Below are 60,948 nucleotides of genomic sequence, written 5' to 3'. Positions count from 1 at the left end.
TTGGTGGTGGGATCACTTTGGAGGTAGCAGAAATGCCGGAGGATTATCCGTTGAATGTGGAGGCTGGTGGGGTGAAAGGTGAGGACAAGGGGAACCCTATCGTGGTTCCGGGAGGGAGGGGCAGGGGTGAGGGCAGAAGTGCGGGAGATAGAACTGACACGGTCGAGGGCAGTGTCAACCATGGTAGAGGGGAATCCTCGGTTGCGGAAAAAGGAAGACATGTCTGAAGCACTGGTGTGGAAGGTGGCATCGTCGGAGCAGATACGGCGGAGACAGAGAAACTGGGAGAATGGAATAGAGTCCTTACAGGAGGCGGGGTGGGAGGAAGTGTAGTCCAGGTAGCTGTGGGAGTCAGTGGGTTTGTAGTGAATATTGGTCGATAACCTATCCCCAGAGATGGAGACAGAAAAGTCGAGGAAGGGAAGAGTCAGAGATGGACCATGTGAAGGTGAGGGCTAGTCTACTCAATCTCTCCTCTATGCTTTATTATAAGCTTCAATGACCCACATACACCTGTCTCTCTGGGAGCCAAGGCCTGTGCTACCTGGTTGCCATGGTGATCGGGCGGGCCGGCCGGAACCGGAAATGCTGGAGGGGAAGCGGATTATGGTGGGAAGGTGGGGGCGGGTTATTCCGTTCCGGGTCTGAAGGTTCCGGCGGGCGGCGGGAGGAGGGAAAGATGCCGACGGAGGATAAACGCTGGGAGACGCTGGAGGCGCTGCGCAACTCGCGGAAAGGGCAGCTGGCTTACGACAGGAGCTGGCTGGAGGAGGGAGACGTGAGTGCGGCCCGGCAGGAGCCCGACCCGAGCCCCTAAACTCCCCCCCTCTCCCAGGCCCCGAAACCCGATTCCCCCCCCCCCAGGCCCTGAACCCCGATCTCCGCCCCCCCCCAGGCCCTGAACCCCGATCTCCGCCCCCCCCCCAGGCCCTGAACCCCGATCTCCCCCCCCCCAAGGCCCTGAACCCCGATCTCCCCCCCCCCCCCAGGCCCTGAACCCCGATCTCCCCCCCCCCCAAGGCCCTGAACCCCGATCTCCCCCCCCCCAAGGCCCTGAACCCCGATCTCCCCCCCCCAAGGCCCTGAACCCCGATCTCCGCCCCCCCCAGGCCCTGAACCCCGATCTCCCCCCCCCCCCAAGGCCCTGAACCCCGATCTCCCCCCCCCCCCAAGGCCCTGAACCCCGATCTCCCCCCCCAAGGCCCTGAACCCCGATCTCCCCCCCCCCCAAGGCCCTGAACCCCGATCTCCCCCCCCCAGGCCCTGAACCCCGATCTCCACCCCCCCCCGCAAGGCCCTGAACCCCGATTCCCCCCCCCCAGGCCCTGAACCCCGATCTCCCCCCCCCAGGCCCTGAACCCCGATCTCCCCCCCCCCCCCCAGGCCCTGAACCCCGATCTCCCCATCCCCCCCCCCAAGGCCCTGAACCCTGATCCCCCCCGAAGGCCCTGAACCCCGATCTCCCCCCCCCCCCCCGCAAGGCCCTGAACCCTGATCCCCCCCCCCCCCCCAAGGCCCTGAACCCCGATCTCCCCCCCCAGGCCCTGAAACCCGATCGATTCTGCCCCCCCCCCCCACCGGCCCTGAAACCCGATCTCCCCCCCCCCCCCCCCCTTCCAGGCCCTGAAACCCTCTCCCAAGGCCTCCCCCTTTACCCCCCACCCCCTCTCCCTCTCCCCTTCTCCCCCTCCCCGACTCTGCTTCTCCCTGCTATAAACCAGGGGGAGAGGGGAAGGAGGGCAGAATAGGTTTTGGGGGCCAGGAATCTGGGTCATACAGGAGAGTTTGGCAACCTGACCTTGCAAATGCCTCCTCTCCAGCCCAATTTTCTTACATTTACCCCCTCATTCCCCTCCCCTCCCCTCGGGTTTCCTTGTTGTCCTTTGTTTTCCTTTGAAACATCTCGTGATAGAAGTGCATCGTCGCTCAGCGGAACTAATGGAAATACCACCACCTAGCTCCCACCCCAACAGCTCAGTGGGCAGCACTCTCGCCTCTGAGTCAGAAGGTTGTGGGTTCAAGTCCCCACTCCAGGGACTTAGGAACTGTCAGAGGTGCTGTCTTTCGGATGAGACGTTAAACCGAAGCCCCGTCTGCTCTCCCAGGTGGATGTAAAAGATCCCATGGCACTATTTCGAAGAAGAGCAGGGGAGTTCTCCCTGCTGTCCTGGGGCCAATATTTATCACAACATCACAAGCAAAACAGATTATCTGGTCATTTGCACATTGCTGTTTGTGGGAGCTTACTCTGCATAAATTGGCTGCCGTGTTTCTTACTTTACAACAGTGACTACTGGAGATGGAACACGCGGTGTCCGCCGGTACGCTCGAGACCTTCCGCGACCTGTGAGCACCGGAGGGACTGGAGTGCATAATCACCCCCAGCAACAAAATTTTAATTTAATTTATTAAGTTTCCTTTAATGTTTTTTGTTAAGTTACAGTTTATTTGTTTATTGGTTGCACTAAAAGAGCTACAACAGTGACTACTCTTGAAAAAGTACTACTTTGGCTGTAAAGCGCTTTGGGATGTCCGGTGGTTGTGAAAGGCTCTATAGAAATGCAAGTCTTTCTTTCTTCAGCCCATCGGCCACTGAAACCCTTATCCATTCCTTTGCCGACTCCAGCCTCAACTATTCCAGTGCTCTCCTGAACTCCACCCTCAGCTCATCCAAAGCTATCTGTATCCGGTTCCACACCCAAGTCCCGCTCACCCATCACCACTGTCAGACGACACATTGCAGACGACACAAAACTGGGTGGGCGTGTGTGCTGTGAGGAGGATGCAGAGAAACTCCAGTATGATTTGGACAGGTTGGGTGATTGGGTAGATGCATGGCAGATGCAGTATAATGTGGATAAATGCGAGGTTATCCACTTTGGTGGCAAAAACAGGAAGGCAGATTATTATCTGAATGGCAATAGATTGGGAAAAGGAGAAGTGCAATGAGACCTGGGTGTCCTTGTGCACCAGTCGCTGAAGGTAAGCATGCAGGTGCAGCAGGCGGTTAAGAAGGCAAATGGTATGTTGGCCTTCATAGCGAGAGGATTCGAGTACAGGAGCAAGGATGTCTTGCTGCAGTTGTACAGGGCCTTGGTGAGACCACACCTTGAGTATTGTGTGCAGTTTTGGTCGCCTTATCTGAGGAAGGATGTTCTTGCCATGGTGGGAGTGCAGCGAACCAGACTGATACCTGGGATGGCAGGAATGACGTATGAAGAGAGATTGGGTCGATTAAGCTTATATTTGCTAGAGTTTAGAAGAATGAGAGGGGATCTCATTGAAACTTATAAAATTCTAACAGGACGAGACAGACTAGATGCAGGAAGGATGTTCCCGATGGCGGGGGGAGTCCAGAACCAGGGGCCACAGTCTAAGGATAAGAGATGAGGAGGAATTTCTTCACCCAGAGAGTGGTGAACCTGTGGAATTCTCTACCACAGAAGGCAGTTGAGGCCAACTTATTAAATATATTCAAGAAAGAGTTAGATATATTTCTTAAGGCTAAAGGGATCAAGGGATATGGGGAGAAAGCAGGGACAGGGTACTGAATTTGGATGATCAGCCATGATCGCATTAAATGGTGGAAGAGGCTCAAGGGGCTGAATGGCCTACTCCTGCTCCTATCTTCTATGTTTCTATGTCCTCGCAGACATCGTTGGATGTCAGTCTTCCAGCACCTCGAATTCAGCATTCTCATCCTTGGTGTTTGAACATGTCCATGGCAGCATTCCTCCGTATCTCTGTAACTCCTCCAGTGGTATGACCCTTCATTCCCCCGCCCCCCCCGCTGAAACTTTCCATTCCACTGACTCCGGCATCCTGTCCCTCCCCTCCTTCCTTTACTCTTCTGTTGGTGGCCGTGCCTTCAGCTGCCAAGGCCCCACTCTCTGGAATTCCCTCCCTAAACCTCTCTACCTCCCTGACCCCCCTGAAAACCCACCACTTTGATCAAGCTTTTGGTGGCCCCTCCTGATAACTCCTTCTGGGTCATCGTCCATTGGGACGTTTGTTTACAGCAACAACAACTTGCATTTATATAGCGCCTTTAACGTAGTAAAATGTCCCCAGGCGCTTCACAGGAACGTTATAAAACAAAATTTGACACCAAGCCACATAAGGAGATATTAGGGCAGGTCAAAGAGTTAGGTTTTAAAGAGCTTTTTAAAGGAGTAGAGAGACAGAGAGGTTTAGAGAGGGAATTCCTGAGCTGAGGACCCAGGCAGCTGAAGGCACGGCCGCCGATGGTGGAGCGATTAAAATCGAGGACGCGCAAGAGGCCAGAATTGGCGGCGCGCAGCGATCTTGGGGTTGTGGGGCTGGAGAAGGTTACAGACTGGAGGAGGGGCGAGGCCATGGAGGGATTTGAACACAAGGATGAGAATTTTAAATTTTACGTTCAAGGCATTGTACAAATGCAAGTTGTTGTATTATTTATATCCATGTAAGTCAGGATAGGAATGGGATACCCAACAACAAACTCCGTGTTTTTCAGTATTGTACTGGCATATCCCATCGTACTATTTTTGTACACACGGCTTGAGCTAACTTGTTATTCGGTTCCCACAGTATAACTCAGTGTAGTTCAAATAAGCCAGGGCACTGTTTGTCCCCTTTCCAACACCTTTTTCTCACAATTGTACAGGAAACTCTTTTTTTTATCCGGCACCGACGGGACCGGCGTGGTGCCGGTTGATCAAAAAGTCCGGATTACAGAGGGGTATACTTATCAAGGTACGAGAGCCCCGTACACGGCCACAGATCCAGGCGTCCCTGTTGCATGGCAACAGGTGCAGGAACCCCGGTTACACGGCCACAGATCCAGGAACCCCGGTTACACGGCCACTAATATGAAGTAAAACTTAACCGGCAAAATTCAGGAGTAGGTTCAGGTAAGAGATTTAAGAGGTTATTTAGCTGCCGGTAAAAAGAGAGTTTCCTGTATAAAGCAAAAATGTCTTCGTTGTTGCTGTGATTCCTGATAGAATTCACACCTTGTTCCAGCTCCAGCCGCCTAAGCGGGTCCCGTGAGAGGCCATGGGTGATGTGGGGAGCATAATTCCCAGGAAGGGAGCAAATGGGACGACGATTAAGACAAGCAAGGGGAAGGTGGGAGGGTCGGGGTTATGTGAAGCAAGTAGGGAAAAGGGGGCAATAAGTAAAGACTTGCGTTTCTGTAGTGCCTTTCACAACCTCGGGACGTCCCAAAGCGCTTGACAGCCAATGAAGTGCTTTTTGAAGTGTAGTCACTGTTGTAATGTAGGAAACGCGGCTGCCAATTTGCGCACAGCAACGTCCCACAAACAGCAATGTGATAATGACCAGATACAGGAAACTTTGGTTTATCCGGAGGTTAACTGTCCGGAATGCTCGAGCCACCGGCAAAATTCAGGAGTCGGTTCAGTAAGTTTTTTTTCTTTTCGTTGCTTTTTTTTCACCAGTCTGGCTCTGCAAGGTCTAGCTAAAGCTGTTGCTTAGCTACAGAGACGCTTGCAAGCTACGGCCGACTGTTTAGAAGCTGTTAGGGTTTGTTGCTAGATACGGAGCTCAAAAGCTTCCGTATGTTTTAACATTAGCGCTGGTTTGTCCGGCAGTTTTGATGGGACGGCAACAGCTCGGTCCCGTCGGTGCCGGTTAGCACAAAGTTTCCTGTAATCTGATTTTTAGTGCTGTTGGTTGAGGGATAAATATTGTTCAGGAGAGGTGGGGGGAGACAGAATTTTTTTTTTTAAAGATTATTATTTTTAAAGGTGATTGTTTTTTAACCCTCTTCCCCCCCCCCCCCCCCCCAATGAGTGCTCTTTGAAGGCGAACTTACGTTTGAATAACTGCCTCCCTGCCCCAGGTTATTTCAAGAATCTGAAGTTTTACTTCATTCTATTCTCTCTTTTTTTTCCAGCATGTTTTGGAACAATGCAGATCCTCTCCCAAGCTCTCTGTGACCTCGGCATGGGTACTGGACCACTTCTCCCAACCAGAGACTCAATCCAACACCTCAGAGAATTTAACACCTCTGATCTATGGCCTCGCTGGAGATGACCAGCTCCAGGAGACGCCTGTTCCTTCTCCAGTCCACGGAACAGAAGAGGAAACTAATAATAATGTACAGGTTTGTTCACGTCCTTGAACCCCTTTCATTAGAGCCTCCTAATACACTCCGAAGGTGTTCATTGCTCTCTGTAATTGCAGTGTACAGGAAACACTTTTTATCCGGGACCGGCGTGGTGCCGGTTTATCAAAAAGTCCGGATTACAGGGAGGTATAGTAAAATGTACGAGACCCCCGTACATGGCCACAGATCCAGGCGTTCCTGTTGCATAGCAACAGGTGCAGGAACCCCGGTTACACGGCCACAGATCCAGGAACGGCCACTAATATGAAGTAAAACTTACCTGAACCTACTCATGAATTTTGCCGGTTAACAGATTTCCGGTTATTTAGGTGCCGGTAAATCAAGAGTTTCCTGTACTAAGTACTGTAGTGTAATTAGTCATTGTGGCTCAGTTGGTAGCACACTCGCCTCTGAGTCAGAAGGTTGTGGGTTCAAGTCCCCACTCCAGAGATCTGAGCGCAAAAATCTAGGCTGACACTCCAGTGCAGTGCTGAGGGAGTGCTGCATTGTCGGAGGTGCTGTCTTTCGGATGAGATGTTAAACCGAGGCCCCGTCTGCTCTCTCAGGTGAACGTAAAAAATCCCATGGCATTTGGCATATTTTGAAGAAGAGCAGGGGAGTTCTCCCCGGGTGTCCTGGGGCCACTGTTTATCCCTCAACCAACATCACTAAAACAGATTATCTGGTCATTATCACATTGCCGTTTGTGGGAGCTTGCTGTGTGCAAATTGGCTGCCGCGTTTCCCACATTACAACAGTGACTCCACTTCAAAAGTACTTCACTGGCTGTCAAGCGCTTTGGGACGTCCTGAGGTCGTGAAAGGCGCTATAGAAATGCAAGTCTGTCTTTTTCTTTATTGAAATTTCTAAAGATTGACCCACATACTGTTTCCACAATGCTGGTGTTTAAAAATTCAATAACGTTTGCACTCAGAAAGCTGTTTGGCATATTTTTAAGGAGCTGTTTTCTCCCCTTGCACCCCACTCCCAGCTCTAGTTGGATTTATTCCTGGGGGTCTCGTCACATGGCCTCCTGGCTCCAACCGCCCCATTCCCGCCAGAACGAGCCTCGCCTGCCCAAGCTCCCGCCATTGGTCGCCCGGCACATCCAATCCCACGGCGCCTCTCCTTCTCATGGCCAAATTAGAAAACGAACAGACTCTTCGTTACCCCATTGGATGATTCTAAACTGTCAAATCAATCAAACAGCCCTTTTTCTCCCCGCTTCAATATTTTTTATAACTAATAAATTAAATTATTCCAAGAAAATGGGGGGGGGGAAAAAAACACTTTTTTTTAATGCCCCTATGATTTTTCCCCTGGGTGTTGCCCGCAGCAGTGTCCTGGCGATTAATCTTCAATTCCTGGAGACTCGAGGGCAATCCTGGACTCCCACAATCTTTAGGTGTCACGCACAGTGTCCCCCGTGCCCCGTCTCCCCCCCCTAATTTTCAATTTGGGTGCGTGGTCCCTTTAACAGGCTGCGTGGCCCTTTCAAAGTTTTGGGCCTGTGCAAAATCTCACGTTGCAAAAGCTGCGGGACCGTGTGCTTGGAGGGAATGTTGGTCACCCGCCATCCCCAGCCGAGACTGGTAGGCGAGCTGCTGCCAGTCCTGTTCGATAACCACTTACTGGAGGTGAGTGAGCTGCCACAGATTATGTTCCTGTGGGGAAGCGTCTGGTCACAGTTCTGTGGGCCTCGTCCTCCCCCCCCCAATTAGCACTATGTTTGAGAGTAAGTTGTAGGTGTTACTGCAACTGAAATTCCAGCGAAATAGCCCTCGTATTCTTTTTCTCCTCTGTCAAACACAACTTCTCAATAGCTGCCGACCCTAGTGCATATTTAAAAACAAAGTAAGCACCTGCTCGACAACGTTCCCGCTAATTTTTGTTTTGGGTGCGTGGCCCATTCAAATTACCGCGCGTGTGCGTTTTTTGCCATTTAAAAGCCGCGCAGCAGCCTGCGCGGGACCTCCAGACTGCTGCGTGGCCGCACAACTTAACGGGAGCATTGCTGCCAGGTACCCTTTTAAGAGCAGCGCTGGCTGATTCGCCTTTCCCTCTTTCTTTATCTTCCTGCCCCCTCGCGTGTTTAGCGTCTCTGGGCTATAATGCCCGAGACCCGGTACTCTTATCACTCGCTCTGTGGTGCATTAATACACCAATAAGATGCCGCTGGGACTGCCTTCAAAATCTGTGTCGACGTTGACTTTATAAATACAGCTCCTTCAAACCAAAACATTATTTTGTCCTTTATGAAGCTTGCAGCTTTAGAGGAGATTGCGCTGCATAAAGTTTCATATTAAAATGCCACATTTTTTTGTATAATATTTGGACTGGTGCTTCCAAAGATGAACTGCGGTTTCTTCGTTTTATGACGTTCTGTTCAGCTCCGTGCAGCATGCTTAAGCCCCATTTAATTCCATTACTTCTAAATGTAGGCTTCCCCAATCTTAATATTTTAATATCTTCTGCTGAAACCCTCATCCATGCCTTTGTTACCTCCGAACTCGACTATTCCAACGCACTCCTGGCCAGCCTCCCACATTTCACCCTACGTAAACTTGAGCTCATCCAAAACTCTGCTGCCTGTGTCCTAACTCACACCCAGTCCCGTTCACCCGTCACCTCTGTGCTCACTGACCTACACTGGTCCAACTGAAGGGATAATTACTAGTCCTGGTCCCTTTAGGGCTACCCCGGATCAGGCGTATTTCTCAAGACGTTCACTTGTAACTAAAGTTTGAGGTAGCCGAACCCTAAAGATGCTTAATTGGGTCTAAAGGTCCGGGCTATCTCTCCCTAAAGGAAAGGAACAACCCGAGAATGTTACCGTCCTCCAGATAGCGCTTTTATAAGTTTAGCTAGACTGTAACGTTCCGGATATTATGAGGGTCCGGAAAACTCTTCACCAAAGAGTATACAGAAATCGAGTTCGCGAGTTTTTGATGCAGAAGTCTTATGTGAGACAATTCTAAAAATATATAGATTTATTAAAGAACCGACATGCAATTTACAGTTGGTGAGTCAATCGCAACATTAACAGTTCTAAAAAGAGAAAACATACGATCTTTTTAACAGAGAATCTTACTTTCAAATCTTAACTTTGCTACAGTATTACAGTTCTTAAAGTGTTCTACTGTGCGGGTTAGGTTGATTGGCCATGATAAAAAAATTTAAAAAAATTGACCCTTAGTGTTAGGGGGGATTAAATATGTGAGGTTACGGGGATGGGGCTTGGGTGGGATGGCTGTCGGTGTAGGGACCGGGTGCTAGGGTTTGGATGATCAGCCATGATCTCGTTGAATGGCGGAGCAGGCTCGAAGGGCCGAATGGCCTACTCCTGCTCCTATCTTCTATGTTTCTATATCCACCAAAATCAAATCTTTGATCCCCGAGGTACAAAGAGTGGTCGACTATAGAGCCGCCGCTGAAGCCGAGAATCGCTTTGCCCGATTTAAAGCAAGTCTGTTATCCCATTTGTGAGTTCAATATTTATACCCTTTTCCAGTGGTATTTACTTTAAGGTTTTCTGCTGATGCAAGCTAATTATCTCTAGTCATTTTTCTGCCGACCTCTGCAACTCTTACTGCCACCTCAGCCAGACTTGTGTCTCATCTCTAGGTGTTCTAAGTTTACCATATAAAAACGGTGTGACGGCAGGTGTTCCTTACTTTGTCATCTTTACGAGGGCAGATGTTCCTTATCTTATCTGCTTCTTTACGAAGTGTAAATTAGAACACCTTATCGAGGGTGAACCATTGTTTCGTTCCCAAAAGTTCAGTTTGTCGGAGCCCTTCACCTGTTTCAATAAGGTTATTTATTCAGGATCAACAACTGTCTTATCTCAATAGCCAGAATGCTTTCATAGCTATTTCATAGTTAGGTTTCTAAATTTCCAAACCCAGTTTGTCATGTTTTAATAAGACCAGAATTCTTTTATAAGATGGTGTATTTTTCTGAATAGGTTATATGTCTTATTCCTTCACACAGCAATGTCTTGATTTTAAACTTCTCATCCTTATTGTCAAATCCCTCCAAGGCCTCGTCGCTCCCTATCTCTGTAACCCCTGCCAGCCCTACAGGCCTTTGATAGCTCTCCGCTCCTCCAATTCTGGCCTCTTGCGCATTTCCAATTTTAATCGCTCCACCATTGACTGCCGTGCCTTCAGCTGCCTGGACCCCAGGCTCTGGAATTCTCTCCCTAAACCTCTCCGTCTTTAAGATGCTTTTTAAAACCTGCCTCTTAGACCAAGCTTTTGGTCACCTGCCCTAATATCTCATGTGGCTCGGTGTCGAGTTTTGTTTTGATAATCGCTCCTGTGAAGCGCCTTAGAAATGCAAGTTGTTGTTGAAGAGCCGTGCTTTATAATCTTTTTATTACTCTTTCTGTTACCAGGAGTCAGTGCAAGAGTTGACACCAGAACACACACTCTTGCTGCTCTCACCTGAAGCCACCCAGATTGAAGGCTATGTTAAAATGTATGAGGAAGTCCACAGAATCAAGGGTCAGGTGAGAAATGGAAAATAAAGTATTGCTTGCACTTTAAGATGATGGAAGTTTGCGCGAATGGTGCACTTGATGGTCCGCCAGCACTGGGAATGCTGCTAGTAGACTTAACTATTCGGTTCCTGGAGACTTTTGTGCCATCTACAAGCATCAGACAAATAAAAACGTAAGAAATAGGAGCAGGAGTCGGCCATTCGGCCCCTTGAGCCTGCTCCGCCATTCAATGAGATCATGGCTGATCATCCAAACTCAGTACCCTGTCCCTGCCTTCTCCCCATATCCCTTGATCCCTTTAGCCTTAAGAAATATATCTAACTCCTTCTTGAATTTATTTAATGAGTTGGCCTCTACTGCCTTCTGTGGTAGAGAATTCCACAGGTTCACCACTCGCTAGGTGAAGAAATTCCTCCTCATCTCAGTCCTAAATGGCTTACCTTATCTTCAGACTGTGACCCCTGGTTCTGGACTCCCCCGCCATCGGGAACATCCTTCCTGCATCTAGTCTGCCTAGTCCTGTTAGAATTTTATAAGTTTCAATGAGATCCCCTCTCATTCTTCTAAACTCCAGCGAGTATAAGCCCAATCGACCCAATCTCTCCTCATACGTCATTCCTGCCATCTTGAATATACTCAACGACTGAGCATCCACAGCCCTCTGGGGTAGAGAATTCCAAAGATTCACCACCCAAATGGGCCTCGTCAGTCCCTAAATTTTTAGTTCCTTTGGGGGGCGGGGGGGTCCATCAGTCCACAGCAGAAAACGAGCTCAAAAACAGGAAATGCCTGATAGGTCCAGGTCTGTAACAAGACAAGTTAATTAATGTCTTGGGTGCGACTGTTCGTTTGTCAGTACTGAGTCCAACGTTCCCTGTGAGCTGTGCTCTGTTCTGCGCGGCCTGTTTCTTTCAGTGCACGGTCCCTTTGAATTTCTGCGCTTGCACGGTGTTTACAGTGTAAAAGCCAGTGAGCGGCCTGCGCGGGACCTTTCAGATTACTGCGTGGCCGCGCACAGCTTAGAGGGGACATTGACTGAGACCAAAAGATAAACGAGCATTTTAGTAAGGTTGGGGGAAGAAAAAGAAATGGAGAGGAACGACAGGATATTCCCAATCATAGCGACGGAGTTAATGGTTCTACTGACTTGCAAACTGCTTAATGGAAAACTGTTGGATAGAAAAAGAACCCTCTTACTGAGGCAATGGAAAGGCATTAAAAGAACTTGCAGGCACTAAGATGGTAAACAGACATAGACATTCAAAAAATGGAAAGAACGTGGGGAAGGAACTGGAGAAAGGTAAAAATCTGGATGCAGGGGGTCTGAATGAAAACAGAAATTTTCCTGGGATGAGAGGGTTGTCCTGTGAGGAGAGATTGAGTAGATTGGGCCGATACTCTCTGGAGTTTAGAAGAATGAGAGGCGATCTCATTGAAACATACAAGATTCTGAGGGGGATTGACAGGGTAGATGCTGCGAGGTTGTTTCCCATGGCTGGAGAGTCTAGAACTAGGGGGCATAGTCTCTTGATAAGGGGTCGGCCATTTAGGACTGAGATGAGGAGGAATTTCTTCACTCAGAGGGTTGTGAATCTTTGGAATTCTCTACCCCAGAGGGCTGTGGAGGCTCAGTCGTTGAGTATATTCAAGGCTGAGAGAGAGAGATTTTTGGACTCTAGGGGAACCAAGAGATATGGGGATCGGGCAGGAAAGTGGAGTTGAGGGTGGGGGGTGGTGGCAGCATTTTCTGTAATTATTTAGCATAATAGGGCTATTTAAACAATGCTTATTTTAAGACCTGCCTCTTCCCTATCTTATTTTTCAATTAGAAATGGTTTAGTTTGAAGAGATCATCGACCAGTGGTTTTCAAATCATTGCGATTGGAGAGTCTACAACTAGGGGGCACAGTCTCCGGATAAGGGGGTTAACCATTTCGGACAGATGAGGAGAAATTTCTTCACTCAGAGGGTTGTGAATCTTTGGAATTCTCTACCCCAGAGGGCTGGCTCAAGAGGTCGTATGGCCTACTCCTGCCCCTATTTCTTATGTGATGGGGACTCCCTCCAAATATTGTCTCCCTCCAAATATTGTCTCACACCTGGGGACTCCCTCCAAATATTGTCTCCCTCCAAATATTGTCTCCCTCCTGGGGACTCCCTCCAAATATTGACACACTCCTGGGGACTCCCTCCAAATATTGACACACTCCTGGGGACTCCCTCCAAATATTGACACACTCCTGGGGACTCCCTCCAAATATAGACGCACTCCTGTGGACTCCCTCCAAATATTGACACACTCCTGGGGACTCCCTCCAAATATTGACACACTCCTGGGGACTCCCTCCAAATATTGACACACTCCTGGGGACTCCTTCCAAATATTGACACACTCCTGGGGACTCCCTCCAAATATTGACACACTCCTGGGGACTCCCTCCAAATATTGACACACTCCTGGGGACTCCCTCCAAATATAGACGCACTCCTGTGGACTCCCTCCAAATATTGACACACTCCTGGGGACTCCCTCCAAATATTGACACACTCCTGGGGACTCCCTCCAAATATTGACACACTCCTGGGGACTCCTTCCAAATATTGACACACTCCTGGGGACTCCCTCCAAATATTGACACACTCCTGGGGACTCCCTCCAAATATTGTCTCCCTCCTGGGGACTCCCTCCAAATATTGACACACTCCTGGGGACTCCCTCCAAATATTGACACACTCCTGGGGACTCCCTCCAAATATTGACACACTCCTGGGGACTCCCTCCAAATATTGTCTCACACCTGGGGACTCCCTCCAAATATTGTCTCCCTCCTGGGGACTCCCTCCAAATATTGACACACTCCTGGGGACTCCCTCCAAATATTGACACACTCCTGGGGACTCCCTCCAAATATAGACGCACTCCTGTGGACTCCCTCCAAATATTGACACTCTCCTGGGGACTCCCTCCAAATATTGACACACTCCTGGGGACTCCTTCCAAATATTGACACACTCCTGGGGACTCCCTCCAAATATTGACACACTCCTGGGGACTCCCTCCAAATATTGACACACTCCTGGGGACTCCTTCCAAATATTGACACACTCCTGGGGACTCCCTCCAAATATAGACACACTCCTTGGGACTCCCTCCAAATATTGACACACTCCTGGGGACTCCCTCCAAATATAGACACACTCCTGGGGACTCCCTCCAAATATTGACACACTCCTGGGGACTCCCTCCAAATATTGACACACTCCTGGGGACTCCCTCCAAATATTGACACACTCCTGGGGACTCCCTCCAAATATTGACACACTCCTGGGGACTCCCTCCAAATATTGACACACTCCTGGGGACTCCTTCCAAATATTGACACACTCCTGGGGACTCCCTCCAAATATTGACACACTCCTGGGGACTCCCTCCAAATATAGACACACTCCTTGGGACTCCCTCCAGATATTGACACACTCTTGGGGACTCCTTCCAAATATTGACACACTCCTGGGGACTCCCTCCAAATATTGACACACTCCTGGGGACTCCCTCCAAATATTGACACACTCCTTGGGACTCCCTCCAGATATTGACATACTCTTGGGGACTCCCTCCAAATATTGTCACGCATCTTGAGACCAATGTTCCCTTTAAGCAGTGCTCTGCCGCTCCCATGCAGCTGGCTCGCCTTTCCTTTTAAATAGGAAAAACCGTGCATGTGCAGTATTTTGAATGAGCCATGCAGCCCCTTAAAGGGGCCGCGCACCCAAAAAAAAATTAAAGGGAACCTTGCTGGGGAGTCCCTCCAAATATTGACACATACCTGGGGAATATAACATCAGCTACCCGAAACAAAGCGGGTCCTATCATTGTGTAAAAACACTTTACACAGAAATGAAGTGCTAGTAAGTCAACATATAGAGGTAACCATGTAGAATATAGAACTGTTGGAAATTCTGCACTTATGGTCTGTAGTATGCCCAGCCCAGAAAGATGAAAATGTGTTCCCTTCACAGATCCCGAAGGTTCATGGATTCCAGTTTGAAAACTATACTGTAGTTTAATTAAGTCGTATAAAACCTACCACGTGCTCCTTTTTCCTATAAACGTTTTTTCCCCCGTGTTCTGCTTTATAATTATTTTGATTTATGATCTGAAATAGGAACCGATTGATGAAGGCCATTGTTGTAATCTCTTTAATAATTGCTTCACGGTCCCAAGCCATAAACTCAAAATGATCATTCCTCTGTCTGCAACCCTCTTTGGTATTCCAGACAGATCTCGGATCTTTGAAAACGAATTCAGCCAATTCCAGCAAGCATTGTAAAACATTGCAACTCTGTAACTTTGCAGGATGTTGAATTGTCTCGAGAGCTGGAATAATTTATAGTCCTGGCAACTGAACTGATTTCCTGGATTCCGGTCCCAAATTCTGCATGCCTTCATTTTCACACAGTCCTGTGTCTGTGTTTGTCTCCTGGTTATTCTGGTGTAAGCACAGGCTGAAGAAACCCTCCTCTGTTTCTTTTTTCCTCTTCCATTACTCTTCCTTCTCTGGACGAAGCGGGGGGTATGGTTGCACGGGCAATAGAATTTCTAATACCTCCTGATTGATTGTGGGGCGCGGCTATCATAACATGATGCAGCACAGAAGGAAGCCATTCGGCCCATCGTGCCTGTGCTGGTGAGTCCTGTCATGGCCTCGTCCAGCACCCAGGCTTAAAGGAGTCCGCATCAGATATTTTAAAAATAGGTGCCTGGCTGTGGTTTTTTTTTCCCTTCCTGCCACCCCCAACCCCCCCCCCCCCCCCCCCCCAGTCATTATCCCAAGACGGACCGAGGCCAGGTGCCCCATTGCCTCCGTTGTTGCCTCGGCAAACCTTCCTGGTCTGGGTAGCACAGCGATATATCACCTGCTGGTCCATCAGAAAAGGCGAGGCATTGCTCGCTATCTCTAATGCCAGGTGCCTTTGCTTAGATCCCATTCCTAGGAACAGGAGGAGGCCATTTAGGCCTGTCCCGCCATTCAATCAGCACAGTGTGCGTAATTTTGGTCTCCTTATCTGAGGAAGGATATACTTACCTTGGAGGCGGCGTAACGAAGGTTCACTAGACTGATTCCTGGGATGAGAGGCTTGTCCTATGAGGACAGATTGAGTAGATTGGGCCTGTACTCTTTGGAGTTTAGAAGAATGAGAGGTGATCTCATTGAAACATAAGATTCTGAGGGGGATTGACAGGGTAGATGCTGAGAGGTTGTTTCCCCCTGGCTGGAGAGTCTAGAACTAGGGGACACAATCTCAGGATAAGGAGTCGGCCATTTAGCAACAACAACTTGTATTTACATAACGCCTCTAACGTAGTAGTGTCCCAAGGCGCTTCACAGGAATATTAAAAGACAAAGAATTTGACACTGAACCATACAAGGAGAAATTAGGGCAGATGACCAAAAGCTTGATCAAAGAGGTAAGTTTTAAGGAGTGTCTTAAAGGAGAAAAAAGAGGTAGCCAGGCGGAGAGGTTTAGGCAGCGAATTCCAGAACTTGGGGCCCAGGCAACAGAAGGCACGGCCACCAATGGTGGAGCGATTATAATCAGGGATGCTCAAGAGGGCAGAATTAGAGGAGCGCAGATATCTCGGGGTTGTGGGGCTGGCGGAGATTACAGAGATGGGGAGGGGCGAGGCCGTGGAGGGATTTGAAAACGAGGCATTGCTTAACCGGGAGCCAGTGTAGGTCAGCGAGCACAGGGGTGATGGGTGAACGGAACTTGATGCGAGTTAGGATACGGGCAGCCGAGTTTTGGATCACCTCATGTTTACGTAGGGTGGAATGTGGGAGGCCAGCCAGGAGTGCGTTGGAATAGTCAAGTCTAGAGGTAACAAAGGTTTCAGCAGCGGATGAGCTGAGGTAAGGATGGAGACGGGCGATGTTACGGAGGTGGAAATAGGCGGTTTTAGTTATGCCGCGGATATGTGTTTGGAAGCTCATTTCAGGGTCAGATATGATATCAAGGTTGCAAACAGTGTGGTTCAGCCTCAGACAAATGTTAGGGAGAGGGATGGAGTCAGTGGCTCGGGAACAGAGTTTATGGCAGGGACTGAAAACAATGGCTTCGGTCTTCCCAATATTTAATTGGAGAAAATTTCTGCTCATCCAGAACTGGATGCCGGACAAGCAGTCTGACAATTTAGAGACCGTGGAGGGGTCGAGAGAAATGGTGGTGAGGTAGCGCTGGGTGTCGTCAGTGTACATGTGGAAACTGATGCTGTGTTTTTGGATGATGTTGCCAAGGGGCAACATGTAGATGAGAAATAGGAGGGGGCCAAGGATAGACCCTTTGGGGACACCAGAGATAACGATGTGGGAGCGAGAAGAGAAGCCATTGCAGGTGATTCCCTGGCTACGATTAGATGGATAAGAATGGAACCAGGCGAGTGCAGTCCCACCCAGCTGGATGACAGTGGGGAGGCGTTGGAGAAGGATGGAGTGGTCAACTGTCTCAAAGGCTGTTGACAGGTCAAGACGGGCGAGGAGGGATAGTTTACCTTTGTCAGTCACAAAGGATGTCATTAGTGACTTTGATGAGAGCCGTTTCGGTACTGTGGCAGGAGCGGAAACCTGATTGGAGGGATTCAAACAAGGAGTTGCGGGAAAGATGGGCACGGATTTGGGAGGCGACAACACGTTCAAGAACTTTGGTGAGGAATGGGAGGTTGGAGATGGGGTGATAGTTTGCAAAGACGGAGTGGGTTAAGGGTTGTTTTTTTTTGAGGAGAGGGGTGATGACGGCACACTTGAAGGAGAGGGGGACAGTACCTGAGGAGAGAGAACCGTTAACAATATCGGCTAACACGGGAGCCAGAAAAGGAAGTTGGGTGGTCAGCAGTTTGGTGGGAATAGGGCCGAGGGAGCAAGAAGTGGATCTCCTGGACAAAATGAGCGCGACGAGATCAGAGAGAAATTGGAGAAAGATGTGAGTTCAGGACCTGGGCAGGGGAAGGAAGGGAAGTGGCAGAGGCAGCTGAACGGATGGTCTCAATCTTGGAGACAAAGAAGTGCATGAGCTCCTCACACTTGTTGTCAGAGGTGAGGGTGGAAGAGACGGGCAGAGGGGTTTAAGAAGACTGTTAGCAGTGGAGAATAGAAGCCGCGGTTTATCTTTGCATTCTGGAATAGTGAGCAGTTTTGGCAGACGAGAGCAGGACCCGATAATGCTTTATGTGGTCCAGCCAGATCTGGCGATGAATGGCTAAACCAGTTGTCTGCCATATCCGTTCAAGACTTGAGGGAGCGAAGATGTGGGCCGTACCAGGGGGAATGGCCAGGGTCAGAGACAGTAATAGTTTTAATAGGGACTAGGACATCAAAGGTGGTGGTGGTGAGGGTGTGGTTGAGTAGAAATGTTGTGGTGAATGGAGGGCCAAAGGCTGGACAGTTGGGATTTCGTAAGTGCAGTTGTAAGAGAGTTGGGGGGAAGAGTTTTTTCCAGGGGCGGACACAGAAGGAAGTAGGGTTGTGGGGAGATGTGGGTGGAGGCCGATACGAGAAGTTTAAGACTGAGATGAGGAGGAATTTCTTCACTCAGAGGGTTGTGAATCTTTGGAATTCTCTATCCCAGAGGGCTGTGGATGCTGAATCGTTGAGTATATTGAAGACCGAGATCGATAGATTTTTGGACTCCTGGGGAACGGCGGGAAAATGGAGTTGAGGTCGATGATCAGCCATGATCTTATTGAATAGCGGAGCAGGCTCGAGGGGCCGAATGGCCGACTCCTGCTCCTAATTCTTATGTTATGTTCTTAATGAAATCATGGCTGACCTCTGACCTAACTCCATGTACCCGCCTTTTCCCCATAATCCCTTAATACCTTTGGTTAACAAAATCTATCAATCTCAGATTTAAAATTAACAATTGCCGTTTGCGGAAGAGAGTTCCAAACTTCTACCATCCTTTGCGTGTAGAAGAGTTTCTTAACTTCGCTCCTGAAAGGCCTGTCTCTAATTTTTAAGGCTATGTCCCCCCCAGTCCTAGACTCTCCAGCCTGCGGAATCTATAGCACAGGAACAGGCCATTAGGCCCAACTGGTCTATGCTGGCATGTATGCTCCACACAAGCCAGTGTGTAAATGATGATAAATCACTTAGTTTGAAGTAGTTCAATAAAACTGCTACAGTGTGCAAGTATGGCGTCCTCTTTCCCAACCCAAAACATCAGCAAGTGATTAAAATGATTTACTTCTGATATTATTGCAGGGGACCCCAGTGAGAGTTTCCTTTAAGCTGCTTGAAGGCACGTACGAACAGTGACGGACAGGAAAAGACCCTCTGGTCCATCCAGCCTGTCCCACAGTAGTGATACCTTGTGAATCACAATATATACACACCCCACCATGTGAAAAGCAGTTTAATACACAAAACTCCATCCGGTCGCCGGTGGTGGAGGGAGTGAATGTTTAAGGTGGTGGATGGGGTGCTGATCAAGGCGGCTGTTTTGTCCTGGATGGTGTCGAGCTTCTTGAGTGTTGTTGGAGCTGCACTCATCCAGGCAAGTGGAGAGCATTCCATCACAACCCAGAATTGTGCCTTGTAGATGGTGGAAAGGTTTTTGGGGAGTCAGGAGGAGTTTCTGGTCAATGGTGACCCCCCAGGATGTTGATGGTGGGGGATTCAGTGATGTTCCTTTGTAACGTTGAATCTGTTTAGGACAGAGTTTCTCAAACAATTTTCTTTCTGAGCTCCCCTTTGGAGATTCATGTCCCACGTGTTCCCCCACCTTTTTAAGAAACCATGTTTTTGCATGGAACAAGAGGGCTTTATTTTCTCAGCCAACATAACCATGTTCTTCTTCTTCTTAGGCAGTCCCTCTGAACCGAGGATGACTTGCTTCCACACTAAAAATGAGTTCTCAGGTGACTGATGAGTCCAATGCGGGACCTACAGTCTCTGTCACAGGTGGGGGCAGACGGTGGTTGAAGGGGCGGGTGGGTGGGGTGCTTGGGTTGATGTGCGCTCCTTGCGCTGCCTGCACTTGGCTTCCGCTTGCTCCTGGCGAAGAGACTCGAGGTGTTCGGCACCTTCCCGGATGCTTCTCCTCCACTTTGTGCGGTCTTGGGCCAGAGATTCCCAGGTGTCGATGGGGATGTTACACTTTTTCAAGGAGGCTTTGAGGGTGTCCTTGAAGCGTTTCCTCTGCCCACCTGGGGCTCTCTTGCCATGCTGGAGCTCCAAATAGAGCGCTTGTTTTGGGAGTCTCGTATCGGGCATGCAGACAATGTGACCCGTCCATCGGAGCTGATTGAGCGTGGTCAAAGCTTCAATGTTGGGGATGTTGGTTTGAGCAAGAACACCGACGTTGGTGCGCCTATCCTGCCAATGGATTTGCAGGATCTTGCGGAGGCAGCGTTGGTGGTATCTCTCCAGTGCTTTGAGGTGCCTGCTGTACATGGTCCATGTCTCTGAGGCATACAGCAGGGCGGGTATCACTACTGCTCTGTAGACCATGAGCTTAGTGCCGGGTTTGAGGTCCTGGCCTTCAAACACTCTCTTCCTCAGGCGACCGAAGGCTGCACTGGCACACTGAAGGCGGTGTTGGACTTCGACGTCGACGTCTGCCCTTGTTGACAGTAGGCTCCTGAGGTATGGAATGTGGTCCACGTTGTTCAAGGCCTTGTCGTGGATTTTGATAATCGGGGGGCAGTACATGTACAGTAATAATGTACAGTCAAATAAGCACAGGACCAGATGAGGCTCAATCTGTGGGAAGATGATTATGGCGCAATAAAATTGAGCATTACTACACAAACCAAAATAACCTCCCCCCCCCGCAATAAAAATCACCACGGCCAGAATTTAGGCCCTAGACATTCACTGACGTTAATTATTCAAAGCTGAGATTACATAGAATGTACAGCGCCGTTAACCTGACCAATATTCTTCCCTCAACCAACATCATCAAAAACAGATTAACCGGTCATTCGTCTTAAGTGGCATCTTGCTGTGCGCAATCAGCTGCCACATTTGTCTCAGTAACAACAGCGACTGTGCTCCAAAAGTCATTCGTTGACCGTGAAGCACCTTGTGAGGTCCCAAGGATGCGGCCAGGTGCCGTAGCAATGCAGGTTCATTGTGTCTTTCGTCCCTAGGCCGAACTGAAGCATCGCCAGGAACTGCAGCAGAAAACCGTCCAGGGTTTCTCGAAGACCGCGGCTGAACTACTGAAACGATTTGAAGAATCCCTGGAGCTCCGGCGACGGCAGGAATACGAGGAGATGCGTGACATGATGGAGAAAGGGTAGGGACTGTGTGTGAGGGCTGCAGGAGGAGGAGTGGTGGGTGTTTTTCCAAGCTTTCCGATCCCTTACTTCTTGCAGTTAAATAACAAAAACTGGGCCTCTGTTCGTCAACCTCAATGATTGGCTACGGATGATGAGAGTTTTTTTTAAATTCGTTTTTTATGCGATGTGGGCGTCGCTGGCAAGGCCAGCATTTATTGCCCATCCCTAATTGCCCTTGGAGTGGACCAGTATATTTTTTTTCTTCCTCTTACTGCAGCAAGAAGGTTGTTGGTTCGAGTCCCATTTCAAACTCTTGAACACAAAAATCTATGCTGACACTCCCAGTGCAGTGCTGAGGGGGTGCTGCACTGTCAGAGGTGCCGTCTTTCAGATGAGACGTTAAACCGAGGCCCCGTTTGCGCTCTCGGGTGGGCGTAAAAGATCCCATGGCACTATTTCAAAGAAGGGCAGGGGAGTTCTCCCCGGTGTCCTGGGGCCAATATTTATCCCTCACTAAAACAGATTATCTGGTCATTTATCACATTGCTGTTTGTGGGAGCTTGCTGTGTGTAAATTGGCTGCCGCGTTTCCTACATTACTACAGTGACTACACTTCAAAAAGTACTTCATTGGCTGTAAAGCGCTTTGGGACATCCTGGGGCTGTGACGGGCACTATGGAAATGCAAGTTCTTTCATCCTTTTTCATCTGTAACTTGGAATGATAAAGATATTGTGAGGAACACATTGTTTAAACTGAGTCTGTATTCTATGCATGCAAGATGAAAGCAAGTATGTTTCTTGTGTAGATGGAAGAAGCAGACAGATGGGGCTTTAACTGCGGTGACAATTTGCTTCAGAAATGCTTCCACTGTTATACGGTGATCAACTTGGCATTCGGCAGATGTTTGGTTTAACCTCCGAATGCTGTTAGGGACTTCCCATTGGAGTAGCAGACAGCCTTGGGTTTAACTTTCACATCTGAAGTAGTTAGCTTTCCAACTTTAGCTATGCGGCAAGATTGGAGAGGCTGGGGTTGTTTTCTTTGCAACAGAGGAGCCTGAGGGGAGACTTAATGGCGGGGTCGAGATCGAGTGGATAGGAAGGACCTATTTCCCTTAGCAGAGAGGTCAATAACCAGGGGGCACAGATTTAAAAGTAATTGGTAGAAGGATTAGAGGGGAGTTAAGAAATGTTTTCACCCAGAGGGTGGTGGGGGTCTGGAACTCACTGCCTGAAAGGGTGGTAGAGGCAGAAACCCTCACCACATTTTAAAAAGTACTTGGATACGCGCTTGAAGTGCCGTAACCTACAGGGCTACGGACCAAGAGCTGGAAAGTGGGATTAGGCTGGATAGCTCTTTTTCGGCTGGCACAAACACGATGGGCCGAATGGCCTCCTTCTGTGCTGTAAATTTTTATGATACTATGAATTTATTCTTTACAAAGGAACAGTAAGCCTGATGTGCTTTTGAATAAATCAATCAGAATCTCCCTTTCAAGTAAGACCGTGGCTGGTTGCTCATTGATTTTTATAGTTATTCCCAGTGTTGGAATGATACAGCACAGAAGGAGGCCATTCGGCCCATCGTACCTGTGCCGACTCTCAGAGAGCTATCCAATTCGCCCCCCCTCCCCCTGCTTTTTCCTCGTAGTCCTGCAAATTGTTCTTTTTGTGCTGTGCACAAATACAAGCCAAATCCCTCGAGCCTTCATATGGTCTGGGAGGAGGAAATGAATGTGGAGCTTAACGTCTAAAACCTTTCTCTTCTAGGTCACTTGAAGCTCAAGGGCGTCAAGAAAAGTTAAAGGAAGAGCATCGACGCAGAGCAAAGGTACGTAGCGGTGAAGTGCCGCCGCACTCTGTATTGCGGAGTCGTCGGTGAGTCCTGCTTTCGTTGGGAAATTCCGGGGTGATTTGATAGAGGTGTTTAACATTAGGAAGGGATTGGTGTTCCCCCTTCCGCCCCCCCCCCCCCCCCCCCCGAGGTGTGCGGGCGTGCCGCCGTGCGTCAATCGGGGGGTGTCGCGCAGGCCGCTCGCAAGCTGAACGCTACCGCGCAGCAGACTTAAAGGGACCGCGCACGACAAAATAATTAGAGGGAACATTGGAAGGGATGGGACAGAGTAGATGGAATGCTTCCAGTGAACAAGGGCTCCAGAACAAGGGGGCGTAGATATAAGATTAAATGTGAGAGATTTAGGACAGAGAGCAGGAGACACTTTTTTTTATAAAGCGTTGTACGAACATGACGGGCAGGAAAAGACCAGCTGGTCCATCAAGCCTGCCCCACACTTGCGATGGCTGGAGCATCACGAGCAGAAACTTCCTCACCACCCCCCCCCCCCCCCCCCAATCCGCAATCGTGTAATATCCTGGGAGAGGCTGAAAAACCCAGGGCCAATAAGGGGGAAAAAGTACACTGGCAAATACCTGTGGAATGCACTACCAGAGCTAGTGATTGAAGCATAGACCATGTTAACATGAAAGAATAAGTTAAATAGTTGGTTGAAGGAAAGGGGAGTAAAGGGATACGGGAGCAGGGCAGGCACGTGGGGATAAGGATACTTCTCGTGTGCAGGGTAAACGCCAACACGGACTGGTTGGGTTGAAGGGGCCTGTTTCCGTGTTGTAATTTCTATAATACACGATAAAACTTGAAAGCCACAGTATCATCGTCGAGCATCATTCCCAAGTATTCGATCGGTTCACTCTATTCAGATTCAATCATTCATTCAGCGCAGAAACTTTTAACATCGCTGAAAACAAAAGCTTTTTAAGATAAGCTGGGCCTTTTAGAATGTTCTCTAAGCAGACTCATTTCATATTCGTTCTTCGCGTGTCTGGTATTATCCTTGTAAATCTTCCCTGCACCCTTTCCAGTGCCTATATGTCCTTTTTATAATATGGCGACCAGAATTGTACGCAGAGTGTGGTCTAACCAAGGTTCGATACAGGTTTGGCATAACTTCACTATTTTTCAACTCTATCCCTCCAGAAATAAACCCTAGTGCTTGGTTTGCTTTTTTTTTACAGCCTGCGTTGCAACTTTTTTTTCCCCCCTTTGTCCCATGCAGAATCTGAACCTGAAACTTCGGGAAGCTGAGCAGCAGCGGCTGCGACAGGAGGAGCTGGAGCGTCAGAGGCAGGCGGAAAGCCGGGAACGAGTGCGGCGGCTGAACGCCATCCAGGCGGAGGTGCTGCACCTGAATATGCAGATTGAGCCCTACTTCAAGCAGAAGGAGCTGGTGGGGCTGGACCTCTCGGGCTACAGTAACCGTGGCAACCAGCTCTGCGGCCTGGTGTCGGGGGTGATTAAGCTCACGTCGGAGGTGCGTGCACTGCGTGAATGAGGCGAGGCGCTGGCTGCCGTTAAAATCGTGGTGGTCGGAGTCAGATCCCAAGTGCGGTGGGAGGTGGAGCGCTGACGGCGCAGAGATAGCGGAAAGCCATGCGGGGGGGCCAAGGAGGATCCCAGGTTTTATCAGCCAGCCCGTGCTGAGTTAGCTGATCTCGGATCGCTGCGCTCCTCCAATTCCGGCCTCTTCAGCATCCCCGATTTATAATCGCTCCACCATCGGCGGCCATGCCTTCAGCTGCCTGGGCCCTGAGCACGGGAACCAACGCTCCCGTTAAGCTACGCAACCGCGCAGCGCTCTGGAGGTCTCGCGCAGACTCCTTGCCACCTTCACAACGGAAAAACCGTGCACGTGCGGAAATTTGAATGGGCCGTGCACCCAGAGAAAATTAGGGGGAACGTTGACTGGAACTCGCACCCTAAACCTTTCCGCTTCGCTCTCCTCCTTTAAGACGCTCCTTAAAACCTACCCCTTGGACCTGGCCTAATCATCTTATGTGGCTCGGTGTCAAATTTTATTTGATAACGCTTCTGTGAAGCGCCCTGGGACATTTTACTATGTTAAAGGTGCAGTATAAATACAAGTTGTTGATTTCAGTGCCCTATGTGAGGAAGAGATTGAGTAAACTAAGCCTGTATTCTCTTGAATTCAGAAGAATGAGAGGGGATCTCATTGAAGCATACAAAATTATTACAGGGCTTGATAGGGTGGATGCTGGGAGAATGTTTCCCTTGGCTGGGGAGTCTAGAACCAGGGGCCACAGCCTCAGGATAAAGGGTAGGCCATTCAGGACTGAGATGAGAAGAAATTTCTTCACACAGAGGGTGGTGAATCTTTGGAACCCTCCACCCCAGAGGGCTGTGGAGGCTCAGTCATTGGGTATATTCAAAACAGAAGTCGATAGATTTCTGACTAGTAAGGGCATCAAGGGATATGGCGATAGGGCCGGTGAATGGAGTTGAGGCAGAAGATCAGCCATGATCTCATTGAATGGCGGAGCAGGCTCGAAGGGCCGAAAAGCCTACTCCTGCTCCTATTTCTAATGTTCTTATGTTCTTAAAGGGAGAAATTAGTCACTGTTAATGATATTCCTCTCTATTCTACTGGAAGTGTGTGTGTGCAGACTGTTGATCAGACTTGCCTGGGATTTTTTCTACAACCTCCCCTTCCCACTGTTCAACGGCCTGTTGACACTCACTGTTGAGGCTTTGATGAAAATAATAATTGCTGGAGACTTCCCGGTGGCCATGGAAACCTAACTTGGAGAGGAGTCAACATCTTTGAGAGATGAGAAGGGAGCAAATTGGATTTCCCTGCAGCCTGGTTTGAAGCCTCTTAACCAATTTCAGGCACCAAGTTATCCAAACTCATTTTTTTTCAGCATTTTCTGTTTTTTCATTTTTTTTCTGTTTGTTTGTTGATTCAACAACAACTTGTATTTATATAGCGCCTTTATAGAATCATAGAATGGTTACAGCACAGAAGGCGGCCATTCGGCCCGTCAAACCCGTGCCGGCTCTCTGCAAGAGCACTTCAGCTAGTCCCACTCCCCCGCCCTTTCCCTGTAGCCCTGCAAATTTTTTTCCTTCAGGTACTTATCAAACTCCCTTTTGAAAGCCACGATTGAATCAGCCTCCGCCACCCTTTCAGGCAGTGCATTCCAGATCATAACCACTCGCTGCGTAAAAAAGTTTTTCCTCCGGTCACCTTTGGTTCTTCAGCCAATCACCTTAAACCTGTGGTTCTCGACCCTTCCGCCAATGGGAACAGTTTCTCTCTATCTACTCTGTCCAGACCCCTCATGATTTTTGAACACCTCAATCAAATCTCTTCTCAACCTTCTCTGCTCCAAGGAGAACAACCCCAGCTTCTCCAGTCTGTCCATGTAACTGAAGTCGCTCATCCCCGGAACCATTCTCGTAATTCTTTTCTGCACCCTCTCTAAGGCCTTCAAATCAAGCGTCCCAAGACGCTTCACAAGAGTGTACTAAACTAAATTTGACACCGAGCCACATAAGGAGATATTAGGACAGGTGACCAAAAGCTTGGTCAAAGAGGTAGGTTTTAAGCAGCGTCTTAAAGGCAGTTCATTGAAAAACAAAGGATTTCGATTGACTGGTAGTTTAAAAAAATTGTTACCAGCATGTTTTTTTTTTGATGATGGTTTTGAGGTCAGGGGAGGAGCTGTAGCACAGAGAGCTGTTCCACATCACGTTCATCTGCTGTATTTAACATAAAAGTTATTAGACTGCTTTCTAGAAACACAAGAGGAGGCCATTCAGCCCCTCGAGACTGTTCTGCCATTCAATCAGATCATGGCTGATCTGTATCTTGACCCCCAGCCACCCGCCTTGGTTCTGCAGCCCTTACTACCCTTGCCTGACACCTAACACACGCCTTCTGGTGAATGGGGAAGATTAACCCTAACCCAAAAGTGTAGATTGCCTTTTTGGCTGTTTTGAAATATCTCTCAGCCCTTGTACTTTCTGTTTGGCTGAATTAACTCCTATTTTTACAATTCAAAAATGAACATCCCGTTGATATTTAAAAAAACACACACACACCACACACACACTTCGTCCCCTCTCAGGATCTGTGCTACATATGCCACCAGGTACAGAGGGGCAAGAGAAGGAAGAATGTGAGGGGAATCAATAGGAACGTTCAGTGGATCATTGAGAACTACAGGCCAAGAGGCCCCACAGTTTGATCGGTCACCGCACCTCAGGAAGGAGCCATTGACCTTGGAGGGGGAGCAGCGGAGATTCACCCGAATGATACCGGGGCAAACAGGGTTAAATTATGAGGCCGGTTGCATTCCCTTGAATATAGAAGATTAAGGGGTGATCTAATTGAGGTGTTTAAGATGATTAAAAGAGTTGATCGGGTCGATAGAGAGAGAAACTATTTCCTCTGGTGGGGGAAGTCCAGAACAAGGGGACGTAACCTTAAAATTAGAGCCAGGCCGTTCAGGGGTGATGTCAGGAAGCACTTCTTCACACACAGGGTGGTGGAAATCTGGAAAACTCTCCCCCAAATAGCTGTTGAGATTGGGGGGTCAATTGAAAATTTCAAAACTGAGATTGATCGATTTTTGTTGGATAAGGGTATCGGGTTACGGAAGCAAGGTGGGTAGATGGAGTTGAGGTACAGATCAGCCATGGTCTAATTGAATGGCGGAACAGGCTTGTGGGGCCGAATGGTGGTCTCCGGTTCCTATGATCCTAATTCCTGCTGGCAAGCTGCAGTGTGTGGACATCGGGCGAGAGCACGATTGAACTTGACTGCGGTGCGTGCCGTGAGTAGCCCGCTGACTCACTCGGCTTGGGCGTGCGCGTGAAGAACGGTGACTCGGACAAGGTAGGGCGGCCAGCGCCCGTGGAACCGTACTTCAGCGAGAATTGGCACCTTCCCAAGAGGAGTGGTGCAGGAAGGGGAGAAAGTTGAGAAGTGGGGTGAAAAGAACAATAAGGACTGGACGACGTTTGTTGCATTGTGGACCTACCCTCTTTTTTTAATAGTGTCAACTGTGGCTCAGTCGGTAGCACCCTTGCCTCTGAGTCAGAAGGTTGTGGTTTCAAGTCCCACTCCAGAGACTTGAGCACGAAAAATCTAGGCTGACACTCCAGTGCAGTACAGAGGGAGCGCTGCACTGTCAGAGGTGCCGTCTTTCGGATGAGACGTTAAACCGAGGCCCCGTCTGCCCTCTTGGGTGGACGTAAAAGATCCCATTATTTCGAAGAAGAGCAGGGGAGTTATCCCTGGTGTCCTGCCCAATATTAATCCTTCAATCAACATCACTAAAACAGATTATCTGCTCATAATCACATTGGCTGTTTGTGGGAGCTTGCTGTGCTCAAATTGGCTGCTGGAATTTCCTACATTACAACACTTCAAAAAGTACTTCATTGGCTGTAAAGCGCTTTGGGACATCCGGTGGTCGTGAGTGGCGCTATAGAAATGCAAGTCTTTCTTTCTAATCACTTTTACCCCTGTGCAGGGCGGATTGCCACTTCAGGAGGACATGCTGAACGCGGAGCGAGCCCTGATGCAAATGCGAGAGCTGATAGCCGCCATGCATGAGAAAATTGCCGCTGCAGCTGCCGAGAGGAAGAGGATAAAGGAGGAGGAGGAGAAGAAGGCACTTCAGAAAAAGCAGGAAGTCAAACCAGAAATAGCGGCCCCAGCCCCACAACAGAAGACCAGTCGTAAGGAAGGTAATTGTGATGGTGTCGCCCTCGTGGGAAAATCTGAGCAATCGTGAAGGGGGTTTAAATGGTGGCGTTCTGGGTTGGGGCGCAGGGAAAAAGAAAACGTCGCACCTCATGGTCTTCTGCGGCTGGGGCCGAGGTGCACTTGCTGAGATTCGGCAGATGGAATACAATACTGGAAAGTGTGAGGTTATGCACTTTGGCAGGAAAAATCGTAGAGCAAGTTATTATCTTAATGGCAAGAAACTGGAAAGTACTGAAGTACAAAGGGATCTGGGGGTCCTGGTGCACGAAACTCAAAAGGTTAGTATGCACGTGCAGCAAGTGATTAAGAAGGCCAATGGAATGTTGGCTTTCATTGCTAGGGGGATAGAATATAAAAATAGGGAGGTATTGCTTCAGTTGTACAAGGTATTGGTGAGACCACACCTGGAATACTGCGTACAGTTTTGGTGTCCATACTTAAGAAAGGACATACTTGCTCTCGAGTCAGTACAAAGAAGGTTCACTCGGTTAATCCTGGGGATGAGGGGATGGACATATGAGGAGAGGTTGAGTAGATTGGGACTCTACTCATTGGAGTTCAGAAGAATGAGAGGCGATCTTATTGAAACATATAAGATTGTGAAGGGGTTGGATCGGGTGGATGCGGGGAGGATGTTCCCGATGATGGGTGAAACTAGAACTACGGGGCATAGTCTTAGAATAAGGGGCTGCTCTTTCAAAACTGAGATGAGGAGGAACTACTTCACTCAGAGGGTGGTAGGTCCATGGAATATGCTGCCCCAAAAAGCTGTAGAAGCTACATCATTACATAAATTTAAAACAGAAATAGACAGTTTCCTAGAAGTAAAGGGAATTAAGGGTTACGGGGAGCGGGCAGGAATTTGGACATGAGTCTAGGTTCAGATCGGTCATGGCCCTGTGGGTAGCGGAGCGGGCCCAGGGGCCGTGTAGCCTGATCCTGCTCCTATTTCGTGTGCCTAATTCTGTTAGACTCAGGAGATAGTTCTGTGATAGAGATTGGCGGTTAGGATCAGATCAGCCATGATCTTATTGAATGGCGGAGCAGGCTCAAGGGGCCGATTGGCCTACTCCTGCTCCTATTTCTTATGTTCTTATGTAATCGAGGAGCTTTGTTCTCCGGTTGTTGCATCTGCCCTGGCAAGTGCTTGATGTTGACTATAGATGCAGGAAATGGGCTGTCTTCACCAACTTCCCGCAACTTGAGCAACATTGTAGAGAATGGTAGCAGAGTGGTAATGTTGGTTGAGGGATAAATATTGGCCAGGAGAACTCCCCTGCTCTTCTTCGAATAGATTTAAGGTTTTGGGCAAGAGATACAGGGGGGAATGTATCGAGTGGTGAGGACCTGGAACTCGCTGCCGACGGAAGTGCTGGAGGCGGAGACACTCGGTGTTTTCAAAGTGAGTCTGGATAGGCACTTGAGGGAAATAAACTTGAAGGTCTACGGGGGAATGGGACTGACTGGATTGCTCTGCAGAGAGCCGGCATGGATTCAATGGGCCGAATGGCCTCCTTCTGTGCTGGTTATGACTCTGTTATTGAACTAGTAATCCAGAGGCCTGGACTAATGATCTGCAGACATGAGTTCAATTCCCACCATGGCAGCTGGGGAAGTTAAATTCAGTTAATTAAATAAAATCTGGAATTAAAAGGCTAGTGTCAGTGAAGGTGACCGTGAAACTGCCGTTTTGTTGTAAATACCCATCTGGTTCATTAATGTCCTTTAAGGGAGGAAATCTGCCGTCCTTACCTGGTCTGGCCTATATGTGACTCCAGACCCACAGCAATGTGGTTGACTCTTGCCCTCTGAAATGGCCTAGCAAGCCACTCAGTTGTACCAAACCGCTACGACACACCACACGGACTGCAGCGGTTCAAGAAGGCGGCTCACCATCACCTTCTTAAGGGTGTTAGATCCGTGATTCTGAGAGTATGATGTTTTTCAATAACTACACGGATGCTGTAACTTAACAATCAACAGGTATTTACTGGAGTAGGGTAGTCTGAAGACTGGGGGTACAGAGGCATGCTCAAGGCTTATATACAGGTGTGGTCACTGCCAGTACTACAGTATACAGGAGCTGTAAAAGTAGTTCTCTCTTAAAGGTACATACACTACAATTGGCAATTAGGGATGGGCAATAAATGCCACCCTTGCCAGCGATGCCCACATCCCATGAATGAATAAAAAAAAACTTGAGCACGAGGGTGAGGGAAAAGTGCGCGCGCTCTGGTTCAGAGGTCAGAGTGCTACTGACTGAACCCGGCTGACACACACTCGGCTGGATTGTAAAGCTCAATTTGCCCGGGTTTAAACTCCACCGCCCAAAGAGTGGAACAGGAGCCTCTGCTTCCGAAATGAGAGCAATTAGCTGTTTCGCTCGCCTCCTTTTCGAATTAGCTTGCCCCCATTGGAGTCAGTTTCTCTGTCAGGTCTTCAATCTGAAATGTGAGAATCATTTTTATATTTGTGTGGCTCGGCGCAGAATTCCTTTCTGCAGTGTGCTTTCATCAGTAAAAGTTACCACGAAGCTGTCGGGTTGTCGTAAAAACCCAGCTAGTTCTTGCCAAGTGGTAGCATAGTATGGTCATGTTATTGGACTAATAGTCCAGAGATCGTGAATTTGTATTCAGCTTTGAATATAAGAATTAGGAGCAGGAGTAGGCCGTACGGCCCTTCGAGCCTGCTACGATATTTAACAAGATCATGGCTGATCTTCGACCTCGACTCCACTTTCCCGCCCGATCCCCATATCCCTTGATTGCCCTGGAGTCCAAAAATCTCAGCCTTGAATACACTCAATGACTCGGCATCCACAGTCCTTTGGGGGTAGAGAATTCCAAAGATTCACAACCCTCTAAGTGAAGAAATTCCTCCTCATCTCAGTCTTAAATGGCCGACCCCTTATCCTGAGATGTCGGGGAACATAGGGTCTAATGAGAGGGAGGAACTGAATGAAATCAGTATTTGTAGGGAAATGGTGTTAGGGAAATTGACGGGATTGAAGGCCGATAAATCCCCAGGGCCTGATAATCTACATCCTAGGGTACTTAAGGAAGTGGCCCTAGAAATAGTAGATGCATTGCTGGTCATCTTCCAAAATTCTATAGACTCTGGAACAGTACCCATGGATTGGAGGGTAGCTAATGTAACCCCACTATTCAAAAAAGGTGGTAGAGAGAAAACGGGGAATTACAGACCGGTAAGCCTGACATCAGTAGTGGGGAAAATGCTAGAGTCCATTATAAAAGATGTAATAGCAGAGCACTTGGAAAACAGTGACAGGATCAGACAAAGTCAACATGGATTTACAAAAGGTAAATTATGCTTGACTAATCTACTGGAATTTTTTGAGGATGTAACTGGTAGAATAGATAAGGGAGAACCAGTGGATGTGGTGTATTTGGACTTTCAGAAGGCTTTTGATAAGGTCCCGCATAAGAGATTAGTGTACAACGTTAAAGCACATGGGATTGGGGGTAAGGTACTGACTTGGATAGAGAACTGGTTGGCAGACAGAAAGCAAAGAGTTGGAATAAACGGGTCTTTTTCCGAGTGGCAGGCAGTGACTAGTGGGGTACCGCAGGGATTGGTGCTAGGACCCCAGTTATTCACAATATATATATTAATGATCTAGACGAGGGAACTAGATGTAATATCTCCAAGTTTGCAGACGACACAAAGCTAGGTGGGCGTGTGTGCTGTGAGGACGATGCCGAGAAACTCCAGTATGATTTGGACAGGTTGGGTGATTGGGCAGATGCATGGCAGATGCAGTATAATGTGAATAAATGCGAGGTTATCCACTTTGGTGGCAAAAACAGGAAGGCAGATTATTATCTGAGCGGCAATAGAGTGGGAAAAGGGGAAGTGCAATGAGACCTGGGTGTCCTTGTGCACCAGCCACTGAAGGTAAGCATGCAGGTGCAGCAGGCGGTTAAGAAGGCAAATGGTATGTTGGCCTCCATAGCGAGAAGATTCGAGTACAGGAGCAAGGATGTCTTGCTACAGTTGTACAGGGCCTTGGTGAGACCACACCTTGAGTATTGTGTGCAGTTTTGGTCGCCTTATCTGAGGAAGGATGTTCTTGCCATGGAGAGAGTGCAGCGAAGATTCACCAGACTGATACCTGGGATGGCAGGAATGACATATGAAGAGAGATTGGGTCGATTGGGCTTGTATTCGCTGGAGTTTAGAAGAATGAGAGGGGATCTCATTGAAACTTATAAAATTCTAACAGGACTAGACAGACTGGATGCAGGAAGGATGTTCCCGATGGCAGGGGGAGCCCAGAACCAGGGGTCACAGTCTAAGGATAAGGGGTAAGCCATTTAGGACTGAGATGAGGAGGAATTTCTTCACCCAGAGAGTGGTGAACCTGTGGAATTCTCTACCACACAAGGCAGTTGAGGCCAATTCATTAAATATATTCAAGAAGGTGTTAGATATATTTCTTAAGGCTAAAGGGATCAAGGGATATGGGGAGAAAGCAGGGACAGGGTACTGAATTTGGATGATTAGCCATGATCTCATTAAATGGTGGAATAGGTTCGAGGGGCCGAATGGCCTACTCCTGCTCCTATCTTCTATGTTTCTATGCCCCCTAGTTCTAGACTCTCCAGCCAAGGGAAACAATGAAATCACCTCTCATTCTTCTGAACTCCAGAGAGTACAAGCCCAATCTACTCGATCTCTCCTCACATGACAACCCTCTCTTCCCAGGAATCAATCTAGTGAACCTTCGTTGCACCACCTCCAAAGCAAGTATATCCTTCCTTGGATAAGGACACCAAAATTAGATATAAAAAGTGTCTTTCTTAGAGAATTATTAAAACAAACATGATGCAGGCTAAACTGACTGAAATCTGCTAACCTTTGATTAAGTTCAAGATGAGCAATCTGTTTTGTGTTTTTTATTTAATCGACAGGGTTACAGATAAAGGCAGATTCAGCCAGTTTGCAGTGGTACCAACAGTTACAGGATATGTGTGACCAATGTTCAGCATCCATTAATGACCTTAACAACAGCAAGGACTGCAAGGTACAAAAATGTCAAGCACTATTGTTTTAAATTAATTAATGATGTGTTTTTGCTCCCAGGGCACATCTATGCTTATGGTTATGTTACTGGACTTGTAACCCAGAGGCCTGGGCTAATGATCCGGAGACATGAGTTCAAATCCCACCACGGCAGCTGGGGAATTTAAATTCAGTTAATTAAATAAATCTGGAATAAAAAGCTAGTCTCAGTAATGGTGACCATTAAACTACCGGATTGTCGTAAAAACCCATCTGGTTCACTAATGACCTTTAGGGAAGGAAACCTGCCGTCCTTACCCGGTCTGGCCTGTATGTGACTCCAGACTCTTAACTGCCCTGAATGACTTATTCAAGAAGGCGGCTCACCACCATCTGATGGAGGGCAATACATGCTGGCCTTGCCGGCGATGTCCACATCCCATGAATGAGTTTTTAAAAATGCTAATGTCGGCAGCGCAGTCTAGGTCACAGAGGAACAGGAGTATCATTCTCAGTTTTGAATTTTTTCAAATGACCCTCAGCCTCAACAGCTTTTTTTGGGGGAAAGAGTTCCAGATTTCCACTAACCCTTTGTGTGAAGAAGTGCTTCCTGACATCACCCCTGAATGGCCTGGCTCTAATTTTAAGGTTATGCCCGCTTGTTCTGGACTCCCCTCACCAGAGGAAATAGTTTCTCTATCTACCCTATCCACTCCTTTAATCATCTTAAACATCTCAATTAGATCACCCCTTAATCTTCTATACTGGAGGGAATACAAGCCTAGTCTGTGCATCCTGCCCTTGTAATTTAACCCTTTTAGCCCCGGTATCATCCTGGTGACTCTGCGCTGCACGAGGGTTATTGGGGCATGGAATGGCATACCAGTAACGGTGGTGGACGCAGAATCCATGATCGCTGGGTAACTTTTTAAAAGGCAAAGATTACCCCAACCCTTGAGAGACAGCACGAGCACGATGGGCTCAATGGCCTTCTGCGCTGTACGATTCTGTGAATGCCTCGGTCAGTAATGTCGACGTCACTCTGAGCAGTTGATGGAACGACGGTCTTGCAGTGGTATAATGTGCGTTTTCGGTTTTTTACTCTTGCTGCAGTGTCAAGATGATGCGCTGTTCTGTGTGGAAAGGGGGGCTTTACCGAACAAGCTGGCTGCGTGACGGAACTCACTTCACTGCTGTGGCTGAAGGAGCTGAGTGTTGCGAGCAATGGTCCCTTTCTTTTAAGCTGCTCTGGAGGTCCGGCACAGCCGGCTTTTAAATAGCTAAACCGTGCATGTGCGGAATTTTGAATGGCCCGCGCAGCCTGTTAGAGGGGCCCGTGCGGGCCAAAACAAAGTTAGAGGGAACATTGGTTGCGAGAGTCTTGAGGTTCAGAGTTTTCAGCTATCTTACTGTTTCTATTATAGCCGCCTTATCTGGCTTTAAAAAAAAAATTCCCTCTGCAGTTGCAGAGCGGGACTACAGGTTTACTCCCGTAACTGGTGGGTGGTGTCTTGATGGTAACTGATGCAAGTTCCAGCAAGTTTGGAATAAATAAAAGGATATGTTGATGGGGTGAGATGAAGAGGGGTGGGAGGAGGCTCGTGTGGAGCATAAACACCGGCACGGACCAGTTGGGCCGAATGGCTTGTTTCTGTGCTGTAAATGCTTTGCAATTGTAATAAGATTCTCCTTTCTGTGCCCTGTATGATGAGTTTTGTTGCCTTTGTTACCTCTAGACTTTACTGTTCCAATGCACTCCTGGCTGGCCTCTCACATTCCACCCTCTGTAAACTTGAGGTCCTCCAAAACTCTGCTGCTCGCGTTCTAACTCACACCAAGTCCCGTTCACCCATCACCCCTGTGCTCGCTGACCTACATTGGCTCCCGGTTAAGCAACGCCTCGATTAAAAAAATTCTCATCCTTGTTTTCAAATCCGCCATGGCCTCGCACCTCCCTATCTCTGTAACCTCCTCCAGCCCCACAACCCCTCCCGAGATATCTGCACTCCTCTAATTCTGCCCTCTTGAGCATCCCCGATTTTTAAGCGCTCCACCATTAGCGACCGTGCTTTCAGCCGGTATTCCCTGCCTAAACCTCTCTGCCTCTCATTCCTCCTTTAAGACGCTCCTTACATCAGTAGTAGGGAAAATGTAGAGCACTTAGAAAATAATAATAGGATTGGGCAGAGTCAACACGGATTTATGAAAGGGAAATCATGATTGACAAATCTCGAGTTTTTTGAGGTTGTAACTAGCAGAATAGATAAGGGGGAACCAGTGGATGTGATGTATTTGGATTTTCAGAAGGCGTTCGATAAGGTGCCACACAAGAGGTTATTAAACAAAGTTAGGGCTCATGGGATTGGGGGTAATATTCTAGCATGGATTGAAGATTGGTTAACAGACAGAAAACAGAGTAGGAATAAATGGGTCATTTTCGGGTTGGCAGGCTGTAACTGGTGGGGTACCGCAAGGATCAGTGCTTGGGCCTCAGCTATTCACAATCTATATCAATGATTTGGATGAGGGGACCAAATGTAAGATATCCAAGTTTGCTGATGATACAAAGCTGGGTGGGAATGTAAGTTGTGAGGAGGATGCAAAGATGCTTCAAGGGGATATAGACAGGCTAAGTGAGTGGGCAAGAACGTGGCAAATGGAATATAATGTGGAGAAATGTGAAGTTATCCACTTTGGTAGGAAAAATAAAAAAGCAGAGTTTTTTAAATGAAAAGAGATTGGGAAATGTTGGTGTTCAGAGGGACCTGGGTGTCCTTGTACATGAATCACTGAAAGTTAACCTGCAGGTACAGCAAGCAATTAGGAAAGCAACTGGTATGTTGACCTTTATTACAAGAGGATTTGCGTATAAGAGGAAAGACGTCTTACTGCAATTATATAGGGCCCTGGTGAGACCACACCTGGAGTATTGTGTACAGTTTTGGTCTCCTCACCTAAGGAAGGATATACTTGCCATAGAGGGAGTGCAACAAAGGTTCACCAGACTGATTCCTGGGATGGGGGGATTGTCCTATGAGGAGAGATTGAGTAGACTAGGCCTATATTCTCTAGAGTTTAGAAGAATGAGAGGTGATCTCATTGAAACATACAAAATTCTTACAGGGCTGTACGAAGGAAGGGAGCTTACAAAAAGTCACAGAAGAAATAACAACCGAAAAAAAACATCCCTTTCATTTTGCTTCGATTTCATAGTGAGATATTCCTGAAACTGATTACATGTGTATTCCTTCCCAGGTGAAGAAGATTAAAATGGATCTTCAGAAAACAGCAACCATTCCTGTTGGTCAGATCTCCTCCATTGCAGGTGAGTGGAGATCATTCCCGAGGCTTGGTTTGTCTATTTAATAATGACATCATTTATGTAGTTAACATTCTTGTTCCTCTTCCTCCACTAGCCCCTCCTTTTAAGTCCTTATGCTGTCTCCCACCACACCCGCTTTTGGTTCCTTTATCCCAGACTCATTATTTGATACCTTTTTTTTGCATTTTTCTCCTATTGCCTCCCCATCTCTATTGAAGGTGTTGACTCCTTGCAGAAGTGTGGTTCCAGAAACACTGGTCACCCTCCTGCAATGCGCGCAAGTGGACATTAAACCTGCGTGAGCCTTGATGGTCTTGTGATATTGGCGGGGGGGTGCGGGTTGGTGGAAGGAAAAGGGCATCCGAAGACAACAGAGACTGGTCCTGTGCATGCCTCTCGAGTCTGCACGTGCACCCCCCAGTGGCGGGGGTGGGGTGGTTACTTAATGCCAATTGGGAGTCAGAAACCCAACCGGCCTTCCCCCTGAAGCCGATTGTAGGGCTCGTGCTCCTACCCTGTCTGAGATCGCCTCACTCCACACAGACTGGGGAGGAACCGGGGAGCTTCCTGCTCCATTTTGCTTCAGCTATTTAACATGCCAGTTCGCTATCGGGAAGTTCCATTATTTTACATTTATCCAAATTGAACTGTATCTGCCATCTACTGGCCCAGTTAATTAAGAGATCAACATCCTTCTCCATTTGATTGCATTATTTCTTTTATTTTTTTTCTCTGCTTCCACAGTGTCAGCTGTGGCTCAGTTGGGTAGCACCCTCGCCTCTGAGTCAGAAGGTTGTGGGTTCAAGTCCCACTCCGAGACTTGAGCACAAAATATCTAGGCTGACACTCCCAGTGCAGTACTGAGGGAGTGCTGCACTGTCGGAGGTGCCGTCTTTCAGATGAGACGTTAAACCGAGGCCCCGTTTGCTCTCTCGGGTGAATGTAAAAGATCCCATGGCACTATTTCGAAGAAGAGCAGGGGAGTTCTCCCCAGTGTCCTGGCCAATATCTATCCCTCAATCAACATCACTGAAAACAGATTATCTGGTCATTATCTCAGTGCTGTTTGTGGGAGCTTGCTGTGCGCAAATTTGCTGCCGCGTTTCCTGCATTACAACAGTGATTACACTTCAAAAAGTACTTCATTGGCTGTAAAGTACTTTGGGACGTCCTGAGGTTGTGAAAGGCGCTATTTGCTTCTTTTAACTTTTATCCAGCCTGAGACTTTTCCATTCATGATTACTGTTTACTGCCTGTTTTTAATCCAGTTAGTCTCGCGCCATTCTATCCTGTGACTCCTTACCCTGCCCATCATGTCAGAGGCACAATAAACCATTATATTGGCATACAGTAACATTTGCTGTCTGTTATAAATCTCATCATTCATCAAGAAACTACTCGTGAAATAACGCTGGACGGCCAGCTGGTGGCGCCGTCCTAGGAGTATAAATACTCGGGCGTCGGCCCCAGCTTTCCAGGGACATTTTGTAAGACAAGGAACTAGTGAAGTACAACTAGACCTCCATGTTCTGAAACAAGTTGATTAAAGCTTTGCTTTATGCTCAAACCAAGTGCGTAGTGAGTTTTATTACGTCACTGTCATTACAGCTTCAAGTACATGGTCCTTAAACCTTTCTTTGGGATTAACGGTGGGAAATCAGGACATTTTTCACAGTGATCGACATATTGAATGGACTTCCAGATAAAGCAATTAGGGGGGGATGAAGAGAGGAGGAGGAGACAATGGATGAATTTACTTTGTGAAATGAGGACGGTCAAAAATGTCAGTGACCTACATAAGTATAGCATAACTGGTTTGGTTATGCAATATGAAGGCAATGTTCCCTCTAAGCTGGGCACGTGCGTGGCCGCGAGGTAATCTGCCAGGTCCCGCGCAGGCCGCTCGCAAGCTTTTCCATCTGAAATGCAGCGCACAGGCAGAAATTTAAAGGGACCGCGCATTGAAATAAACAGGCCGTGCACGACAAAGACAATTTAGGGGGAACATTGTGTGATGGTAGTACCTGCAACTGTATAGCCTTTTCCGTTGAAACATATTAAAGCTCTTCATGAACATACTGCACAATATGAAATTTATTTCAATTCTTCTTGTGCCTGAACTGTAAAAGATAATTCAAGTGATTTCTCTATTGTGTTCCCCCCCCCCCCCCCCCCCAGGGTCTCACCTGCGTGAAATCTTCGACAAAATCAATAACCTGCTCTTGGGCAAGCAAATCTCGTCGGGTGGGAAGTTGGTGTCCATTGCTCAGCACCCACAAGGGCAGGACTTTGTCTGTTACAAGCTGGCAGAAAAATTTGTGGTGAGCAAATATAAATGATTGCCTGTGGTATGAACTTGCAAGGTCAAACCAAGGACCTACTACTATATATGTGCAGTGCATTAGACCGTATGTCTGTTGTGTCAGCCGCGGCTCAGTAGGTCGCGCACACGCCTGAGTCAGAAGGTTGTGGGTTCAAGTCCCCACTCCAGAGACTTGAGCACAAAAAACTAGGCCGACACTCCCAGTGCAGTACTGAGGGAGGTGCTGCACTGTCGGAGGTGCCGTCTTTCGGATGAGACATTAAACCGAGGCAACGTCTGCTCTCTCAGGTGGACGTAAAAGATCCCATGGCACTATTTTGAAGAAGAGCGCAGTTATCCCTCGGTGTCCTGGCCAATATTGATTCCTCAACTAACATCACTGAAACAAATTGTCTGGTCGTTATCACATTGTTGTTTGTGGGAGCTTGCTGTGCGCAAATTGGCTGCCGTGTTTCCTACATTACAACAGTGACTACACTTCAAAAAGTACTTCATTGGCTGGAAAGTGCTTTGGGATGTCCAGTGGTCGTGAAAGGCGCTATAGAAATGCAAGTCTGTCTTTCTTTTCTTTATATATGTGCAGTGCATTAGACTGTATATATCAAACAAATTTGTACATGGCATTTAGTGAAAGAAAGAAAGACTGACTTGCATTTCTGCTGCACCTGTCACGAACACAGGACGTCCCAAAGCGCTTTACAGCCAGTGAAGTATTTTTAAGATGCAGTTACTGTAGGAGAACAGGAAACGTGGCAGCCAATTTGCGCATAGCAAAGTCCCACACACAGTAATGAGTTAAATGACCAGATAATCTGTGTATTATTTCAGTCATGTTAATTGAGGGATAAATATTGGGCCAGGACAGCGGGGAGAACTCCCCTGCTCTTCTTCGAAATAGTGCAGTGGGATCTTTTACGCCCACCTGAGAGAGCCTCGGTTGAAAGACGGCACCTCCGCCAGTGCAGCACTCCCTCGGTACTGCACTGGGAGTGTAAGCCTAGAGTATGTGCTCAAGTCTCTGGAGTGGGACTTGAACCCACAACCTTCTGACTCAGAGCCGAGAGCACTACCCACTGAGTCACAAAGAAGAGTTAACCATTTATGTTTCAAAGGAATTTTAAAATCACTACCCCTATCCCCTACATCCTTTAGGGTTCATTTAAATTCACTGACCAGTGATTATGGACAGGCAACTTAGTCCTTGACTTCCAGTGACCTGAGTTATTCAAAACATTTGCGTTCCTGAGGCTTTCTCCCCTTGGAGCTCTGCTGTCCTACCCATTATTTTTCCCTCGCCCAATGCCACCAAACCCAATTTAATTGCCAATTCATTTGCTTTTTTGTGGGATCGTGCTATGTGCAAAATGGCAGGCACTTTTGCCTACATGACGATCTTAAATCATTCATTGTGTGTGAAGCATTTCAAGAGACGTGACGTACATTTATTTATAGCTAGGCGCTATAGAGAGCAGAGTGAAACATTAAAATATATTTTATAGTATCCTAATATGATACAGCACAGAAGGAGGCCATTCAGCCCATCGTGCCTGTGCCTGCTCTTTGGTCGAGCTATCCAATCAGCCCCACTCCCTCGCTCTTTCCCCAGAGCGCTGTAATTTTTTCCCCTTCAAGTATTTAGCCAATTCCCTTTTGAAAGTTACTATTGAATCTGCTTCCACCGCCCTTTCAGGCAGCGCGTTCCAGATCGTAACAGATTTGGACAGATTCTTAGCCTTCTGTTACGAGCATTCATGTTCACTAAGTGGCCTAATGACTATCTGGAGATATAGAAACTGGGTCCCAACTTTCATGCTGTATTAAGGGGTTCGAGGCAGGTATAAAATGTCCTCGAGCTCAAATAGAAAGTGTCTGTTCTGATTCTGCCCTCGCTTTTCTCCACTATGACCTGCAGAAACAAGGGGAGGAGGAGGTGGCGTCTCACCACGAAGCTGCGTTTCCGATAGCGGTGGTTGCTTCAGGGATCTGGGAGTCTAACCCGAAGGTTGGCGATCTTTTCTTGGCCCACTTGCACCGAAAGTGCCCCTACGCGGTACCGTTTTTCCCTTCGTGGAAAGACGGGCTACCAAAGGAAGAATACCAAAGGTTAGAAGTCCCTGAGCAACATTGCGCCCTCAAAAACTGCAAGCATAACTGATCTGATACCTGCTTCTATCTACCAGGTGGTTATTAGTCGAAGCCAGTCTGGTGTTCCAAATCCGCCGACTACAACTGCAAGGCACTTTGGTCGGTTGTCTGCCAGTCTCGCGCTCTGATTCCCTCGCTGTGTCGGGGTGTTCTACCTCCAAGAAGGGAATATCGATTGACTTGACTTCTCTGAGCTGCTCCCGTCGGCTGTTCAGTTTGCAATCGACGGTGACCCTGGCGAAGTTCAGGCGCTGATTGCTTTGTTCCCCACTGAAGAAAGCCATTCTGCAGTCTCTGACTTCCCTGTCGGGAAACCATAGAGAAGGAAAAATTAAATTTGATAAATTATGGAAGTGAGATAGGGAGAAAATCCTTGAATTAACGTTTCTAATCTTGTCGTCATCCCTCTGCAGTGGAGACCTGTTTATACATTGCTGCTTCGGATTTAAAATGAGATTGATGCCCATTCTCTGTTCCCTGCACCTTGTTTCCCTCTTTCGCCCTGCCCAGTGACCTTGGATTAGGTGACATTGCCAATTAGAAAGCTATGTGTGAAATGAGTGAATTAACTGGTTCTTGAGTGTGTGATTTAAGTAAAGTGTGTGTGTGTGTGTCCTATATGTGACTCCCGTCATACAGCAATGTGGTTGACTCTTAACTGCCCTCTGAAATGGCCTAGCAAGCCACTCAGTTGTCAGGAAGGCGGCTCACCACCACCCTCTCGAGGGCAATTTGGAAGGTACTACATGTCCCCCCATCACACCATCCAATTGTCTCCTAAATGAGTCATAGAAACATAGAAGATAGGAGCAGGAGTAGGCCATTCGGCCCTTCGAGCCTGCTCCGCCGTTCAACGAGATCATGGCTGATCATCCAAACCCTAGCACCCGGTCCCTACACCGACAGCCATCCCACCCAAGCCCTATCCCCGTAACCCCACGTATTTAATCCCCCCTAACACTAAGGGCCAATTTTTATCATGGCCAATCAACCTAACCCGCACATCTTTGGACTGTGGGAGGAAACCGGAGCACCCGGAGGAAACCCACGCAAACACGGGGAGAATGTGCAAACTCCACACAGACAGTCACCCGAGGCCAGATTTGAACCCGGGTCCCTGGCGCTGTGAGGCAACAGTGCTAACCACTATGCCACTGTGCTGTCGATGGTTTTCATCTTCCCCACCCTACACAGAAATCCATTCCATGTGTTGATTATTCTTTGTGTGAAGACGAACTTCTGTTACAGACCAGCCATGATCTAATTGAATGGCGGAACAGGATTGACGGGCTGAATGGCCTTCTCTTGTTCCTGTGTTCCTATGTCAGTGCTAAATTTAACTAGTTTGAACCTTGATCCTAATCTCATGGTTTAGTTTGAAGTAATTTTCTCACTCTACCTTTTCCATATCATTTACTATCTGGCATCCCTCTTTAAAGTCGCCTCCTTCATATTAGTCCCTTAAGCCGGCATGTTTCTGTTAACTCTCCTTGGGTTGACTAGGGATAATTTGACCGTGTGTCACTATTCTTTATCTATCTTGCTGTGAGGAGGGGGTGGGGGGGAACAGAAGAATTAGATCTTCCTCTTCCCTCCCGGTGTGCAATTAAAGTCTGATCCTTTTTCTCCTCCCCTAGGTTACTGGGGTACCGAGTACTGGACAATGGTGTTGAGCAGCAGGATAACTTTTTGAAGCGGATGTCCGGGATGATCCGTCTGTATGCAGCCATCATACTGTTGAGATGGCCCTATGGGCCAAAGCAAGGGGTACGTGCAATAACCAAATGTGACAGCGTTTCAGTCCCCCCAAACGCTGGCTATTCTTGTCCAAATCTCAATCAAACCTGACGATCATTCGGTTTTTTTTCAATCAAAGGATAACTGATGTGTCGCAGCCGGCATTGTTACTGAAACCTTCCTTGATATTTTAATGATCATTGACAAAGCTGAATTCTGTAGCGATTTAAAGTTGAGATTATTACACGGTATTTACAGCACAGAAACAGGCCATTCGGCCCAACTGGTCCATGCCAGTGTTTATGCTCCACACGAACCTCCTCCCACCTCATCTAACTCTATCAACATATCCTCCTATTCCTTTCTCCCTCCAGTACTTATCTAGCTTCCCCTTAAATGCATTTGTGCTATTTGCATCAAACACTCCCACAAGTGGAAACATCTTCTCTACATCTACCCTATCACACCCATTTCTATTATGTCACCCCCTCGGCCTTCTCATTTGTCCACCCCAGTCCAACACCGGCATCTCCACACCATTTCTAGAGAAAAGAGCCCCAGCCTATTCGATCTTTTCCTGAGTCTTTCAAATGATTGAAGTTGACATGTAATCGAAGTATTTAAATCGCTATTTCTTCTTTGCGTAGGAACATCCTCATGGGCTGAATCATGCTTGGCGCTGGCTGGCTCAGATGTTGAACATGGAACCACTGGCTGACATTACCGCTACGCTACTCTTTGACTTCTTAGAGGTATAATGCTGTTTGCATCACAGTGTCCTTCTCTGGTGTCCTCTATTTGAAACACTAAGCTTATCTCTACAATGTACAGCATGTGTCAGTGCTGTTCGGAGTTCGGTAATTCTGCTGCCACTCCTGTCCTACATCAAGTGCTGTTAATCCATTGACCTCTTCTAGCAAACCTTCACTGGCTCCCCATCCGTCGGAGAATTGGGTGTCATACTCCTTGACCTTGTTTAAATGCCCTTGCTCTACCTTACCTCTGCAACTTCTTCCAGCCCTATGACTCTGCCTGTACCCTCCACTCTTCCAGCTTTGGTAGAAAGGCTCTCTTTCTCCACAGCCCCCACCCCCCTCCAATAGACAACCAATGGCATAGCCTTCAATCATCTTGTCCCACACTCTGGAATTCTCTTCCTAAGCACCTCTACATTGCTGTATCTGCCCACCTACAAAACCTTACCTATTTGACTCTCCCTTCGCCCACTTTGCTTAACTACCTTCTCTTTCAGCTTGGGATCGACTCCACCCCCACATTGTTAAGCAGCTCGGGACATTTTGTTGTGATATGGGTGATATATAAGTACACATTATTGGTGTTGGGCCCACTTGCAATTTGGCTGAGTGTATTTCACACATTGTTTTGACAATTTTTATTTATTCTTTGGCATGAAACTGTGGCTCAGTTGGGTAGCACCCTCGCCTGTGAGTCAGAAGGTTGTGGGTTCAAGTCCCACTCCAGAGACTTGAGTACAAAAATCCAGGCTGACACTCCAGTGCAGTACTGAGGGAGTGCTGCACTGTCAGAGGTGCTGTCTTTTAGATGAGGCGTTAAACCAAAACCCCGTCTGCCCTCTCAGGTGGACGTAAAAGATCCCGTGGTACTGTTTTGAAGAAGAGCAGGAGAGTTTTCCCTGGTGTCCTGGGCCAATATTTATCCCTCAACCAACATCACTGAAACAGATGATCTGGTCATTATCACATTGGTGTTTGTGGGAGCTTGCTGTGCGCAAATTGGCATTTCCCACATTACAACAGCGAGTACACTTCACAAAGTACTTCATTGGCTGTTAAGTGCTTTGGGACATCCGGTGGTCGTGAAAGGTGCTATATAAATGCAAGTCTTTCTTTGCATATTAAAGTAATATGTTTTGATAAATCTTTTGAAGTGCTTCAATAAATCAAGTATCGATGCTGAAACTTTTCACATACTCTGTACTTTAATTCAGCAATGACAACCTAATGAGTTGACTGGACTACATTCAAGGCCTTTCATGCTCTAAAGTAATGTTTACAATGAGCCAGATTGAGATGACTGATCACTTTGCTAAGATAAGAGCACAAGAAACACAAAAAAAAGCAAACACATGTCTCTTTATCTGAAGAAGGACATACTTGCCTTAGAGACAGTGAAACGAAGGTTCACTAGATTGATTCCTGGGATGAGAGGGTTGTCATATGAGGAGAGACTGACTAGATTGGGCTTAGAGTTTAGAAGAATGAGAGGTGATGTCATTGAAACACAAGATTCTGAGAGGGTTTGACCGGGTAGATGCTGAGAGGTTGTTTCGCCTGGCTGGAGAGTCTAGAACTAGGGGGCACAGTCTCAGGATAAGGTGTCGGCCATTTAAAACTGAAATGAGGAGGAATTTCTTCACTCGGAGGGTTGTGAATCTTTGCAATTCTCTACCCCAAAGGATGCTGAGTCGTTGAGTATATTCAAGGCTGAGATCAATAGATTTTTGGACTCTAGGGGAATGAAGGGATATGGGGATCGGGTGGGAAAGTGGAATTGAGGTCAAAGATCAGCCATGATCTTATTGAAAGGCGGAGCAGGCTCGAGGGGCCATATGATCACCACCTCCTAATTCTTATGTTCTTATAGGAGTAGGTCATACAGCCCCTCGAGTCTGCTGTGCTGAAAAGCTATTGTTCGTTCGAGATTTTAACTGTGGTGCGGGGGGGGGGAGGAAGCTGTACGATAAGAAACCCATAAATAACGGTCAGTATTTTATGTACCATTTAATGCTCAGTAACTGGACTTTAAAACCCAACACACAGAAAAGATTAAAGCAGAACAAATGTTAAAGTTGAGGGAAAGGTTTAAAAAATAGTAATGAAAGGATTGACCTTCAATTGGATTTCGGTTCCCTTTTAAAACTGCTCCCAACACTTCAGAGTCCCTCGTGCCGTATGACCTGCTCCTGCTCCCATAAGAAACATATTTCTTGTATTTTATGTAGGCTCAAGATTAGTGCAGCAGGTGGAAAAATAATATCTTGATAAATGGAGATAGTTTGCTGTGACTCATATGCTGTACAAAAGCTAGGACATTATGCTAAACCTTTATAAAACTCCAGTTAGGCCTCAGCTGGAGTATTGTGTCCAAATCTGGGCATCACACTTTAGGAAGGAAGTCAATGCCTTGGAGAGGGTGCAGAGGAGAGTTACTAGAGTGGTACCAGAGATGAGTTGACATTCAACGGTGTTACCATCGCTGAATCCCCCACCATCAATACCCTGGGCGGGGTCACCATTGACCAGAAACTTAACTGGACCAGCCACATAAATACTGTGGCAACAAGAGCAGGTCAGAGGCTGGGTATTCTGCAGCGAGTGTCTCACCTCCTGACTCCCCAAAGCCTTTCCACCATCTGCAAGGCACAAGTCAGGAGTGTGATGGAATACTCTCCGCTTGCCTGGATGAGTGCAGCTGCAACAACACTCAAGAAGCTCGACACCATCCAGGACAAAGCAGCCCGCTTGATTGGCACCCCATCCACCACCTTAAACATTCACTCCCTCCACCACTGGCGTACCGTGGCTGCAGTGTGTACCATCTACAAGATGCACTGCAGCAACTCGCCATGGTTTCTTCGGCAGCACCTCCCAAACCCGCGACCTCTTCCACCTAAAAGGACAAGGGCAGCAGGCACATGGGAACACCACCACCTCCAAGTTCCCCTCCAAGTCACACACCATCCTGACTTGGAAGTATATCGCCGTTCCTTCATCGTCGCTGGGTCAAAATCCTGGAACTCCCTCCCTAACAGCACTGTGGGAGCACCTTCACCACACGGACTGCAGCGGTCCAAGAAGGCGGCTCACCACCACCTTCTCGAGGGCAACTAGAGATGGGCAATAAATGCTGGCATTGCCAGCGAGGCCCACATCCCATGAACAAATTTTTTTTTTAAGTTGTTGTGATCTGGAATGCGCTGCCTGTAAGTAAGGGCAGTCGGTGGAAGCAGATTCAATAGTAACTTTCAAAAGAGAATTGGATAAATACTTGGAAAGAAGAAATTTGCAGGGCTGTGGGGAAAGAGCAGCGGGAGTGGGATTAATTGGAGAGCTCTTTCAAAGAGCCGGCACCGGCGCGATGAGTTCAATGGCCGCCTCCTGTGCTGTTTGATTCTATGTAGTCTTGGGTAATGCCCTGAGAGACCACGAGCGTGTTGCTGTCTAATGCCGTTATTCCCTTCCCTTCCCCAACAGGTCTGCGGCAATGCCTTGATGAAGAAGTACCAGAACCAGTTCTGGAAGATGATCCTACTGATCAAGAACGAATACTTCTCCAGGTAGGAAACTCCTGATGGGTTGAGGTCCCTTCCTTACCTAGACATATACAGAGGATTCGTCACGGACTGCACGCGCTCAGTATCTCTTCGGGGGCCGTGTTTAAAGTTTAAGCCCATGTTCCCGTTAATTTGCATACATCTTGAGTTGCTGATGCGAAGAAAATGAAAGAACTTGCATTTCTATAGCGCCTTTCACCACTTCAGGGCGTCCCAAAGTGTTTTGCAGCCAATGAAGTTTTTTTTTTAAAGCGTAGTCACTGTTGTAATGTAGGAAACGCGGCAGCCAATTGGGCACAGCAAGCTCCCACACAAGCAGCAACGTGCAAATAATCTGATTTTAGGTGTTGGTTGAGGGATAAATATTGGTCCCAGCAGGACACCGGGGAGAACTCCCCTGCTCCTCTTCGAAATAGCGGCCGTGGGATTTTTCACATCCACCCGAGAGGGCAGACGGGGCCCTCGGTTTAATGTCGCACCAGCGAGACGACACCTCCGACACTGCAGCACTCCCTCAGCAGTGCACTGGGAGTGTCGGCCTGGATTTTGCGTCCGAGGCGAGAGAGCTAGCCACAGCTGGCCAATAGTGCCGTGGGATCTTTTAAGAGTTTCTCCCGGTGTGTTGCCAACATTCCTCCCGGAACCAAGACCAAAAAAAACACCACCAATTAACTGGTCATTTATTCCATTGTTTGTTTGTTTGTGAGATCTTGCTGTTTGTGAAATGACTGCTGCATTTGCCTACAAAAGTCACTGCACTTCAAAGTGATTGATGGTATGTGAACTGCTTTCAGCATTTAGAAACATAAGGCACTGTATAAATACAAGTCTTTTTATATAAATTTGTGTTTTCAAACCCTTTTCCCCACCCTACCGCAACAACATTCTCATCCTTGCGCAAGCTGTTGACCTGTGCTAATACAGCTCTAAATCTGCTCATGCAGGCCAGCGTTTCAGGCTGACTTGTCTCCTGATTCTCATCCTCATTAAACATTCCTCACAGTGTTAGCGGTGACTCAGTGGGTAGCACTCCTCTGAATCAGAAGGTTGTGGAGCACTTATTCCAGGCCGATAGTCCCAGTGCAGTGCCTAGGGAGTGCTGCCCTGTCGGAGGTGCCGTCTTTCGGATGAGGCGTTAAACCGAGGCCTCTTCTGCTCTCTCAGGTGGGCGTAAAAGAGCCCATGGTCATTATTTTGAAGAAGAGCAGGGGAGTTTGCCCCGGTGTCCTGGCCAACATTTATCCCTCAACCAACATCACTGGCCATTATCACATTGCTGTTTGTGGGAGCTTGCTGTGCGCAAATTGGCTGCTGCGTTTCCTAGATTACAACAGTGATGCGCTTTGGGATAGCAAAATACTGCGGATGCTGGAAATCTGAAATAACAACCGAAAACGCTGGAAAAACTCAGCAGGCCAGGGCAGCATCCGTGGAGAGAGAATTAGAGTCAACGTTTCTGGCCGAAACCCTTCTACAGAACTCAGTCCTGACGAAGGGTTTCGACCTGAAACGTTGACTCTGTTTCTCTCTCCACGGATGTTGCCGGGCCTGCTGAGTTTTTCCGTCGTTTTCTGTTGTGCTTTGGGATGTCCTGAGGTCGTAAAAGACGCTGCAGAAATGCAAGTCTTTTTCCTTATATTGGCTCAGCAGCTCCTCAGACTGCGCAGCGCAGTAACCTGCTGCTCCGTTGGCCTGCCCTAAATCCTTCTACAAAGCAGCCTAAAAGTTACTTCCAGTTCAAGAAGTCAGTGCTGTTGTTGGTGCAATTCAGTTCCTTTTTATTACAGCTGTTTACAAAACATACTTTAGCCTGTGTAACTCCGAGTGTAGCACAGGGTGGATGTGGAAAGGATCTTTCCTCTTGTGGGAGAATCTAGAACATGGGGTCACTGTTTAAAAATAAGGGGTCGCCCATTTAAGACAGAGATGAGGAGAATTTTTTTCTCGGAGGGTCATGAGTCTTTGGAACTCTCTTCCTCAGAGGGCGGTGGAAGCAGAGTCTTTGAATATTTTTAAGGCAGAGGTAGATAGATTCTTGGTAAGCAAGGGGGTGAAAAGTTATCGGGGGTAGGCAGAAATGTGGAGTAATCAGATCAGCCATGATCTTATTGAATGGCGGAGCAGGCTCGAAGGGCTGAGTGGCCTACTCCTGCTCTTAATTCGTAAGTTTGTATGTGTGAATAACTGTTTTTATAAAAAAAAAAAAAAGTGTGTTGGGTTGACATCTTTCTTTTTCTGCAGGATTGAAGCGGTTACGGGCACCGGGCAGGTTGGGGCTGTGATCCGCCTGCGCCAATTCCTGGAGGTAAGACCTCTCGCTCTTTGTACGATTCATTTCTTCAATCCCAACTCCCAGTGACTTGTGACAGCAGAAACCCACCTCCATTCAGGATGCGTCCACATAACAAAACCACTCTCTCGCTGGACACGGATTCTCTGAGTGAACATGCCAGAATAGGAGCATAACAACAACAACTTGGGTTTCTACAACACCTTTTGGCGTTTCATGGGAGCGCTATCAAACAAAATTTAAAGAAGGGAGAGAGAGGCGGAGAGGTTTAGAATCATAGAATAGTACAGCACAGAAGGAGGCCATTTGGCCCATCGAGTCTGCGCCGGCTCTTTCGAAGAGCAATCCAGTTAGTCCCACTCCCCCGCTCTTTCCCCGTATCCCTGCAATTTTTTCTCCTTCAGGTATTTATCCAATTCCCTTTTGAAGGCTGCTATTGAATCTGTATCCACCGCCCCATCAGGCAGCGCATTCCAAATCCTAACCACTCGCTGCGTAAAAAAGTTTTTCCTCATGTCGCCTCTGGTTCTTTTGCAAGACTACGGGGAGAGGGCAGGGTAGTGGGACTAGCTGAGGTGCTCTTGCAGAGAGCCGGCATGGGCTTGACGGGCCAAATGGCCGCCTTCCGTGCTGTAACCGTTCTATGATTCTTCCCCCCCCCCCTTTATAATTGTACCATTTAGTATGTATAGTCCCTCCTAATTTTTCCTACCAAAATGTATCATCTCACGCCTCTCTACATTTAATTTCATCTGCCATGTGTCGACCATTCCACCATAGAAATTTACAGCACCAGCACAGAAGGAGGCCATTCGGCCCATCTTGTCTGTGCCGGCCAACAAAGTGCTTTCCAACCTAATCCCACTTTCCAGCTCTTGGTCCGTAGCCCTGTAGGTTACGGCACTTCAAGTGCATATCCAAGCACTTCTAAAATGTGATGAGGGTTTCTGCCTCTACCACCCTTTCAGGCAGTGAGTTCCAGACCCCCACCACCCTCTGGGTGAAAAAAGTTCTCAACTCCCCTCTAAACCTTCTACCAATTACTTTAAATCTCTGCCCCCTGATTATTGACCCTTCTGCCTTTCTATGTCGTCTTAAAGTCTATTACTATCTTCCTCACGGTTTACTACACTTCCAATTTTCATGTCATCTGCAAATTTCGAGATTGTGACCTGTACCCGCGAGACCAAATCATTAATAGGAGAGAAAATTCCAGAGCTCGGGGGCCTAGGCAGCTGAAGGCACGGCCACCAATGGTGGAGCGTTACAATAGGTATTGGAGAAGGGAAGCTGCCACCACAACCCTGGTGTGGGCAACGTGACTCAGTCCCACACCATACGGTTGATGAAGGATGGGCAATAAATACTGGCTTCCACATCCCAAGAATTTTTAATTAAAAAAAAAAAAATGGGCTGGCAGAATTAAGCCCAGTTGATCAGGCCTGCACTCATTTCCTTGTTGGACCTTTACGATGGAAGCAGGCCATCTTATTCCTTGTTCCTTTTTCATAATTGGACGCTGGCGTTAAGGCTGATCCCACTTTGAGCGTAGATCTCACGAGACCGTTTTCATACTCTGCAAAGTCTATAAGCTTCTGTCTCTGGGACAATCCAAAAACCCTTTGCGATAGCAAAATACTGTGGATGCTGGAAATCCGAAATAACAACAGAAAATGCTGGAAAAACTCAGCAGGCCAGGCAACATCCGTGGAGAGAGAAATAGAGTCAATCTGATCCTTTCCTGCAAGCCGGAACTGTTTGTTTAATGCTGGTGACACTTTTAAATAGCTTCAGATCCACCAGTTCTCCTCACCTAGGAGCTATAGGCTGTGTTTCTAGGCAAGCATCGAGACTGGGATACTTAAAATGATTTTATTTCACAAGGGTGAGCTGATTTCATGTGTGGTTTGTGGAAGTCCCCTTGCAGAGGGGGTGACCAGAACTAGAGGCCATAAATACAAGATAGCCACTAATAAATCCAGTGGGGAATTCAGGAGAAACTTCTTTACCAGAGAGTGGTTAGAATGTGGAACTCGCTACCACAGGGAGTGGTTGAGGCGAATAGCAGAGATGCATTTAAGAGGAATCTAGGTAAGCACATGAGGGAGAAAGGAATAGAAGGATATGCTGATGGGGTGAGATGAAGAGTGGTGGGAGGAGGCTCGAGTGGAGCATAAACACCGGCACGGACCAGGTGGGCCGAATGGCCTGTTTCTGTGCTGTACATTCTCTGTAAACAGGAGAATGCCAGTTTTACCCTGTAATAAACAAAACTGTGTTCTCAAACTGCACATTTTAAAGTTGTATGATGCTCCCATTTTTGTCATTGCCGGATATTCCCCAGATGCTTTTGTTAAAAAGAGGCAGGCGCTTTCTATTGGAATAAGAACTGGCGGGGGGGGGGAAATTGCCCAAAGCATTGGCCCATCTTCCTGGCGACCAGTTAGGTAGAAGTGTTGCTTGCTAGCAGTCCAGGCCAAAGAACAGCGAGATCTTAAAGTGGAGAGGGGAGAAAATATAAACCAAATTGCAACCAAAAGATTGGACCGTTGAATGGACTTCAGTATGATATTTTATAGCCTCTTGGCCTAGAATGAGATGTGCAACAAAAAAAAAAAAGCAGTGCCTTCCTTGAAATTGAGTTTGATTTCTCCCATCTTTTTGTTGTGTTACAGAAATGCTTGAAGCATAAAGATATTCCTTTACCGAGGGGTTACCTACATCCTGCATTCTGGAGGTCGTGAACAGTCCAAAGGAATGGATCAACAAGCCAAGGCAATCGTAGCTGCTGGAGTCTAAATCACTTTCTATTATAATTTTATACATTAACATTAAAAATAATGTTTAACTGGAGCGGGAATGTTGGATTCATTGGACGTTTTTAACCTCATTTCGTTATTTGGCTATTCTGTATCGATTTTAAGCTGTGCGCTCTGTCCTTGGTGCCGACGATGTCTTGGTGCAGTATTAAAATAGTTATGTAATCCTCTAAGCTATTTGGGGGTGGGGGGGGGTTGGTGAACAGTATTTGGGATGCTGTGTATCTGAATTGACCTGTCATGTTTTGGGTGTTCACTGTTTAGATTTATTATAGAACGCTGTATGGAGCTGATCTTGTGACTATCATGACGTGAAGTAATTGGCGTCCACTTTAATTATGAATTGCATCCAGTGCGATGGAATTGAAAGATCGGCACAGAAGTAGCTGTTTTGTGAGAATTTTAACGGGTTAGGGTGAAACCTTTTGTGGTGCTGTACATTTTAACCTTGTGAAGAGATTATGGCATCTTGTGAGTGTTCTTTTATTGTACATTAATGGGCCAACTTGTGAATTGTAAAATAATTTGCCTGTTCCGGGTTTTAGTGAAGGGTCTGTTTCTTTTTTTTGTTGCTTTGTCACTTTTTCTTTTGAAGGCGCGATTCGTTCTTTTTAAAGTATTGTTTCCCCCATTTTTTTGTTTTTGGTTCCACAAGCCATGCACCATGACCAGCCAGGAGTGCTGCCAGACAATATGCTCCCAATCTTCCAGTAGTACTCCTCGTAAGGAGGAGAATCGTGAGTACAGTACAGCATTTTGTTTTTCTTCACCCCCCCCCCCTTCTCCTCTGAGGAGTATGCGGCCCCTGTTTGGCATCGTGGCCGAGATAGGGAACTCGGCAGATGGAGGATTGCTGGGTTTATTTCTCCCCCCTCCCTCTCTTTCCCCCGCAAACCCCTAGCTATCTTTTCCAGTGAGGGAAAGCGCATATCCTTTGCACAGTGCCACCTCAAACAGCAGAGCTGACAATGGGAATAAGATTATGAAGTTGTGTTATGCCACTTCCCTGGGCATAACATGATGGAGTAGCAGCCTACAGCTCACTGGGCCCTTTTTAGAGAAAAAATTTTCATAGAATTTACAGCACAGAAACAGACCATTCGGCCTAACAGACCTGTGCCAGTGTTTATGCTCCACACGAGCCTCCTCCCATCCTACTTCATCTCTATCAGCATATCCTTCTATTCCTTTCTCCCTTGTGTGTTTATCTAGCTTCCCTTTAAATAGATTTATGCTATTCACCTTAACCACTCCCTGTGGTAGCGAGTTCCACATTCTCGCCACTCTCTGGGTAAAGAAGATTCTCCTGAATTCCCTATTGGATTTATTAGTGACTACCTTATATCTGTGGCCTCTAGTTTTGGACTGCCCCACAAGTGGAAACATCTTCTCTACATCAACCCTATCAAACCCTTTCATAATTTTAAAGACCTCGATCAGGTCACCTCTCGGTTTTCCCTCTTCAGGAGAAAATACGATCAGACATACAGGAAACTTTGTGATATCCGGCACCGACGGGACCGAGCTGTTGCCGATCTATCAAAACTGCCGGACAAACCAGCGTTAATGTTGAAGCATACGGAGGTTTTCATCTCCGTATCTGACAACAAACACTGTTGCTTAGCAACAGCTTCTAAACAGTCGGCCCGTACCTTGGAAGCGTCTCTGTAGCTTAGCAACAGCTTCAGAGAGACTTTCCAGAGCCTGACTGTTGGAAAAAAAAGCCACGAGAAGAAAAAAAACCTAACAAAACGGCTCCTGATTTCTGCTGGTAGATCGAGGTTTCCGGACATACAACCTCCGGATAAACCAAAGTCTCCTGTATATCTTCATCTAAAATAAAGTTGATTTTTTAAAGTTTTTTGAATAGAAAGAGGAAACAAAGAGATTAAGTAGATTTACAGAGACCAAAGGTAGGTATGGAGCACGAGTCTGATGAATTGCTGTATTTGGAACAGAGAATATTTTTTGTGATACTTCTCAAGGGGAAAAAAAGTAGAATTCTATTTGTAAACCATTGTTGAATAAGCTGTCGGATCCTTGAGAGTTGTGAATGAAACCTTGACCGAGTTATAACGAGTGTTTATTTCCAAGTGTTGCACTTTGTTACCTGGGAGTGGGGGGGGGGGGGGGCGGGGGCGGGGGGGAGAGAGAACAACCTGTTCAGAAAGAGACAATTGCATTTGTTTCACGAATGGGCGGTTCTGACCCGGCGGCAGAAATTTAGGTGGTGTTCTAGCTAACCTTGGGCAGTGACCGAGATGTGCCTGGTTAAGCCACTTCTGCACCAGGAGTACTGGAACAGTGGCCTAAAGCGGGGTGGGGGGTGGGGCAGATCGGGTTAATAGCCGAATATCACAGAAAATGTAACCCCAGAGACCACAGGAGGGATAGTGATGGGAAATCCACCAGTAACCTATAAATGTTTGATTCTCGGGCACCTGTCGTCTCGCTCGACCGTGAAAAGAATACCATTTGCAGTGCTGTGGTGTAATTTTTATCAGCTTTTTCTGTGAAGAAAGTTTGTGTTGAATGCTTCATTTCTGCTAAAGGGAAACCTAGTGTTTTATGTAAACTTTCCTGAATGCGATGGGGTGATGTAAAGAACTGTTGACTGCCTACGTCTTTATCGACTATTTCAATGCACTGTGAATTCACGGTGAGATGGTGGGTAATGGACATTGTCTTTCAGTAAGTCAGTTCTAGTTCTCCCTCTTCCTGCCGGCCCCACCGGCGACACCGACCAGGGAGGGTCCGCAGGTTGAATCCCTGGACAGATCTGGGTCAGGAGTGGGGGGGCACTACAATCGACCTCGGCCTTCCTGGGCCCGGGACAAGAAGCAGCAGCTGGGTTTCCTGCTAATCACCACTTTATAGACCGCTGCTGTAAAGTACATGCGTCAGTGTGTGGCGAGTGACTCCGTTAACTGCAAGTGGACGTTTATGTGACCTCCTCCATTGAGACATGTATGGAGTTCAGCCTTCAAATGACTAAATTCCATCAAACGATTTCTTTCAGCGTATTCCAAGATGTTTAAAATCTGTTGCTTTAAGTGGAATAAAACACATGCAAAGTAGCCTGGCGCTACACGTATCGTATGTACTCTGTTTTCATTTGTATCACACAATTGACTGGTTATGACACTGTTCAGTTGCTGTAATGTAAAAGATTTGGAACAAAGCAAGCCGTGATTGAAAGGTTGTATCAAGCAAGTTATTTCACGGGATGTGGATGCCGCTGGCAAGGCCAGCACTTATTGCCCGTCCCTAATTGCCCTCGAGAAGGTGGTGGTGGTGAGCCGCTGCCTTAAATACAACTGAGTGGCTCACTGGGCCACTTCAGAGGGCAGCTAAGAGTCAACCACATTGCTGTGGGTCTGGAGTCACATATCGGCCAGACCGGGTAAGGACGGCAGATTTCCTTCCCTAAAGGACATTAGTGAACCAGGTGGGTTTTTACGACAATCCGGTAGTTTCATGGTCACCATTACTGATACTAGCTTTTTTATTCCAGATTTATTTAATTGAATTTAAATTCGCCAGCTGCCGTGGTGGGTTTTGAACTCGTGTCTCCAGATCATTAGTCCAGGCCTCTGGATTACTTGGCAAAGAGTTTGACTCGAAACGTTGACTCTGTTTTCTCTCCACGGATGTTGCCTGGCCTGCTGAGTTTTTCCAGCATTTTCTGTTGTTACCTCTGGATTACTAACCCAGTGACATAACCACGATGCTACCGTACCCCTCATCAACAATTCACAAGTTAATATTCCATTGCAGGATTCCTAGTATATTTTGGTTATGATGTGGATTCCCCTGATTGCTCAATTGGTAGAGGCCATGTGTAGCTAAGCCATAGAGGGCTCCGAGTTTCCAGGTTCAATTCCCCATTCTTTGCTGAGTTATCTGATCTGAGCCAGGCTGGCAGGAGTCCTGTTACCCTGCCCCCCTCGTCCCAAAAATTCATCCACTAGAACAATAGGTATTTGCAGATGAAGAAAACAATTCTAGGTTGTGAGTAAACGTTATGTTCCTGGAGAAATGACTAGCATAAGTATGAAAAAAGTGTATTCTTGAAATAAAGACTTGCATTTCTATAGCGCCTTTCACAACCTCTAGACGTCCCAAAGCGTTTCACAGCCATTGAAGTACTTTTTGAAGTGTAGTCACTGTTGTAATCAAGGAAAAGTGGCAGCCAATTTGCACACAGCAAGCTCCCACAAACAGCTCTGATAATGACCAGGTTTTTTTCCTGAGTGATGTTGTTGTTAAATATTGGCCCCAGGACACGGGGGGATAACTCCCCTGCTCCTCTTCGAAATAGTGCCGCGGGATCTTTTACATCCACCTGAGAGGGCAGACGGGGCCTCGGATTAATGTCTCATCCAAAAGATGGCGCCTCCGACAGTGCAGCACTCCCTCAGTACTGCCCCTCCCACAGTGCGGTGCTGCCGCAGTACTGCCCCTCCCACAGTGCGACACTCCCTCAGTACTGCCCCTCTGACAGTGCAGCGCTCTCTCGGTACTGCCCCTCCGACAGTGCGGTGCTCCCTCGGTACTGCCCCTCCGACAGTGCGGCGCTCCCTCAGTACAGCCCCTCCGACAGTGCGGCACTCCCTCAGTACTGCCCCTCCGACAGTGCGACACTCCCTCAGTACTGCCCCTCCGACAGTGCGGCGCTCCCTCAGTACTGCCCCTCCGACAGTGCGGCGCTCCCTCAGTACTGCCCCTCCGACAGTGCGGCGCTCCCTCAGTACTGCCCCTCCGACAGTGCGGCGCTCCCTCAGTACTGCCCCTCCGACAGTGCGGCGCTCCCTCAGTACTGCCCCTCCGACAGTGCGGCGCTCCCTCAGTACTGCCCCTCCGACAGTGCGGCGCTCCCTCAGTACTGCCCCTCTGACTGTGCATCGCTCCCTAAGTACTGCACTGGGAGTGTCGGCCTGGATTATGTGCTGAAGTCTCTGGAGTGGGACTTGAACCCACAACCTTCTGACTCAGGCCAGAGTGCTACAGCTGACACCAATGTACTGCTTTGGTTAAAAATCGGAATACTTTGATCATGGATAGTGTTAAGCATCATTTCTCTTCTAATGGCTTTCTCTTCAGTTCCCTGTTTGGAGTGGACAATTTAATGGTAATTGAAGCATTAAAATACTTCATGCTGATAAACTAATGCATGTTGGCAATTCCTCACTGAGCTCTTGCTAACTTGACATGATCTTACGAGCCAATAACTCTGGTAGCAAGGGACCACATAACTTTAGCAGAATCTCTTTCACAAAATGATTAATAGCTAAAACTATGCTCAGCTCAGCAAATTGCATCCCAATTAAATGATAAGACTTTCAAGGTGGAAGCAGTAGGTTGCAACAAAGGAGGCAGTCTGCTCTAGCTTGAGATTGAAGTGACTGGGGCATCGTAGAGGTTCAGTATGCCCAGTGATTTCTGTTAAAGGCGATTCTAAGTGTATTCAGTGGCTCTTTGAATGCAGAGTGCATTTTTTTTTTTAAAGATCTGGACTCTAAGTAGTGTTGTAACCTGAAAAGTGGACCTGGTGTTGTCAGGTCGACACTTAGTCCGCTCTGAGGGGGAAAGGGTTAAGTGATATACAAAGTCGACGCTTAGCTTTGGTACAGATGACAGACTTCGAGTGAAGGATGGTTCAAAACTGTCTTTATTCACAGGCCTAGGGAGAACCTTCTGAGTCTCTCTCTCAGATTCGACTCCACCGATTCCCTAGCAACAATCACAGTTACACAAAAATCAAACTCCCCTCCCTAGGGGCGGGGATAAAGCTCATCAGCATATACAGAGTTATAGCTAAATGGCAATTATAAACCGTGACATTTCATCTTCTGGCGCTTACAATCCCACATTTCTGTTATCGGTTAGTCCTGTCACCTCCGGCCTATGGGCCCCCATCTTTATTACTTTACAACCCCCATTTGCCCATTAGCCAGGTGGTTTTGCTTGTTGAATGTTTTCTTAAGATAGCAGACTTCGTTAAGGGTGCGAGGCCTTTGCATTCGGCCTCGTCTCGAGTTACTTTCTGCAAAGCAAGCACATCCTAATTAGACTTTGAAGACTGGAACCCTGTTGTCGTGATTTACTATCAGCCAGTCCTTAGGTGCGTTATCTGCATAGTGTTGCCTGCCTGGACAACCAACTCCTCCCTACTCTTCTGCAGTTTAATCTCTCAGCCTTGAAGTCATTTAATCATGTTTAAACCTTTAGCTGAATAAAGGAAATACAAACACAGACCTCTATATCGTTTAACTCAGGGTAGGGATTAACCCATTATCTCCACCTTGTACATTGGTGCTGCATTATACGTATTCTAGCATTAAAAACTAATTATGCCTATGGCTAACATACAAACTAAGGTATAATAGTAATTTGGCTACTTCAAGTAGCTCGATATCAAAATTTGCAAATGCCACAGAAATGAGGGGCATCCAATCATGTAGCTCAGAAGGAGTCTGTTTGGCCCATCGTGCCTGTGCCGGCTCTTTGAAAGAGCTATCCAATTAGACCATTCCCTGCTCTTTCCCCATGGCCCTGCAAAGTTCTCCTTTTCAAGTACAGGAAACTCTCGATTTACCGGCAAAATTCAGGAGTAGGTTCAGGTAAGTTTTACTTCATATTAGTGGCTGTTCCTGGATCTGTGGCCATGTAACCGTGGTTCCTGTACCTGTTGCATAGCAACAGGGACGCCTGGATCTTGTGGCCGGGGTTCCTGCACCTGTTGCATAGCAACAGGGACGCCTGGATCTGTGGCCGTGTACAGGGGTCTCGTACCTTTTACAATATCTGTAATCCGGACTTTTTGATAAACCAGCACCACGCTGGTCCCCCTCGGTGCCGGATAAAAAAAGAGTTTCCTGTATGTATCCAATTCCCTTTGAAAGTTACTATTGAATCTGCTTCCACTGCCATTTCAGGTAGTGCATTGCAGATCGATCACCTGTATAATTTGGGATGTTGGATGAACAGCTTAACGCAGTGAGCTGTCCTGAGGTACTTCACAGGGTGATCAGATCAAGCCCATCCTATGCTTCCCCCACCCACCACTCCCACCAAACACTTAAAATACCTACGAACACTATGGAAACGGTAGCATAGTGATTATATTACTGGACTAGCAACCCAGAGACCTGGACTAATGCGCCGGAGACACAAGTTCAACTCCCACAGCGGCAGCTGGGGAATTTAAATTCAGTTCGATTCAATGAAAAGCTAGTGTCAAGTCATCTGACCATGTAACGCCCGGATTGTCGTGAAAACTTATCTGGCTCACTAATGGCCTTTAGGGAGGGAAATCTGCCGTCCTCCAACGCACTCCTGGCCGGCCTCCCACGTTCCACCCTAAGTAAACTTGAGATGATCCAGAATTTGGCTGCCTGTGTCCTAACTCGCACCAAGTCCCGTTCACCCATCACCCCTGTGCTCGCTGGCCTACATTGGCTCCCGGTTAAGCAACACCTTGATTTCAAAATCCTCATCCTTGTTTTCAAATCCCACCATGGCCGCACCCCGTCCCTATCTCTGTAATCTCCTCCAGCCCCACCGCGCCCCCCCCGGAAATATCTGCGCTCCTCTAATTCCGCCCTCTTGAGCATCCCTGATTATAATCGCTCAACCATTGGTGGCTGTGCCTTCTGTTGCCTGGGCCCTAAGCTCTGGAATTCCCTGCCTAAACCTCTCTACCTCTCTTTCCTCCTTTAAGATACTCCTTAAAACCTACCTCTTTGACCAACCTTTTGGTCACCTGCCCTAATTTTTCCTTGTGTGGCTTGGTGTCAAATTTTTTGTCTTATAATACTCTGTGCAACGCCTTGGGACGTTTTACTACGTTATGAGGAAGGATGTTCTTGCCATGGAGGGAGTGCAGCGAAGATTCACCAGACTGATACCTGGGATGGCGGGAATGACGTATAAGGAGAGATTGGGTCGATTGGGCTTGTACTCGCTAGAGTTTAGAAGAATGAGAGGGGATCTCATTGAAACTTACAAAATTCTAACAGGACTAGACAGACTAGATGCAGGAAGGATGTTCCTGATGGCGGGGGGAGTCCAGAACCAGGGGTCACAGTCTAAGGATAAGGGTACGCCATTTAGGACTGACATGAGGAGGAATTTCTTCACCCAGAGAGTGGTGAACCTGTGGAATTCTCTACCACAGAAGGCAGTTGAGGCCAATTCATTAAATATATTCAAGAAGGAGTTAGAAGATATATTTCTTAAGGCTAAAGGGATATGGGGAGAAAGCAGGGACAGGGTACTGAATTTGGATGATCAGCCATGATCTCATTAAATGGCGGAACAGGATCGAGGGGCCGAATGGCCTACTCCTGCTCCTATCTTCTATGTTTTTATATAAATACAAGTTGTTGTCGTCCTTACCCGATCTGGCCTATATGTGACTCCAGACCCACAGCAATGTGGTTGACTCTGAACTACCCTACAGCTCAAAAGGCGGCTCACCACCAC

At 47.6% G+C, this 60,948-nt stretch overlaps 1 protein-coding gene across 2 annotated transcripts; it reads left to right on the top strand.

Moving 5' to 3' along the window:
- The first annotated feature begins 632 nt into the window (after positions 1-632).
- gle1 (GLE1 RNA export mediator) lies at positions 633-52,495 on the top strand. 2 transcript variants are annotated; one of them, XM_085965298.1, is made up of 16 exons: positions 633-778; positions 5,900-6,109; positions 10,512-10,625; positions 20,764-20,912; positions 22,667-22,727; positions 23,971-24,225; positions 28,253-28,469; positions 33,420-33,532; positions 36,766-36,835; positions 39,011-39,153; positions 41,068-41,258; positions 42,938-43,067; positions 43,685-43,789; positions 47,273-47,355; positions 49,594-49,657; positions 52,318-52,495. In XM_085965298.1, the coding sequence occupies exons 1-16, from the start codon at positions 680-682 to the stop codon at positions 52,384-52,386; spliced, it is 2,073 nt and encodes a 690-aa protein (XP_085821424.1). In that variant the 5' UTR covers positions 633-679; the 3' UTR covers positions 52,387-52,495. The 2 variants fall into 2 exon arrangements, with proteins under 2 accessions (XP_085821424.1, XP_085821425.1); XM_085965299.1 differs by lacking the exon at positions 5,900-6,109.
- The last annotated feature ends 8,453 nt before the right edge of the window (positions 52,496-60,948 follow it).

Source organism: Somniosus microcephalus, chromosome 23 (assembly GCF_052327205.1).
Source record: "Somniosus microcephalus isolate GS21.2 chromosome 23, FLI_Smic_1.0, whole genome shotgun sequence".
NCBI classification, from domain to species: Eukaryota; Metazoa; Chordata; class Chondrichthyes; order Squaliformes; family Somniosidae; genus Somniosus; species Somniosus microcephalus.
The sequence above is the reverse complement of the archived record's forward strand: the minus strand, read 5'-3'. Positions and strand labels throughout refer to the sequence as shown.

Excerpts from the sequence above, each read along its gene's own strand:
- gle1 (XM_085965298.1), top strand. The coding sequence starts at position 680 with ATGCCGACGGAGGATAAACGCTGGGAGACGCTGGAGGCGCTGCGCAAC. Across the intron at positions 779-5,899 it reads GCTGGCTGGAGGAGGGAGAC|CATGTTTTGGAACAATGCAG; the intron begins GTGAGTGCGGCC and ends TTTTTTTTCCAG. Across the intron at positions 20,913-22,666 it reads CGTGACATGATGGAGAAAGG|GTCACTTGAAGCTCAAGGGC; the intron begins GTAGGGACTGTG and ends TTTCTCTTCTAG.